Source organism: Anomaloglossus baeobatrachus, chromosome 1 (assembly GCF_048569485.1).
Source record: "Anomaloglossus baeobatrachus isolate aAnoBae1 chromosome 1, aAnoBae1.hap1, whole genome shotgun sequence".
NCBI lineage: Eukaryota > Metazoa > Chordata > Amphibia > Anura > Aromobatidae > Anomaloglossus > Anomaloglossus baeobatrachus.
This window is the reverse complement of record NC_134353.1, coordinates 793,742,989-793,815,077: the sequence shown is the minus strand read 5'-3', so window position 1 is coordinate 793,815,077 and position 72,089 is coordinate 793,742,989. Positions and strand designations below refer to the sequence as shown.

General features: G+C 45.0%; 1 protein-coding gene across 1 annotated transcript; it reads right to left on the bottom strand.

The window, feature by feature from the left end:
* Window positions 1-15,821: 15,821 nt before the first annotated feature.
* Window positions 15,822-61,333, bottom strand: CDO1 (cysteine dioxygenase type 1). The gene is made up of 5 exons (XM_075341891.1): window positions 61,016-61,333; window positions 37,373-37,450; window positions 28,552-28,709; window positions 18,937-19,106; window positions 15,822-16,319 (listed from the first exon to the last, which is right to left on the bottom strand). Exons 1-5 carry the CDS (start codon window positions 61,183-61,185, stop codon window positions 16,290-16,292), a joined length of 606 nt encoding a protein of 201 aa, XP_075198006.1. The 5' UTR covers window positions 61,186-61,333; the 3' UTR covers window positions 15,822-16,289.
* Between the last annotated feature and the right edge of the window lie 10,756 nt (window positions 61,334-72,089).

Below are 72,089 nucleotides of genomic sequence, written 5' to 3'. Positions count from 1 at the left end.
AGCTCACCAGCGACTATGTAACGACGCAGCAGCGATCCTGATAAGGTCAGATCGTCATCGTGATCACTGCTGCGTCGCTACGTGTGACCTAGGCTTAAGGGACTATTTTAAACACTTAGGAAGCCTTTGCAGGTGTTTTATGGTAATTATTCTAATTTTCTGAGATAATGACTGTTGAGTTTTCATTGTCATAATCATCAACATTTACAGAAATAAACACTTGAAATAGATCACTCTGTGTGTAATGATTATAATATATATGTGTTTCCCTTTTTGTTTTGAATTATTGAAATAACTTTTTGATGATATTCTAATTTATTGAGATGATCTTGTATATACTGTATTTGACACAACATACAAGCTGTGATTGAAGTAAAGACTTTCAATTTTAAGGGATTTAAAATAAATTCTATTAATGATTTAGTAATTACTGTTGTTTTTATATTGGCCCTTTACTGTAACTCAACAGTAATTAACCACTTGGCAGCTAAGTCTGGCCTGTTACCTTATTCTTTTATGACAAACTAAGGCGTAAAATTTGTATTTAGTAGCTGGATACACTTATTATGTGCCCAGTGAAGTGTCAATGCAGGGGAGGAGGCGATCATTAGGCTGAAAAAACTCTAAAAAGATTGCATCAACTATTTGGTAATTACAGCTATTTTTACATTGGCCTTTTATTTTCACTGGCTTAAAAACAATTACACAATTGTCAGATAATCTGTTTTATGGTTCAGGGTGGCTTGTTTCCTCATTACTTAATAACAAATTATTGAGATAAGAAGTCAGGAGTTGAATTTGCATTGTGTAGCTGGAAACTCTTAATTTGTGTCCATAGAATGCAATAGCAAGAGGCAATCATTAGGCTAAAGAACTAAGCAAACTTATAGAGGGAGCAGAAAATTTAGCAGTGTAAAAAGTTACAATTTGGTACATTTCTAAAAAAAAAGTAACAAAGAAATGCGCTGGGAATATCATGGAAGACAACTAAAGTGGATAATCCATTTCCTTGGTAAAGAAAGACCCGTCCACAGCCAAGACAAGAACATTCTCAAGAAGGTGGGTATTTTATTGTCATGGTTTACAGTGAAGATACTCCTTCACAGGGTCAGACATGTTGCTGATGCAGCTAGACGTATGCAGGACAGAGACCTTTCTGCTACCTGCAATACTAGCCACCGGCCAATCAGAGGTCGTGCCTGGCATATGGCAATGGTGTCATGAGCTTTAGCGGGCATGCTGAAGTCAGATGCCAGCTACCATGAAAGCTATTGAAGAGGATGCCGCTTGGCGTGGGAGTGGAAGAAAAAGACCAGGAAAGAGTATTACTAGAAGGGGCCGAGGATACGGCACATTTTACCATTAAGGGGCTCAGGATGGTGACATTTTACCAAAAAAGACTACAGGATGGGGACATTATTACAGGATGGAGTCCAGGATGAGGGACATACGGTATCATGAAAAGACACAGGATGGGGACATTTTACAATGGTGGAGCTGAAGTTGGTAGACATTTGACCAAAAATGAGCCCTGGATGGGAGAGATTTTACTAAGAAGGAGCTCCAGGATGGGGCACATTTTACCATGAAGTGACCAAGGATGGGGACATTATACCAAGAAGGGGCCCTGGATGGCGTAACACTCGCCGGTGATGAGGTGGCAGGCGGCAGTGAACCTGAGGTGGGAGGGGCTTGACTAAGTGTCTACCGAGGAGACGCCAGATGCTGCTCAAAAAGAAGAGCCCGGGACTGTGGCAGCTGAGTAGAGCTTGGTGACAGCAGGACCAGGGTCAGGTAACTGACTTCATGGGCATTGGCAGGACAAACAGGAATGAACCAGAAACACAAACTGGATGGGAACCAGGTGCACAGGTACAGGCAGGTACAGGACATCAGGCTGAGGTCATCAAGCAAAGGTTATCCATCACAGGACATCAGGAGGGACTCCGGTCATCAGAGAACAGGTTCAGAACTTCAGACATCAGGATCGGAAATCAGGTATGGAACATCAGGAGGCCGGATGGACATCGGACACAGATCATTAGGCACGAATCACCAGGCACAGGACATCAGACATCAGTGTATAGGACATTAGGCACAGATAATCGGAACGGGTACAGCCAGCATGGCTGAGGCAGACAAGACGACATGTGCAAGTGGGTACGGACACAGGTGCAGGATACAGGCTGGTGCCAGGGTACAGACAGGCACAGACAGGACAGGTCCAGGGACACAGACAGATTAGACATAGCAGACTCAGAGCTGGTTACAGACAGGACTGGTGCCGGAAACTGGCAGACAAGAGCTGACATAGCTGACATGGCTGACATTTTACCATAAAGGAGCCCCGGTTGGGGTACATTTACCATGAAGTGGACTACGAGCGTCATTATTATAGGATGGGCCACATTTTACCATGAAGGAGCCCAGAATCGGGACATTTTACCATGAAGGGAGACATTATACTAAGAAGATGCATAGGATGGGGAGGGGGAATTTTACCATAAATGGTCATAGGATGGGGACATTTTATAATTAAGGAGCCCAGAATGGGGACATTTTACTTTGAAGTTGTCCAGGATGAGGGACATTGTTTTAGGATGGGGGACATTATACATGAATGAGTCAAGGATGTGGGACTTTTTACTAAGATGAAGCAGAGGTTGGGGGACATTTTATATATTTCACCAGGATGGGGGACATTTTACCAAGGAGTCAGGATGGAGGGCATGTTACCATTAAGGGGTTCAAGATGGGGGACAGTATACAATGAAGTTTTCCCTGATGGAAGACTTTTTACCCAGAAGAAGCACAAATTGGGGGACATTTTAGATATTTTACCAAGAAGGAGCAGAGTATGGGGGACATTTCATCAAGTAGGGGCCCATTAGGAGCCCAGTATGGGGGACATTTTACCAAAAAGGAGTATAGGAGGGGGTGAAATTATTATAGGATGTGTCCCAGGATAATGTAAATTATACCATGAAGGGGCCCACGGGAGGGAACATTTTACCATGAAGTGACCCAGGATGGGTAACATTTCACCATAAAGTGACTCAGAATGGGGGACATTATTGTAGGATGGGGCCCAGGATGCGGAGCATTATAATATGAATTGTCCCAGGTTGGGGAAAAATTTGTCATGAAGGAGCCCAGGGTGGGGGGAAATTTTACCATGAAGGGACCCCAAATGGGGAACATTTTATCACATAGGTGCCAAGAAGGAGGATATATTACCAAAAAGGAACCTAAGATTTCAGACATTATTGTAGGATAGGGTCATTATACCATGAAGGGGCCAAGGATGGGAGAAATTTTACCATAAAGAGACCCAGGATGGGGAACATTTTACCATGAAGGTACCCAGGATATTGGATACACTATCATGAAGGGGCCCAGGATGGGGGACATTTCACCAAAAAGGAGCACAGGATGAGTTAAATTATATTATAAGTCCCTGGATGTGGGAAATTTTGCCAAAAAGAAGCGCATGTTTTGAGACATTATTGTAGGATGGGGACCAGGATGGGAGACATTATACCATGAAGCGACACAGGATGGAGGAAATTTTACCATAAAGGGGCCCAGGATAGGAGACATTATACTATGAAATAGCCCAAAATGAGAGATATTTTACCAAGAAGGTGCTCAAGATGGGAGACTTTTTTCTTTTATTGGCTTTTTTTTTTTTTGCTTGGTAGCCATTGACTTTCTCAAGTATAGCACCACGTTCATCCATGTGTCTGGTGTGTTGACTGTAACTAGTCAGTGGATATTTGAGTAAGTGCCAAAATTAATCTCCTCCCATTGACTCTAGGAAAGGTATGTACCTGCTATTTTCAGGTTATTTTAAAGTAGTGAGAGTTAGTTAGGGCTCACAGATTAGTAATAGAGACAGAAAGAGAATACCGTAAAATCATTGAACAAATACTCCAGACAGTAATGTGTTGTACACTGCAGCTGTGAAAATGAATGATGAATGTAGTAGTCTGCGAGTAACGCAGAGATCCAATTGATAGGGGAAAGAAAGATATGAGACTTGTTAGCAGCAGCAGTCACAGTTTCTGTGTGATTGATCAGTGCTACTCTAGGGTCACGCGACCATATTTTCGACCAGAGTGTGATGATTCAAAACATTGGATCGCACTGGGACCAATGTTATTCTATGGGGCCGGGCATATCTGATTTTTTTTCCTCAGACAAGACTAAGGAAAAAAAATCACACTATGCACACTTTGCATCTGTGAATTGGATCACTCTCAACCATGCAAGTCAATACGTCTATGAAAAAATCGGACCCCACTTGGATGACGTCAGAGTGCAGTCCAATTTTCTCAAACTGACAGAATAGAGAAGATGTAGACAATTTTTTTTTATCTTCTTCACATGCGAGAAAATTGGATCACTCTCTAAAGGCCCCGTCACACTAAGCAACATCGCTAGCAACATCGCTGCTAACGAACAACTTTTGTGATGTTGCTAGCGATGTTGCTGTGTGTGACATCCAGGAACAACCTGGCCCCTGCTGTGAGGTCGTTGGTTGTTGCTGAATGTCCTGGGCCATTTTTTAGTTGTTGCTGTCCCGCTGTGAAGCCCAGATCGCTGTGTGTGACAGCGAGACAGCAACAACTAAATGTGCAGGCAGCAGGAGCCGGCTTCTGCGGAGGCTGGTAACCACAGTAAACATCGGGTAACCAAGAAGCCCTGTCCTTGGTTACCCGATATTTACCTTTGTTACCAGCCTCCGCCGCTCTCACTGTCAGTGCCGGCTCCTGCTCTGTGCACATGTAGCTGCAGGACACATCGGGTTAATTAACCCGATGTGTGCTGTAACTAGGAGAGCAAGGAGCCAGCGCTCAGTGTGCGCTGCTCCCTGCTCTGTGCACGTGTAGCTGCGTGCGCTGGTAACCAAGGTAAATATCGGGTTGGTTACCCGATATTTACCTTAGTTACCAAGCGCAGCATCTTCCACGCGGCGCTGGGGGCTGCTCACTGGTTGCTGGTGAGCTCACCAGCAACTTGTGTAGCCACGCTCCAGCGATCCCTGCCAGGCCAGGTTGCTGGTGGGATCGCTGGAGCGTCGCAGTGTGAAATCTCACCAGCAACCTCCTAGCAACTTACCAGCGATCCCTATCGTTGTTGGGATCGCCGGTAAGTTGTTTAGTGTGACTGGACCTTAAGCAAACTCTGATCAGAGTGTGATTAGCATAATTGGATCGATTGTCTTGGATGAGAGAAAATACAGTTGTGTGACCCTGGCAACATGGTGTAGCTGGCATCTGTCGTACAGCAATTGAATTACAATAACACATTTTTTATTCTGCATTCATAAAGCACAAAAATGGAGACGTAAGAAAGCATAATAAAAAAAAAATAAAATTAGTCTCAGACGGTGTGCTTCTTGTTGTCACAAGTGAATGAACTGTTTTGTTTTTTTTTAATTTCTTGTGTATTTTTGTAAATATATATCTTTTAAAAATGCAAAAGAAAATTCCTCAAATTCCATACAGGTAAAATATATCTTTGTACCGTGTAAGCCAGCAGAGATAAAAAAATGTTTAAAAGAACTGAAGTCATCAGTGGTTGATACCTTTTATTGACTAACTGAAAACATGGTAATAATAGCAAGCTTTCAAGACTACTCAGGTCTCTTCATCAGGCATGGTATAACACAAAATCTGAAGAGTCACATATTTATACACAACAGGACATAGAATGGGGCAGTAAATAAAACAAGTTATGTGAAGCAGAACTATCACTATGGCAGGGGGGCAAACTGTTGTGGCCATAAATATTGCTGCAGTTCAGTGTGAAAGTTTTATTGTCCTCTGATTAGGATCTAGTCCAGGGCTGTGATGCCCCCGGATGGTCTGAGGACCACATCTCTTAACTGATGTAAAAAGTCCATCCGGGGGCATCACAGCCCTGGACTAGATCCTATAGATCCTGGTGTCTCCTGAACCTGCATTGGTCTATAGACATGGGCTTTTTTATTGTCTCCTCAAACCCCAGAATGGTTTTCTGTTGACGCCTTAGGTTTCATTTATGACAAACCAAAGAGGATCCAGATCGCTGAGGCAAAGATCTAGAACCTGACACAGGAGACCCACTAAGCACTATAGTACTGAGTTTCGGCAATGGTCCATAGAAATTTAATTTTAAGTTTAGTGGAATGATGAGGCTCTCAGGAGCCAATTCTGTAGAGGGCCTTACCAAAGCTATCAAGGATGCACTGGCTTTTCATGTTCCTCCTTGTTCTTTAGAAGAGGCCATGAAACAGGCCATACAGATGGATTGCAGAATTCATGAGAGGCAGGGGGAGCAGCAGAGTACTTTTTACATTTCCCCAGCTTTTTACACTTACCTGAGATAGAGTCAATGGAAGTTGGAGCTGCCAGTTTTTGCATGTTTGAGAGGAAACATTGACGCAATGTTGGACTTTGTCTGTACTGTAGTCTCGACGGGCATTTTCTACGAGCAGTGACGTCATGAGGTTAGCTCAGTTCATTGCCTGAACTCATGAAGTCATCGCCCATCACGGAGTTCCATAACCACAGCCGTTCTCATGCCAAGTATTGCGAGAGCCTGGTGTGTGGTGATGTCACAGACTCTCGCAATACTTGCTGTGAGAACGGCCGCTCGCATGGAACTCAGTGACAAGCACTGACGTCATGAGTTCAGCTAAGTTCATTGCATCAGGTAATGAACTGAGCTAACCTCGTGATGTCACTGCTCATCACTGCTGTGTGAGCCCCTACGGAGACCTGTGCTAACCTCATGAGGTCATCTCAAGTCACTGCAGTGCTTTTCCCAGCAGTGTGTTAGGCTGCAGGTAGTGCTCTCCCAGCCAATGGGAAACATTCTGTTCTTCATTGACTGGGACAGTGAGTATGGGATCGTCATGGGACCCCCTTAGTGGATTACGCCAGATTAGGGATTTGCCAAGGAAATGAATTGGTGAAATAGGGTGTCTCTTTTCTTTATTTCTTTATTAATTTTCTCTTTTTATGTCTTTCAGGTTTGCTTTTCGGGAAGTCGCTATGGATAACTATATAAAGAGAAGGGCTGCATACCAGCGACAGTGCAAGGGGAATAAATGTAAAGCAGAAACTGAAAGCAGAAACTGCTGTATGAATACTGGCATGAAAAATACAATAGCTACAGTGCCTACAAGTAGTATTCAACCCCCTGCAGATTTAGCAGGTTTACACATTCGGAATTAACTTGGCATTGTGACATTTGGACTGTAGATCAGCCTGGAAGTGTGAAATGCACTGCAGCAAAAAAGAATGTTATTTCTTTTTTTATTTTTTTTTTTTTAAATTGTGAAAAGTTTATTCAGAGGGTCATTTATTATTCAACCCCTCAAACCACAAGAATTCTGTTTGGTTCCCCTAAAGTATTAAGAAGTATTTCAGGCACAAAGAACAATGAGCTTCACATGTTTGGATTAATTATCTCTTTTTCCAGCCTTTTCTGACTAATTAAGACCCTCCCCAAACTTGTGAACAGCACTCATACTTGGTCAACATGGGAAAGACAAAGGAGCATTCCAAGGCCATCAGAGACAAGATCGTGGAGGGTCACAAGGCTGGCAAGGGGTACAAAACCCTTTCCAAGGAGTTGGGCCTACCTGTCTCCACTGTTGGGAGCATCATCCGGAAGTGGAAGGCTTATGGAACTAATGTTAGCCTTCCACGGCCTGGACAGCCTTTGAAAGTTTCCACCCGTGCCGAGGCCAGGCTTGTCCGAAGAGTCAAGGCTAACCCAAGGACAACAAGGAAGGATCTCCGGGAAGATCTCATGGCAGTGGGGACATTGGTTTCAGTCAATACCATAAGTAACGTACTCCACCGCAATGGTCTCCGTTCCAGACGAGCCCGTAAGGTACCTTTACTTTCAAAGCGTCATGTCAAGGCTCATCTACAGTTTGCTCATGATCACTTGGAGGACTCTGAGACAGACTGGTTCAAGGTTCTCTGGTCTGATGAGACCAAGATCGAGATCTTTGTTGCCAACCACACATGTGACGTTTGGAGACTGGATGGCACTGCATACGACCCCAAGAATACCATCCCTACAGTCAAGCATGGTGGTGGCAGCATCATGCTGTGGGGCTGTTTCTCAGCCAAGGGGCCTGGCCATCTGGTCCGCATCCATGAGAAGATGGATAGCACAGCCTACCTGGAGATTTTGGCCAAGAACCTCCGCTCCTCCATCAAGGATCTTAAGATGGGTCGTCATTTCATCTTCCAACAAGACAACGACCCAAAGCACACAGCCAAGAAATCCAAGGCCTGGTTCAAGAGGGAAAAAATCAAGGTGTTGCAGTGGCCTAGTCAGTCTCCTGACCTTAACCCAATTGAAAACTTGTGGAAGGAGCTCAAGATTAAAGTCCACATGAGACACCCAAAGAACCTAGATAACTTGGAGAAGATCTGCATGGAGGAGTGGGCTAAGATAACTCCAGAGACCTGTTTCGGCCTGATCAGGTCTTATAAAAGACGATTATTAGCTGTAATTGCAAACAAGGGTTATTCCACAAAATATTAAACCTAGGGGTTGAATAATAATTGACCCACACTTTTATGTTGAAAATGTATTAAAATTTAACTGAGCAACATAACTTGTTGGTTTGTAAGATTTATGCATCTGTTAATAAATCCTGCTCTTGTTTGAAGTTTGCAGGCTCTAACTTATTTGCATCTTATCAAACCTGCTAAATCTGCAGGGGGTTGAATACTACTTGTAGGCACTGTATATGTAAAAATGGAAATATGACAATGGTATCTGCATAACTGCTTATGAACTTTAAGAATAAAGGGAAATTTAGCTATAAATATAAAACTAGAAGGTGGCCCAATTCTACGCATCGGGTATTCTAGAATTTACGTATTGTGTAGTTCATGTATGATTTTTGTTACATATATATATATATATATATATATATATATATATAGATGTTGTTGTGTGTAGTTACCAAGTGTTTGTGTAGGGCGCTGTACATGTTCTGGGTGTTGTCTGGGTGTGACGGGGGGTGAGAGCGGTGTTGTATGTGTGTTGCGTTGTTTGTGGAGCGCTGTGTGTCTGTAGCGTTGTGTGTGTGTGTGTTGCGCGGTTTGTGTGTGTGTGGTGTGTTTTGGGGGGAGGTATGTTTTGTGCAATGTGTGTGTTGTGCGGTATGTGCGTATATTTGTGTGTGCCGCGGTGTTTGTGTGTTGGGTGTTGTGTGTGTGCAGTGTTGTCTGTGTGTGTTGGTGTCTGTGTAGGGCACTTGTTTGTGGTTCCCAGTGTGTGTGTGTGGTGTGTTGTGCAGTGCGCGCGTGTGTGTGTGTGTGTGTTGGGGGGAGGTGTGCACTTCCCATCGTGCTCCATCCCCCCATGCAGCGCACTCCCCATCGTGCTCCATCCCCCATGCAGCGCACTCCCCATCGTGCTTCATCCCCTATGCTGCGCACCCCCCATCGTTCTCCATCTCCCATGCTGCGCACTCCCAAACTTGCTCCATCCGCCATGCTGCGCACTCCCAAACGTGCTCCATCCGCCATGCTGCGCACTCCCAAACGTGGTCCATCCGCCATGCTGCGCACTCCCAAACGTGCTCCATCCGCCATGCTGCACACTCCCAAACATGCTCCATCCGCCATGCTGCGCACTCCCAAACGTGCTCCATCCGCCATGCTGCGCACTCCCAAACGTGCTCCATCCGGCATGCTGCGCACTCCCAAACGTGCTCCATCCGGCATGCTGCGCACTCCCAAACGTACTCCATCCGCCATGCTGCGCACTCCCAAACGTGCTCCATCCCCCATGCTGTGCACCCCCCATCGTGCTCCATCCCCCATGCTGCACCAGCATCAGCCTCTCTACCCGCAGCATCAGCCTCTCTGCCCGCAGCATCAGCCTCTCTCCTCCCAGCATCAGCCTCTCTACCCGCAGCATCAGCCTCTCTCCTCCCAGCAACAGCCTCTCTGTCCCCAGCATCAGCCTGTCTCATCCCAGCATCAGCCTCTCTCCTCCCAGCATCAGCCTTTTCTGTCCCCAGCATCAGCCTCTCTCCTCCCAGCATCAGCCTTTTCTGTCCCTAGCATCAGCCTCTCTCCTCCCAGCATCAGCCTCTCTCCTCCCAGCATCAGCCTCTCTCCTCCCAGCCTACCCCAGCCTCAGCCTCCCCCAGCATCAGCCTCTCTCCTCCCAGCATCAGCCTCTCTCCTCCCAGCATCAGCCTTTTCTGTCCCCAGCATCAGCCTCTCTCCTCCCAGCCTACCCCAGCCTCAGCCTCCCCCAGCCTCAGCCTCCCCCAGCATCAGCCTCTCTCCTCCCAGCATCAGCCTCTCTCTTCTCAGCATCAGCCTCTCTCCTCCCAGCCTACCCCAGCCTCAGCCTCCCCCAGCATCAGCCTCTCTTCTCCCAGCATCAGCCTTTTCGGACCCCAGCATCAGCCTCTCTCCTCCCAGCCTACCCCAGCCTCAGCCTTCCCCAGCATCAGCCTCTCTTCTCTCAGCCTCCCCATCCCAGCCTTCCCCAGGATCAGCCTCTCTCCTCCCAGCCTCCTCCAGCACGCCGTGCTCCTCTGCTGACACTCACAGATCCGATCGCATACACTCACACACACACACCCGATCGCATACACTCACACACACCCGATCGCATACACTCACACACACCCGATCGCATACACTCACGCACACACACATTGACGATATTGCACATACGCGCTCACACTCACAACATCCGGAGATACCACATGCTTCTGGCCATGTGATCCTCCGGCAGGTCCTGGAAGCTCACAGCACAGTATCATCGCCGAGAAGCAAGCGATATCCCAGGATGTTGTGAGTATGTGGATGCGATGTGATGTGTGTGTGAGGTGTGTGTGATGTGTGTGTGACGTGTGTGTGAGAGTGAGTGTGATCTGATGTGTGTGTGCTGTTATGTGTGTGCTGTTATGTGCGTGCGTGTGTGTATGTTCCGCCGCTGCAGGACCTTGATGCGCTGATAACTATGCTAGCATGGTTACCAGCGTATCTCGTCCCCCGCTCGCACGGGAGCCCACACCAGCATACGTCGGCCAGCCCCAGCAATGCGAGGGTATGTGTCGGCTGGGTTTGCGGCATACGCTGATGTGGGCTCCCGGGGATACAGTACTCACCTGGGAGTCGTGGCTCCGTGACCGTGTCCGTTCGGGGAATGCGTGGGGGGGCGGGGCCAGAGCTAGCGTGCATTGCGTGAGGGGGGCGGGGCGTGGCTGAGTTGCCAATGCCTGCAGGGTGCCGGGGCGAGAGGCCAATCTGTGGGGGGGCGGAGCCTGGGCAAGCGGCCGGCCAATCCGTGTGGGGGCGCAGCCTGGGCGAGCGGCCAATCTGTGCGGGGGGGCGGGGCCATGGCGAGCCCAGCGGCCAATCAGCTTTGTGTCACCGTAAGGACACAATTTTGGAGCAAGACAGACAGACAGACAGACAGACAGAATAAGGCAATTATATATATATATTATTTTTTTTACATATAGCTATTGTATTTTTCATGTCAGTATTCACATAGCAGTTTCTGCTTTACATTTATTCCCCTTGCACTGTCACTGTTGTGCCGCCCTTCTCTTTATATAGTGACTTTTTTTTGTGGTTTTTGCACCAGCTTTAGACTTGGCATGGTGTTCCAAACGTTATTTCTTAATTGTTTTGTAGTCATTCGTTTGTGAACCCACACCTATTACCGGTCCACATTATAGATATACTGTATAGCCTGGGTCTCAGCTTCCCATACATGGTAGTTTTTTTAACTGCAAGAGAGGACACACATTAGCTAGTGACCCCAATGTAAGAGAATACAGTGACGAGGTGTTTGGGCTCTGTTGTATTAATCAATTCAATTGCTAAATTTCTCTTTATTCTTAAAGTTCATAGCAGTTATGCAGATACCATTGTTATATTTTCACTTTTACATATAGCTATTGTATTTTTCATGTCAGTATTCACATAGCAGTTTCTGCTTTACATTTATTCCCCGTCCACTGTCACTGGTGTGCAGCCCTTCTCTTTATATAGTGAAGTTTTTTGGGTTTTTTTGCACTCGGTTCAGACTTGGCATGGTGATCCAAACGTTATTTCTTAATTGCTATGGATAACGTCAGTCTTTGTTTTGGAAAAAATTTGAAATAAATTGGTGAATGAGGGTGTTTGTTAAAAAAAAAATGTATTTTTCAGTTTTCAACTACTGGATTAGTATTGGGGTGTATCTTATAGACGCCCACCGATTACTAATACCAGGGCTTTATTCCAGCTGGCAATTCACAGCTGATATCAACATCATATATTACCCCGTTTGCCACTGCACCAGGGCAAAAGGAAGAGCTGAGTACGGTGCGAGATTTGGAGCATATTTATAGATGTGCCACCTCTAGGGTGATTGTTGGCTGTTATTATTAAGCTGGGAAGGGCCAAATAACCATAAACCACTCTAAAAAATATCAGCCCCAGTTGTCTGCTGTCCCTTGGCTGGTTTTGAAAAATGGGTGGGACCCTATGCAGTTTTTTTAAAATTATTTGTTCAAATAATTAAAAAACAAAATCAGTGTGGGATCCCCGCTATTTTTAAAACCAGCCAAAGGACAGCTGATGAGGGTTGCAACCCGCAGCTGCTGCTGTACCTGTGCTAGTTATGAAAATTGTGGGGAACCCCACATCATTTGTTTTCTAAAATTAGTCACTAATTCTACTAAATTGCTCTACAAGCTAGCTATCTATCTAGCATTCATCATTTTACTAGCTTTTCACATCTTTTACACACAAAAAAACATTTGTTACATCCGGTACGTGTCACATGGATGTTACACGGATGCCATAGACTTGTACAGGTCCATGTGAGCTGTCAGACTGGAGAAAAACGAACATGTCTCCGTGTGTGCAGCATAGACACGGTCTCTGTGAATACATGAACATGTGAGTGAAACCATAGGAATTATTGGTACATGTGGCATCTGTATAAAAAAACGGATGCCACACATACTGGAAACACGGATGCGTGAAAGAGGCCTTACCAAGCTGAGTCAGGATGTAGTGGCTCATACAGTGAACTTCTGTCTATGTGCATAGTGCAATACATAGCAGCGCAGGATAGCAGAGCAGGACAACTTCTGTGAGAAGAGCTGGGTTCCGGTCTGTGTTGTGATAGCCTCCCTGTGTGCCACAATATAGTACCGAGCTGGCATGTAGTGGCAGACACGGACAAGATCACAGCACAGACTAAAAAGGTCTTCTAACAGCAAATGTGCTGCGCTGCTGTGTATCGTGCTGTGCTGACAACTAGTGGCCAGTCAGATCATTGTGCACACCCAAGATCACAGTGGCCGCCAGTGATTTGTGACATAGGATGCTGGGAGGAAATAGGGGGCACTACAGGTATCATAAACGCGCCTCTATGGGCGTAATATTGGCTGGCTTGGCTGCTCGGCAGAAGTACACGCCTCTCTGACTAGTCAAACTAACTACAATATGTAGACACAAAAGATTAAAATGATGAAATGTTTATACAAGCAACTTTCCCTCATCATTAAATGCTCATTTCATGTAACCCCACTGTTAAATGTGGTGAATGCGGTGCTGTAATTAGTTAATAAGGGAAAACCCTGCTGTCAGGTTCCCTTTTACTGTTTTTATACCTGGATTTCAAGGCTTCAGTCTTTTTTTTTTTTACTACTCAAAGTCGAGTATTTTCAGCTTTTAAAAAACTCTTTACGTAGCCTGGTGCGAAATGTATTATTATTATTTTATGCTTTATTAATGTTCACACCCGTAAAGTATTGTTTGTAACCTTTCAGATAGTAACTGTACGTGTACATTCTTTTAATGCCAACTATTTATTAGACAAATTAATATGGCGACTAATGCGATACAGGTTCAGTGTAACATTGATTTGCCATTACAGTCAGGGACTACAGTGTAAAAAAAAAAAACAACACCCTTAACCCCTTCATGACCGGGCGATTTTCAGTTCACCATTTCACCACTTCTAACAAGAGCCATACATTTGTTATATTTTCATCCACATAGCTGTACAATGGTTTGTTGTTTGTGAGAAGAGTTGTACTGTTGAATAACAGCATTCATTTTACCACCCGGTCACTGGAAAATGGGAAAAAAAAATCAAAGTGCTTTGAAATTGCAAAAAATAAAGTGCAAATCCACAATTTTTTTTTATTATTTGTTACCATGTTCATTATACAGTTAAATTGCCCTTACAATATGATTCACCAGGTCACAGATACCAAACATGTATAGTTTTTGTTGTTGTTGCTTTTTTTTTTTGTTTTTCTCATTTAAGTGGTGAAACTTTTTCCCAAAATTTGTAGAAAAAAAAATAACACTATTAAAAATTAGCTATAGCTATTGTGCTTGTGTTGTGGCAGCCAAGTATATCCTGTAATTCTGGCTTCATATTTTGATAGATTGGACTTTTACAAACACAATACCAGTTGCTTATTATTATTATTATTATTTTATTTATTTATTTATTTTAAATAGCGTCTATTAGTATGGCAAAGGAGGAGTGATTTGAACTCCCCCCCATGTTAAAAAAATTGTATTCACCTTTTACTGCATTTAATAGCATTTAAAATGTGCAATTGTCAGATTACTTGTGCTATACATAGCATGTACAGCTAAAAATCATTATCTCCTATGAACAACAGCTAAACTCTGGCTTTCACAGGACAAATTGTAATGACAGGGATGGGGGGCAGAGGGCGTCATCAGCATATCCCTGGCTGGTGTGACAAACACAACAGTGCCCACTAATCATGCCGCGGGCAGGCTGATGGTCACGTGCCCTTCCGCCAGCAAATGTTAAATATCACTGCTATAGATTGACAGCAGCATTTAAAATCCTCGGGTGGAGTAATGCCTGTGGCTGTTAAAGGCAGATGGTAGCTGATTAAATCAGCCTTCATATGGAGGGAGGGTTGTGTTAAAGCAGGGACATGATATATGACGTACACATACTTCATCTGTCTTGAAGAGGTTAAGGGACTGATTGGTGCATCCTGGCGGGGTTAATAATTAAAAAACAAAACCACTTCCCACCTGCTTGTTTGCCCCATCTATCTCTGTCCTTTTCTGACTTTTTTTAAGCCAGAGCAGTCAAGGAAAAGGAGGTGGAGCTAGAGGGAAAACAAGCAGGTGGGAAGGTGTATTTAAATGACTAACCCCGCCAGGCTGCACCGAGCGCCTGCACTTGATTTGAACAGTCCATCTGACTGGCTGGAGGCTGCTCTGTGATCTAAATAATAAGATTATTATTATTATTTATTCTTATAGCGCCATCAATTCCATGGCGCTTTACATGTTAAAGGGGTATACATAATAATAGGGCAAGTACAATAATCATAAACAATACAAGATGCTTCATCTCTACTACTATAAATAAACCGGTGGAGACACTGGTACTATGGAATCATGCTGCCAAACAGTGGTTCTCATAACTATCAATCTACAGGGAGCAAAACTTTTTTTGTGTATCAGCCTTACTTTAAATCAAAACGTAAAATAAGCCATGGCCAAAACCATAATATCCCTCTAGAGAACCTCTTTGGGAGTTATTGATATACAGCCTTTGGAAATGCTTACAACAATGCAGAAAGGAGCTAATGCACTCAAACAATTCATTCTGGTGCCCAAAAAAGTGCAACTCCCATCCGTACCCCCCCAAAAAAAAAACCCACACCACAAGCAAACACACACATTGATACTGTATTCATTTACAGCGGTACGATGTCTTAACTCCACAGACACGCATTTCGAATATTAAAGACCAGCACCACAAACAGGTAATGAATTTGAACTTTATTGTTCCTGGTGAAGATTCCAAATTCATACGCCAACTTTTTTTTTTTCTAAAAATATATATAGATAGATCAAAATGTACATTTGTTACAAGAGCAGTAAAAGTCTATACACATACAAATCTTGGCTTGGTTTCCACATAAATGAACTGTCCTTTGATGCTAAACAATTTGCTAGGTTAAAGTGAGGACATGCACAATTATATAGATCCTTAAAATTAGAAAGAAATAGGATTCTTTCATTTTAAAAAATATAAAGTTAACTATTACTATTTAAGGCTGAGACCCTGAGGAGAAATTTAAATCATTTGCCATTCCAGAACCGCCATCTTGTGAGACCTACTGAGGGGATATGTACAGTTTGGTCAAGAACTTCAGAGGCTACAAGACTTTCATATGATCTTCAGGGCTCCACAGTATTTCAAGAACAATGCCAATAAATTCTGGAGAAAAGTTAGTTGTTTTCCTGGGATGGTGCAGTTGCCTGCAAATGAGAAATCACAAGGTCAGCGATGAGATTTAGGAGCATCGAGATCCTTCTTGTAAAGTCATAGTAATTAGAAGTGCATGACATTTAGCAGCAGTTATTATAAGAGAATTCTTGTGTCAATTTTACACAATTACCAGAGTTGAAAACCTGATACTGTATATTGTATCTCCACAGAAGCAAGCGACCATCGACAGTTCTTTATTAGAAAGCCTCACATTCTTAGCTTGTATAGGCAGGCTTGGTTTAGAATCAAGGCAAATGCCTCAGGTCTAAAAAAGCCAATTCACACTTTCTAAAAAGGGTCAGGGCTCAGATGCCCCTTTAAATTCCTGTAGAATTGAACTACTTAATATATGGCTGAGAAGGACTAGTTTTTGCTCAAAAGCCCCAACAAGCAACAAAAAGGAGTATATTTCTGTAACATGGCATCTGATCGAAAATGCCAGTGTTTATGTAACCCAACAAAAGTAGTTATTTGTAGCCATTATTTGGTAAGTCTATAGATGCCAAATAATAGGTACAAAATGGGAGGTTGTACACAGCCACAATACAGTTGTGTGCAAAAACCCGAAGCACTATATATATTCTTCAATAGAAAGTGAAGTCACCTGTGATACTGTTTCACTAGTTGAGGAATAGAAGTAAAATTATACATTCCATGGGCTGTTCCTTCATTGAATAACAAGCATCCATAGTGACTAAAGGTCCCGTTACACGCGTCGATTTATCGTGCGATCACATGTGCGATCGCACCCGCCCCCATCGTTTGTGCGTCACGGGCAATATGTTGCAAAATGTCGGTCACCCATGTCACACGTACTTATCTCCCGAACGACCTAGCTGTGGCCGGCAAACACCCTCTTCCTGAAGGGGGAGGGACGTTCGGCGTCACAGCGACGTCACATAGCGGCGGCCCAATAGAAGCGGAGGGTCGGAGATGAGCGGGACGTAACATCCCGCCCACCTCCTTCCTTCCTCATTGCCGGCGGGACGCAGGTAAGCTGTGTTCGTCGTTCCCGGGGTGTCACACGGAGCGATGTGTGGTACCTCAGGAACGATGAACAACCTGCATTCAGGAATGTGACCGATATTTTGAAAATGAACGACGTGTCAACGAGCAACGATAAGGTGAGTATTTTTGCTCGTTAACAGTCGCTCGTAGCTGTCACACGCTAAGATATGTCAAACGATGCCGGATGTGAGTCAAGGAATCCGTGACCCCGACGACATATTGCCCGATATATCGTAGTGTGTAACGGGGCCTTTAGATACACAGATGAAATTGAAGAAGACCATAGTGCGCATTAGCCTGGAGTCACACTTGTGAGTGACTAGCACAGATCTCGCATCATTATCACCCAGCATGGCCACACACTCTGACAGGAGAAGATCGGATGCATGTATTTCTATGCAGCTGAGACGCTCCTGTCCGGAGGGCGGCAGGCCGTGTCGGGTGATGACGATGCGAGACTCACGTGAGTTAGAAAGAAAGAAGAAGAAAATAATTCCGCCATAGTTCAGAACCTGGATGATTCTGAAACACACGGGAGGAGGATTTAAAAAAAGCCATTTTAGTAACTGCCAATCTGTAAGACTAGGGTGAAACCTTCTTCAGGCTGTGTGCCCATGCTGCGTTTTTTTCTTGCAGATTTTAATCAATACTGCAAGGAAAATTGCATCCCAGCAAAGTCTATGAGAATCCTGACTTGTGCACATGTTGCAGATTTATTCCTTGCAGATTTTGATGTAGAAAAAAAATCTGCAGCATATCAATTCTTTCTGCGTTTTTTCCTGTATTTCTATAATCTACTGCAGTGCTTGTACTTGATCACTACTGTGTATTATATCTGTCAGGGCTGCACTCGCAGCACTGACACTTCACCTCACACACCATGCATCCAGCATGGTGTGTGAGGCTCTCTGTGGCTCAGTAACCCGGGGTCGCCATGGTGATGACCCAGGGTTGCTATGGCAGCGATCGGGTCCCTGTGATCGCATTACAGGGACCCGATCGCTAGGGAGAGGTAAGCAATTCCTCTACCTGCCTCCTGAATATCCATCTTAATGTGACCCTGATGGACTCCAGTATGAGTAAGTGAATCTGTCTGGTGCAGCCGGGGTCAGTTATGTGACAGATCTACCCTGCGTTAGTCTTTTACTAATACAGAACAGAATAATGGAATTTATGATACTGGGGTGGATTCAGACCAACTTGTCATTTTCTGGGTAGTTTGAGAGAGTAGAAAGCTAGAAATAAAGCAGCAAGTAAGAAGGTTGTGCTAGCAGATTATTATTCAGTAAGAAATGTAACATAACTGGCTTTTATAAACTATATTTAGAAGTATATATTTGTTTAGAACTATATTTATAGGTATGTAGAAGGAATTGGAAGAATGAAGTTACAATCCCTTGGCTAATCTCATAGGCCATCTAAATGATCTGGATTATTAGATGAAAACACACCTTGTAAAACTAAAACAATCGTGAGTTTTCTTTTTCATTTTCAATAGTAGAAAATATACAAAGTTTGCATTATTTTGAGCAAAACTGCTATACCAGTACGATTGCAACAAATCAAGAACGTTTGCTCGAATTATGATTTAACACTCACCAGTGGAGTCCGTTCACCAAATCTGCTCCAGAAAGTCATTTTAACTGTATTTTTGTGTCCTGTTCGTTGATCAAAAGTTTGGCAATGGTCAAATGGAGGACTGTACAAGTGAAGACTCACTGCAGTCTCTGTGTGACTTGAGTTTTCCACTCTGTGAAGACCAATCGAGTCTGAAGTGCAAAAGGAAGAGAATGAAGTGAGAATTGAACAGTTTATAATGTAGTAAACCGCTTTACAACAAAATGTACAAACTATTTTTTTTCTTTTTTATTAATTGTAAATCCAGAACAACAACAACAAAAAAAAGCACATCCTCATTTGTATGTTATTAAATATTGTGTCTCAATTAAGTTTTGCAGCTTGCATGTGTTTCCATACACTGCAAGCTGCATGATCCACTTCTGAACAAAATCCAGAGAAGTTTCCTCTCTTGATTGGTAGTAGAAGCAGTGCACATGCCCAGATGAGTCCCCCTTAACTTTGAATCTGCACATTTACCACTGACTTGCAACCCTGTCCTTACAGTCAGCATTACCTTTATTTGCTGCTTTCTGTAGCTCAGTAAAGGTTTTGTAGTATTCCTAAAATTTTGAGAGCTTCTTAAAAAGGTGTCCCTCTTGGCATACTTTCTCATGTAATGGTCAGATTGGACATTGAGTTTGACGCAACGAAAATACGTAGCATCTTAAAGCGCCAGCAAAGTGGATCGGATTTATAGAAATCCCCTGCCCTCTGTGCTTCTTTAGTAATCAGCATAAACTGATCAGTGGTGCAAGTTTCAAATTCACAACATGTCAATTTCTTTTCCCGATACATCAAGTTTTATGTGCAGATTTTTTCCATAGATTTTCATTAGATACAGAAATAAAGGTAAAAAAATGCATGTGCTTTCTTGGTGGAAACGCATTAAAAAAAAATGTAACAAGCACATGCAGGTTTGTCAACGCCAAATACCAAGCAGTATAAACAAATCAGCTTTACTTATTTAAAATATGACATACCAAGAAAAGCAAAAACTCGCAGAGTCAAACACAAACCAACCCATGAATTTAAAAACACAAGTGTACCGCCCCTGAACCCATCAGGGCACTACAAGGTAATGCATCCAGCTAAAGATGCAGGGCCTACCCCCAGGGACCTGAAAGACCAGTGCCGGTAACAGCAAAACACATTGTAATCCCAATTTTCCCCATCTGCACAGACTGGTGACAGACTAGACTTGGACCCAATGGATGGCCACCCAGGGGTGGAGCCGATCCAGTCCACTAGACAACGACCAGGTGGGAGGGGACAAACAGACAGTTGGAGTGAGTAAGTGGAAGTGAGAGGACACGGATGTGACTGCTCTGACACGGGAGTGTAACGGAGACCTGAGGGCCCATGCGTGTGGTTGCCGAAGGAGTACGGCGAAGTACTCCCGGAACCATAGCACCGACGGGGCAAAGAGCCCTAGGTCAGGCAAACGCTTCAGGCAGACCTGATAAACATCTGCACAGTGAGGGGACCATCAAGGACCTCCTTGACCTTAGAAGTCCGGGGGCACCAGCAGTAACGGGAGAACCAGGGACTGGAACAAAACACTGACCCTACAGAGTTCACACTGCGGCCATACGGACTAGAGACTTAGGAGCACTTTACACACTACGACATCACAGATGCGATGTCAGTGGGGTCAAATTGAAAGTGACGCACATCCGACATCGCAGGCGATATCGTAGTGTGTAAAGCCTTTTGATACAATTAACGAGCGCAAAATCGTCGTAATCGTATGATCGGAGTAGCGTCTGTAATTTCCATAATTTGGAAATGACCGATGTTACGATGTTGTTCCTCATTCTTGCGGCAGCACATATCGCTGTGTGTGAAGCCGCAGGAGCGAGGAACATCTCCTACCTGCGTCCTGCGGCTCATGCCAGCTATGCGGAAGGGAGAAGGTGGGCGGGATGTTTACGCTTCTTTCGGCCGCCTGCCGTGTGACGTCACTATGACGCCGCATGATCCGCCCCCTTAATAAGGAGGCGGGTCGCCGGCCAGAGCAACGTCGCAGGTCAGGTGAGTGCATGTGATAATGTTCGCTACGCCAGCTATCACCATGATATCAAAGCTGCGACGGGGCGGGGACTATCGCGCTCGACATCACAAGCATCAGCTTGTGATGTCGTAGTGTGCAAAGTGCCCCTAAGAGATAAACAGGAGGGGACCCAAGTCGCTCCAAGCCATGGGGACCCACCAACTTGAGAAAGGTGCAGGGTAAAGAAGCCACCAGGTCACCAACCGGTTCCGTCACCATAACCGCAACCGGCAAGTGACGTCACAACATAACCTTTATTGATCATTCCTTTGTATATAAACTCCTTTTAAAAGTGACCCCAGGGTCACAGAACCGGGCATCGGCCACCCAGAGTCACATCCCCGTTGTACACTGCCCGGGACCGAGTACCCCATAGCACTTGGCGGCACACAAGTAAGATGCATAAAATCTGCAATAAATCACAAAAGTTCTCCAAAAGATTCTTGTGGGTACATATTCTAAATCTAGAGAAACACAAATGCTCAAAGGGTAACTGACTAATGCTCTCCAAGCATTGTGCATGGCTCTTATTACAAACTATGCAAATGGACCGCCCAGCCTGCATCTGTGTGTCTCCATACTTGAAGATCAGACTGGACAGTATAATTGGACTTCCATTATAAACTGTTAACCATAAATATAAAAAAAAAAAACAAAAAAAAAACAAAAAAAAAAAACAACACAACTACCATGTGTTGAAAGTCAAGTTTGTAAAGTATTTTGACTCTTCTTCCCTCCAAAATCATCCAGTTTTGTGTTTTTTTGTTTTAATTAAACTTGTTCATCCATATCTATTCATTTACTTTTTAGTAAATCGAAGGCTATGACAGATATATGCAATGGAAAGACGCACGGATGTGTGGGGCCCCGAGGCTCGGTGTCGGTGCAGCGGTGCATTACCTTCAGGGACTCCACGCGGCTGGATCTCGTCACAGGTAGGAAATCCTCTATTTTGATTGTCGTGACGCCACTCTCAGAATTGCGGTCAGTGGGGACCGCCACTGCAGGTTAGGGGTGCCTGGGGCTGATAGTAGGTGCAGTCAGTTGTAATAGCCTCCTGAGAGTGAGGCATGCCCCAGGGTCCCGTGTAGGTGTGTGGAACTACAAGTCGCAGAATGACTCACACGCACAAGCAGGATGTCTTTCAGGGATTTTACTCACTGATGGTGGCAGGGTGAGTAACCCGGGCGTAGCTGGGATGAACCAGGCTGGAACCAGGTGTCCTTCAGGCTGACTTATGAGGGTGGCTACCAACTCGCCTTCCTTAGCCCGTTGTGTTTTGGGGTAACCCCTGCTTGAAGCCCTGCTGGGGTCGCCCAGGGAAGTTGCTGGTGCCTCTCTCCCCTTCTTTTTGGCCCGTTTGCTTGTAGCCTGGACCAGGTCACTCCGGCTGCTTGCCTCCTGTGAGCTATGGGCCCTCACTTTGGCTACGTGGCTGCGGACTCTGTGGTGTTGTCTTGGGGGTGTAAAGTGCCCCCTCATGCAGGTTTGGCAAAGGACAGGTGGATCTATCCCTGCACTGGGACCTGTTACCCGTTTGGGCCTGGTATCTCCCTGACAGTCTCCTTACTTTCCACTCCGTTGCTCTCTCTTTAGCCGTGTGTGGATTTCGGGCAGCACTACCAGGTGACCGTTCTCCCCCGTCTGTAGTCACTGCGCGTACGTTGTCAGAATTGTGTAGAGCTACAGGGTCTGCTTCTGCCCTCCCTGAACTTCACCACTCAACTGTCTTCGGCTCACTCTTCCCTCCTCTCCTGTTCTTGCCTACGTCACCTAGCAACCAGGCTCTCTACCACACCCCTCGAGTGGAGATGGAGGCTTCGCCCCCTCCTGGGATCCCCAGGGGTCCTCTCAAAGGTAAATGTGTGAGACCTGATCACTATGCGCCTGTGTAGTCACACCTCGGTCAGCCTTCTGGATCACCTGTTTTGTACTGTCCCCAGCATGGGTGCAGTACTCAGTGGTGCCTGACCAGGTCAGGGGCGCCACATTATCCTCTGCTACCATTCCCCCTTAGTTATCACCAGCACGTCCTCGGGCTGCAAGACAACATTTTAAAATGCGTAAAACAGTAAAACATGGTAAAACGTTTTGAAACCATCAGGTACCATACATCACCACCCTCCACCCACAAGTCCGTTAACCCACCCTAAACCCTCTCAGGCGGCAGGTCACCGGTTTCTTTTGGTAACCAGGTCTGGGCCATCAGCTTCCCCAGACCTTTCTTCCCATCTGCCTCTCCCGTTGGCCGCGCCTTCATGGTCTGGTGGTTTCAGGGTATACCTGGCCTGGTGGAGCCGCGCCTTCAGCCACTTCTGGCAGGATGTAGAGGCGGCCTCCACAGTTGGTGCTGACCAGGTACCCTCTTTGTGGTGGAGAGCCAGGCCCCATAAACAGGCGTGCTCCCTGGTAGTGGTTGTACCTCTGGGGTAACTATAAACACTGCGAGAGTTTGTGGCTATAGCCAGTTCATAGCCTTAAGGTTCATGGGTTAAAGTGCAAAAGGGTTTCTCACACAAGTTCATGTGGGCACGTGCTTAAACTTTGAACGTTGCAAAACTTTTCAAACTGCTGTAGTTTTCTTTACTTTTCTCTACTCCATTCCACCAGGGCTTTTGCCTATTGGGCTTTGGCACCTGACATTCTCTATGTTTCTGTCGTCTGTTTCTTTTTCTGTATCCTCATCTTCTGTTGTTGAGATAGCAGGTTTACTGTAGGGATTTCTGGGGCAGGGTGTGACATCTAGTGCGTACCATCCGCGTTCTCCTTGGTGCTTTGTAAATTCTACTGGGTCTCCTATCTGTAGGTTTCTTGCTGGATGTCCTCTAGGTAAATGTGCTCTAACATCCCTTCTGTTCACAAATATGCCCTCTTTTACACCAGGTGCTACTATAAAGCCATATCCAGACCTTAGACTGAAGTCTTCTACAACTCCTCGACAAAGTGGGCCTCTGACCTGCGATTTGGCCCTTCTCAAGGACCGCTTTTCCTCTAAGTCTCTGGCCGTGACCTCGTCCTTCTCCTCGGGAGACTGCTGTGCAGGTGGATCCCTTGTCCTGCTGCGGCGCCGTGTCCTGCGGGCTGGGTCCTGCCTGGCTGCCACCTCACCGCTTGCAGGCTCCCAGGTGAGGTATCTGGACAAATCTTCCTCAGCGGAGGATGTCGGGCCCTCTTCATCCCAGCGGGAGTACGGCAGCATCTCGGGCTCTTGGACTGGTGCTGCATCCACTGCTGATGGCTCTGGGGTCAGTTTCTCAGCTTCCTGGCCTCCCCTCCCCCTTAGTTCTTCTAGGCACTCCTCTTGTGGCAGCGCTAGGGATGGATTTTCATCAGCAGGCCAGGGCGGGGGACCCTTTGGCATGAATGTTGCAGGAGTCTTCCTGTGAGTATGCGGAGGGAGCAGATACCGGTCCACCATCTCCTTTGGGAAGTGGGCCTCTAGATCAGTCTTCAGCTTCCAGTATTCGGGGTCCTCCCCCAGCAGGGACTTCCTAGCAGGGACTTCCTTGGGCTGGGGAGCGGTGTCTGTTCTGACCTGGCAGGCCGGGGTAAATAATTGTACAGTCTTGTCTTGGCGGGCCGAGCCTGGCATGGCAGCGACCTGGTCTTGGCGGGCCGAGCAGGGCATCGCTGCGGCGGCCTGGATTGGCGTCGCAGCTGCGATGGGATCTGTGCGGGCCGGGCTGGGCGCTTCTGCGGCCTGGATTGGCGTCGCAGCTGCGATGGGATCGGTGCGGGCCGGGCTGGGCGCTTCTGCGGCCTGGATTGGCGTCGCAGCTGCGATGGGATCTGTGCGGGCCGGGCTGGGCGCTTCTGCGGCCTGGATTGGCGTCGCAGCTGCGATGGGATCGGTGCGGGCCGGGCTGGGCGCTTCTGCGGCCTGAATTGGCGTCGCAGCTGCAGCCGGTCCTTGGCGGGCCGCACCTGCGGCGTGGCGGAGGGTCGCGGTGGCAGCCGGATCTTTGCGGGCCGGGCTGGGCATCGTTGCGGCGGCCTGGGCTCGGCGGGCCGCACCTGGCGTGGCTGCGGCCTGATTCAGCGTCGCCGCGCCGGGCATCTCTCCAGGGACCGCGGGCATGGCAGCAGGGGTCGGGGCACTCGCGCTGACAGGGGCAACACAGGACTCACCCATCGGTAACATCATCGGGGTCTGAGTCGTCGCCGCTCGGTCTGGCACTCGTCGTGCGGTTCCCCTCTCATAGGCCTGAACCGCTGCAGCCATCTCTAGAAGCTCCGTACGTCCCTCGCTGATCTGCCATACGACCCTGGCCTCCAGTTGGTCGCAAAACTGGGCAAGTTCCCGATACCACCAGGCAGCGGAGCCTGGTTCTGGGTCTCTGCGTTCAGACGCCATTTCCTCTGCGTCTCCTTCTTCTAGTAGCAGGCTTCTGGCTCCCTTTCTTTCCCGACGTCTCTGAACGCCTCCGCTCTCATCACTTGCGAGGCCAGGACCCTTCAGGGGATCTCTGGGTAGCCACACCTCTTCGTGGGCGGTAACTTCTCCCAGCGCGGGCTGCTGTTGTTTTTCAGCGCGCTTTTCATGGTGACAATATGGCGGCGCTTCCAATTTTCCAAGCGGACCGCCCAGGCACATGGTCACCTGTCTGAACAGGTCTAGTCCTTATCCTGTTCGTGACGCCAGATGTGTGGGGCCCCGAGGCTCGGTGTCGGTGCAGCGGTGCATTACCTTCAGGGACTCCACGCGGCTGGATCTCGTCACAGGTAGGAAATCCTCTATTTTGATTGTCGTGACGCCACTCTCAGAATTGCGGTCAGTGGGGACCGCCACTGCAGGTTAGGGGTGCCTGGGGCTGATAGTAGGTGCAGTCAGTTGTAATAGCCTCCTGAGAGTGAGGCATGCCCCAGGGTCCCGTGTAGGTGTGTGGAACTACAAGTCACAGAATGACTCACACGCACAAGCAGGATGTCTTTCAGGGATTTTACTCACTGATGGTGGCAGGGTGAGTAACCCGGGCGTAGCTGGGATGAACCAGGCTGGAACCAGGTGTCCTTCAGGCTGACTTATGAGGGTGGCTACCAACTCGCCTTCCTTAGCCCGTTGTGTTTTGGGGTAACCCCTGCTTGAAGCCCTGCTGGGGTCGCCCAGGGAAGTTGCTGGTGCCTCTCTCCCCTTCTTTTTGGCCCGTTTGCTTGTAGCCTGGACCAGGTCACTCCGGCTGCTTGCCTCCTGTGAGCTATGGGCCCTCACTTTGGCTACGTGGCTGCGGACTCTGTGGTGTTGTCTTGGGGGTGTAAAGTGCCCCCTCATGCAGGTTTGGCAAAGGACAGGTGGATCTATCCCTGCACTGGGACCTGTTACCCGTTTGGGCCTGGTATCTCCCTGACAGTCTCCTTACTTTCCACTCCGTTGCTCTCTCTTTAGCCGTGTGTGGATTTCGGGCAGCACTACCAGGTGACCGTTCTCCCCCGTCGGTAGTCACTGCGCGTACGTTGTCAGAATTGTGTAGAGCTACAGGGTCTGCTTCTGCCCTCCCTGAACTTCACCACTCAACTGTCTTCGGCTCACTCTTCCCTCCTCTCCTGTTCTTGCCTACGTCACCTAGCAACCAGGCTCTCTACCACACCCCTCGAGTGGAGATGGAGGCTTCGCCCCCTCCTGGGATCCCCAGGGGTCCTCTCAAAGGTAAATGTGTGAGACCTGATCACTATGCGCCTGTGTAGTCACACCTCGGTCAGCCTTCTGGATCACCTGTTTTGTACTGTCCCCAGCATGGATGCAGTACTCAGTGGTGCCTGACCAGGTCAGGGGCGCCACAGATGCAGCTACAGGATGCTTTGGAGACCTGTTTTATAACAGGATGTGCACACACCAAGTTTATCAGGCCTAAAATTGTCCAGTTGAGGTTTAGAGAAGCCTGTAATGAGGCCTTTGGAGATTCTTCATTTGGACTTTTACACCAGAGAAGCTACCAAGCCCACAAATGTTACATTTTATGTTTCTCTGCTAACGCTTTGGAGAGTGGGGATTTCACTCCATGAACGTGAAGCCTTTTGTTTTTCCATAACAGAATGTGAAGATAAAGCAAACAAACAAGATATTAAATATAATATTCTCTTCCCCAGTGATTGGTCTGCCGGAGGGGAGTGATTCATGCAGCGCGGGTTATTTGGGCACAAGGCAGATAAGACAGCAATGACAAGATAAACAGTATCACCTTGAACAGAAACCCTTTGATCGGATTATTAAACCATGAAAAAAAAAAGCGTCTAAAGAGATTATGATTTCTTCAAACACTGCAATAACAGATAAACTATTGTTTTTCATATGTATGTTACTCCCTGCTCAGACTTAAAGAGGACCCGGTCACTTGCCATAAATCTGAAGTTACCTGGGCTAAATGCCACTGTCCTGATTATGTAGTTTGTGTTTTGTTCCTGTGCCCTCCGCTCCCAGTATGTATATCTAAGCTTGCCAGCTTCGGAGGCAAGGTTTCATATCACCCCTGGGTATCTGCATGATGAGCACGCTACCATTGGCTAACAAGTCGAGATTTATATACAGGCAAGAGAGGATTATATCTCTAGAATGGAATGGCACAGAAGCCAGATTCAGAACAAAGATACAATTCACATAGGGTAAAGAGAAAAAAAAACAACAAAAAGCAAAAAAAAAAAACAAAAAAGACCCAACAAAAAAACACCCCAAAAACAAAAAAACACACCCACATGACAGATCCTCATTAAATTACCTGGGTGTATGGCATATGGACAATCCCAAACTCACTGAGGAACATTGTTGGAGATTGTATAAGGCGGGCTTTGCACGTTGCGACATCGCAAGCCGATGCTGCGATGTCGCACGCGATAGTCCCCGCCCCCGTCGCAGGTACGATATCGTGTGATAGCTGGCGTAGCGAAAATTATCGCTACGCCAGCTTTACATGCACTCACCTGCCCTGCAACCGTTGCTCTGGCCGGCGACCCGCCTCCTTCCTAAGGGGGCGGGTCGTGTGGCGTCATAGCGATGTCACACGGCAGGCGGCCAATAGCGGCGGAGGGGCGGAAATGAGCAGGATGTAAACATCCCGCACACCTCCTTCCTTCCGCATATCCTACGGGAGCCACGGTGATGCCGGTAGGAGATGTTCCTCGCTCCTGCGACTTCACACACAGCGATGTGTGCTGCCGCAGGAGCGAGGAACAACATCGGACCGTCGCGTCAGCGTAATTATGGATTACGCCGACGCTGCACCGATGATACGATTACGACGATTTTGCGCTCGTTAATCGTATCATCTAGGATTTACACACCACGATATTGCCTGCGGATGTGCGTCACTTTCAATTTGACCCCACCGACATCGCACCTGCGATGTCGTAGTGTGCAAAGCCCGCCTTAGACTATAATTACAACTGTTCATCTACCCGCTACTGGATGATGAAAAGGAGCACTCACTCCCAAACATATGGCCAAATTTACCAGTAGCTGGATCACCCCCCAAAATAAAATAGGGGCTATCAATCTACAATAATGGCACATCCCATGTTTTATCATGCCCAAATCTCTGCACTGAAGGTATTACCGTTGATATACGCGCATTGATTCAGCTCGAGGACTCCATCCGACTTCTTTACCATCGTTCCATTTGACTTTTTCTGGGGCCAGTCATACAGTGTCTCCTTGAGGTTGCCTTGCAGTAATTTCAGGAAACAATGCGAGTTGGTGTGATCGTGGATACTGCTGCATGGGGGTGAAAAAACAAAAAAAAACAAAAGCAAGATGAAAGCTTAATTAAAGCACACAACATGATATAATTATAGGTTTATCTTTAGAAAACAAAAATATATTTTTTTAAAGATTATTAGAATACGACACTAGATCACAAGATGGAATATACACAACATGATTCCCTATTAGTAGTCCATTTCTTTCTAAACAATTCTAAACCATTTTAACCAAATTATAGAAAAACATAGTAATAACCTGTGTTGAATTAATAATTCTTTTGTCCGTTACGTTCAGGGGGAACCTAATACACATGTTTTTGTTAGTTCTGCTTGCAAAATTATTGGTTTATTTGTTATTAAGCACATTTAATTTCTGGCCAAATTTTTATTTGTCCTAGTTCCCCATTATATTGGGAAGAAAAACCTCTGAGCAAGAGGTTTAACAGGCAGGATCTGAGGTTGATTCAGGTGCATTTCATTTATGTACAGTTAGGTCCAGAAATATTTGGACAGTGACACAATTTTCGCGAGTTGGGCTCTGCATGCCACCACATTGGATTTGAAATGAAACCTCTACAACAGAATTCAAGTGCAGATTGTATCGTTTAATTTGAAGGTTTGAAGAAAAATATCTGATAGAAATTGTAGGAATTGTACACATTTCTTTACAAACACTCCACATTTTAGGAGGTCAAAAGTAATTGGACAAATAAACCAAACCAAAACAAAATATTTTTATTTTCAATATTTTGTTGCGAATCCTTTGTAGGCAATCACTGCCTTAAGTCTGGAACCCATGGACATCACCAAACGCTGGGTTTCCTCCTTCTTAATGCTTTGCCAGGCCTTTACAGCCGCAGCCTTCAGGTCTTGCTTGTTTGTGGGTCTTTCCGTCTTAAGTCTGGATTTGAGCAAGTGAAATGCATGCTCAATTGGGTTAAGATCTGGTGATTGACTTGGCCATTGCAGAATGTTCCACTTTTTTGCACTCATGAACTCCTGGGTAGCTTTGGCTGTATGCTTGGGGTCATTGTCCATCTGTACTATGAAGCGCCGTCCGATCAACTTTGCGGCATTTGGCTGAATCTGGGCTGAAAGTATATCCCGGTACACTTCAGAATTCATCCTGCTACTCTTGTCTGCTGTTATGTCATCAATAAACACAAGTGACCCAGTGCCATTGAAAGCCATGCATGCCCATGCCATCACGTTGCCTCCACCATGTTTTACAGAGGATGTGGTGTGCCTTGGATCATGTGCCGTTCCCTTTCTTCTCCAAACTTTTTTCTTCCCATCATTCTGGTACAGGTTGATCTTGGTCTCATCTGTCCATAGAATACTTTTCCAGAACTGAGCTGGCTTCATGAGGTGTTTTTCAGCAAATTTAACTCTGGCCTGTCTATTTTTGGAATTGATGAATGGTTTGCATCTAGATGTGAACCCTTTGTATTTACTTTCATGGAGTCTTCTCTTTACTGTTGACTTAGAGACAGATACCCCTACTTCACTGAGAGTGTTCTGGACTTCAGTTGATGTTGTGAACGGGTTCTTCTTCACCAAAGAAAGTATGCGGCGATCATCCACCACTGTTGTCATCCGTGGACGCCCAGGCCTTTTTGAGTTCCCAAGCTCACCAGTCAATTCCTTTTTTCTCAGAATGTACCCGACTGTTGATTTTGCTACTCCAAGCATGTCTGCTATCTCTCTGATGGATTTTTTCTTTTTTTTCAGCCTCAGGATGTTCTGCTTCACCTCAATTGAGAGTTCCTTAGACCGCATGTTGTCTGGTCACAGCAACAGCTTCCAAATGCAAAACCACACACCTGTAATCAACCCCAGACCTTTTAACTACTTCATTGATTACAGGTTAACGAGGGAGACGCCTTCAGAGTTAATTGCAGCCCTTAGAGTCCCTTGTCCAATTACTTTTGGTCCCTTGAAAAAGAGGAGGCTATGCATTACAGAGCTATGATTCCTAAACCCTTTCTCCGATTTGGATGTGAAAACTCTCATATTGCAGCTGGGAGTGTGCACTTTCAGCCCATATTATATATATAATTGTATTTCTGAACATGTTTTTGTAAACAGCTAAAATAACAAAACTTGTGTCACTGTCCAAATATTTCTGGACCTAACTGTAGCTTCCCATTGCAGGTGTCAGAACTACTTGGGCCCCGACCATGCTCTGTCCCCATCTACATTGAGGTCAGTTCACACACGGTGAGATTTTAATACTACAGATTAGGATCGTCCTGATTTGGGCACACCTTGTCGTGGTTACATAGTTACGTAGTTACTAAGGTTGAAAAAAGACCTAGGTCCATCTAGTTCAACCTTCCTCCACCAGTTCTACATTTGGTCACTAAGTCATTTATAACCAACAGTGGTGGGATGGCTTTTATACTTTTTTGTTCAAAAATAGGGTTACCAAGTTTACTTATTGCAGTGTATATGCTCATTTTGATTCTATCTGAAGTTTTGTGTGTTAAATGGCCACAGTGTGAACACACTCTTAGGCCCCCTTCACACATTTGTGTCTAAGGTACGTGTGACATCCGGTTTCACATGAACTGGAGACATGGGCATACGTAGAACCATTAAAATCAGTGGGTTTGTGCACTCATACGTGTTTTCCCATGGACCGTGTGTCTGTATGCTTCACACGTAGACATGTCCGTTTTTCTCCGGCAGCATGGGTGTCACATGGACTGCACGGATGTGATCCGTGTGACATCAGTGTGACACTTACTGGAGAATACCACATTTCTGTGAAATAAAATGAATTTCTACACTCACCTTCTCCAGCACTGCTGTCTTTGCCGTTGCTGTCACTTGCTTCCGACTCCCGCTCACTATGCTCATCGCATATTCACTGCACTAAAGACCAGAAGCAGCAGCAGCAGGGAGTCAGTAGGGCCGAAGACCACTGAGTGGAAGACATCAGCACCACGGACAGCAACGCCAGGGACAGGTGTGCATAAAGTTCTTGTTCTTCATGTATTATCACGGACAGCACATGGAGAACGCTCATGTGCCAAAATCACGGCACATGGAGGGCCATACACACCTTTTACATGTCCGTGCAAAATGTGTGTGTGTTTTTTCAGGACGTGTGAAAGAGGCCTTATACATAGTTACATAGGTTGAAAAAAGACCTAGGTCCATCTAGTTCAACCTTCCCCCACTAATTATACATTTTGTCATTAAGTCATTTATAACCAACAATGTTTACGCCACATGTATACCAACTTATGCTCTGGTTCATGTCATTGGTTTTGATGGTTCAATTGATATTGTTAATGATATGTTTTCCAATGACAGCTTGCATCAGCTCCAAGATAGCAGTTGACATGTTTGCAGGCGTCATAACATGAGGCCGCTTAATTATGCAATAGAAATTAAGAGCTGAATACTTGAGAGGTGGTATCATAATTATCCAATGTGAAAATAAACCTGATACAGTATTTTGTATTATTCAGTCAGTCACATAGCCGCTTTCAATATCAGTTGAAATTTCAGCTAGTCTTTTCTGGAATGGACAGCGGTTTGGCTCCATTCTGCTGTGTGACATGTCATGTAACGGTAGTGGTGCCACTGTCACCTGACATTTCATAACTCCCTGTTTTCTGGAAGCAGATCCAGCAGAATTCGGAATTTACTTTCCAATGTAAACAGCTAACAGAACACGCTGTAACCAAAAAGTGGTACAAGATAAGTGAAGCAAATGATTGACTTAGTTACGTAGTCATGGCCGAAAGTGCTGGCACCCTTGAAATTATTCCAGAAAATGAAGGATTTTTCGCAGAAAATTATTATACGTTTTATGATACAAGTTTTTTTATGTTGTGCTAATAAAAAAGAAAAAAGAAGGCAAAGTTGGACAAATTTCACCCCCCCCCCAGTATAGGATAGACAAAATTGTTGAAACATTTCCAAAATGGTGGGTAAAGAAAACCAAACACTGTTTCAACCATGTGATGCTCGTTCGAAGTCACTGCTGGCATTTAACAGGTGTGGGCAATATGAAAATCACACCTGAAAACAGATAAAAAGGGGGGAAGTTGACTCAGTCTTTGCATGGTGAGTCTGTGTGCCACATTAAACATGGAGAACAGAAGGAAGAGAACTGTCTGAGGACTTAAGAACCAAAATTGTTGAAAAATATCAACAATCTCCAGATATCTTTCTGTTGCTTTGTCCTCTGTGCGCAACATAAAAATTAAGTTTACAACCCATGGCACTGTAGCTAATCTCCCTGGACATGGTCAGCAAAGAAAAAAAAATGATGAAAAATTGTAATACAGGATAATCCAGATGGTGGCTAAGCAGCCCCAATCAGGTTACGAAGAAATTAAAGCTGTCCTGCAGGCTCAGGCTGCAACAGTGTCAGCAAACTATCTGTTGACATTTGAATGGAATGAAAATGCTATGGCAAAAAACCCAGGAGGACCCCACTGCTGACAGATATAAAAAATCTAGACTGCAGTTTGCCAAATGTACGTGAGTAACCCTAAATCCTTCTGAGAAAGTGTATTGTGAACAGATGAGACCAAGATAGAGGTGTTTGGTAAAGCACATCATTCTATTGTTGACCTAAAACAGAATGAGGCCTACAAAGGAAAGAACACCATCCCTACAGTCAAATATGCTGGATGGTCAAAGATGTTTTGGGGTTGTTCAGCCATTTCCAGATGCACCCAAAATTGGATGGAAACAAAACGCTGGAGAGTTCTGATGTAGTATAAATGAGTCCGCATCTAAATCCCATTGAACACCTGTGGAGCGATCTTAAAATTGCTGTTGGGAGAAGGCACCCCTCAAATATGAGAGATCTGGAGCAGTTTGCAAAAGAAGAGTGGTCCAAAATTCCCGTTGAGAGGTGTTAGAAACGTCTTGATTATAGGAAGCGATCGATTGCAGTTATTTATTCCAAATGATGTGCTACCAAATTATAATATAAATGTGCCAACAATATTGTCTGGCCCATTTTAGGAATTGTGTCTAAAATTTTGGCTAATTTGCCTTTCCACTTTTTTTTGTGTATTCTCTGTTGGGTTTCATTGTAAACAGCTTATAACGCAGGATCACCTCATCACAATAGACGATGTCATCTACTGACACAGCTTGTTACAGCCCAGCATCTCTCTGCTCTCTTTCACTATAGGGTGCCACAAGCAGGAGCGATGCTGGGCTGTGACGAGCGGTGAAACTCCGCCCACAGCTCAGTCACTCATGGAAGCCTGAGACCAACCCCAGTGATGTCAGTTCAACTGGAAGTTGACCTGACATCACAGGTTACGGAGCCTAAGGGGTCACGAGAAGGTGAGGAGTGGACAGCAGTAGCGCCGCTCACAGGCACTATTGGCATCACAAGGTACTTGAAAGAAGTCTTGTTTCTCAACATTATATCGAGGTGGCTTACAAAAATAACTAGTAAACCACCTCTTTAAACTTATAGTGCTGGGCAGCCTACCTGATCTACTAATATGGGCATCTCTAATAGGCTGTAAGCTGGCATGGCATGGTGCACTACATATATCTGTGTGACTATCTTTTAAATGTACACATAATAAGGTGCCAAATCATCCAGTCCCTCATGGATGATCGCTGTGCGTGTGATTTTTGAGCAGTATTTCGCACCTGTTTTACCTCCAGTTAGAATTGGGGCCTGTCTACATCCTGCAGAGAACTGGTATTTTATTCATATATTGCCAATTTTGCTTTTATTTTCAGGGTCCTTTCAACATATAGGTACAAATTAATTGTTTGACATCCGGCACACCAGTCTTGATGAGTGCGCTGGAGTAGGATGCGCCAGATTGAATTATGAGGAGTTGGTCTCATCTTTCAGCTGCCGAGCTCCATTATTGTAAGAAAAGTATTCCAGTTGTGTACATTTCGGCTATACTTTACACCACTGATTTGGCATCGAGTATGATAAATTTGTTGGCCATAGTTGACCCCGTCCCTTCCTTCTAAGCCTCAACCCACTTTTAAAAAGTTGTCGGAGACTGTTGTGAATTTCAAAAAGTTGCACCATTTTTGTGCAACTATGAAGTGTCTCAATTCAAACAGAATTCAGAGTCATAGTACACTGCACATCAAGTTAATATCAGCCGAAACAGGCAGTACTTTACAGACCTTCTAACCATCTAAATATGAAAGTGTCGTTTTGGCATATAACGTAGGGAAGGGTGAAGAGAAAGTTTGGTCATGTTGAATCACAAAACCTGATCCTTTTGTTCCTGTGTGAAGTAAGCCATCTTACTCCCTTATCCTTATTGAGAACATAGGTACAGTCGCAAAAGAATATGCTCATATATGAGGGTATAGAGCTATGGCAGTTGACAGCCATGTCAGGAGTATGGCCACCTAGACTATCATATGTGTCAAACAAATGGTCAATCTTTGCAAAAAGCATTTTTTTTTTAGCAAAAATACATACCTGTTTATTGTTATTTATTTTAGTAAATCCAATATACTAGCAGAAGGGCATTTTTTTTATTAATTATATTTTTCTACAATTATTTTTTATTTTAATTATGCTCTTAAACTGAATAAACTAATAGGGAACATATCAGTAATAGAAACATTTTAAGCAATAAGCAGCCTTACTACTGGAAATTTGAGCGTAGGCATTTTGTATACGTGAAGGAATGCACATAACTGTTACATAAGGAACACAGGTTAGACAGCTCAAGGCAACGTGTCTAAGTCTTCAAAAAGGAAAAAATACATATATATTAATTGTACACTACATGTTCTTCTAGTTTTTCCTTCCAATATACTATAAACAAGTAGAACAAAGGACGCATATTAGCACAGAAACACTAAAGAACAGTAAGATAACGGTCAGTAGATACGAACACACTGAACAGAAGGAACTTGGACTGATCACATCATTAGGTTATGAGGCAAATGATAATGGTGCCAAATTTTCTCTGGTCTAACGTCTATGGGCCCTTTAAGCTATTATAGACAAAGTTGTACCAGATGGATGATTTCAATCAAGTCAACTGTTCATTTATTTTTAGATGATGAGCAATCGACTTTTGGGCAGCAAAGGTCCAAAAGATAGATGGGGCATGTCTGATATTTTTCTGCGACTATCACCTATGGCATAATGTGTATCTGCTGATCGGTTGGAAAGCGAAAGATCTGTTGTTATTTCCCTTAACCAATTATCAAATGCTTCTGTTTGCTATATATTGGAAGTGTCTGGCTTCAGCTAAAAGATATTTGTACAATGTAATCGGACCGGTGCTTGGTGCAGTCAGGCAAACGAGGTTTCATACGAACAACCTTTTATCATTTGATTGTCATCTAACGTGTATAGGAGTCTTAATGAAGTGTGATGGGGATCATTAACGGGTCCAAATACATTAGGCAGACCTCAAATTAACTGAGCGAGTTTAGCAAAATCAGCCAACTTTCTCTAAGGCCCCCTTCACACATCCGTGCAAAAAACTGACATTTTGCATGGTCCGTGGTATAAGTATGCATGTCCGTCCATGTGTGTGTGTTTCGTGTTATAGCCGTGTGACATCCGGATAGCACACGGACAACATGAACTTGTATACTTGCCTATCTCACTTGCATTCGGGTACATGGTCAGTGAAGTGAATATTCATGAGCATAATGAAGTGAAGTGTTTTGTAAATCAAGTGTTTTCCCTAGTACGTGTCACACCTGGTCCGTGTGACACCCGTGCTGCCGACAGAAAACGGACATGTTACCGTTTGGAGCACAAGGGTCATGAAAATATGGACGCGTGCGCAAACCCATTGGATTTAATGGGGATACGTGTGCACGTGTCCCTGGTACACGCAAAAACTTACATCACACGTACCGGAGACATGGATGTGTGAAGGAGGCTTACAGTGTATGAGGTTAGAGAGGGCGACTATTCTTCAATGGCAGTTGCTCGACTTTATCTTTGTTCAAATAGGAGAAAAAAAACCCTGAAAATAAATATAACATGTTGGATTTTTACCACTCAATCCTTTGTTTAATTAGGAGATAAGCAGCTTCCAGAAACCTCTGACAGGACTCATCCCCACTCCCTATTGCAATAACCAACATTGGCCAGGCAGTACATGCTAAAAATACTATTAAAGACGCATTATTGATCTGGAAAGATCATGGAGGCCTCTGAGCAATTGCACCTTTTGCCCTTTGCATAATTCTCACCTAGTTGTTCTTACAAATTTGAGATGGCCAATAGATGATACAATTATAATTAGTGGAATCTAGTGTTTTGTTTTTCCTTAAAACCCCACAAAAATCAATTATGCAGACATTGAGAAGTGAGAGGCCAGTGGAAGAATAGTAGATGGGCCACTTGCACGCCAATAGCTTATCATAGAGCATCTCTTTATAGATTAATGATTCCCAAGTGATTGACAGCCATGAAATGTATCATCTTAGGTCCCAACAATATAACAGATGGTAGAAAGATACATTGCCCCTCCCACACTAATTGGGCCGCTGTACACAGGTTGCACAAAGCATGTCTGCACCTTCAGCGGCTTCCAGATATGCCACTACATGGCCTTGTCTTGAGGAAATGTGCTTGGCCGGCTACCAACGTACAGTTTATCGGTCTCTTCAGCTGGCAATATTTTCCACTACATCAACTAATCAGGACTAAATAGTATAAAATTCTGAATGTTTTACCTGCCGTGTCCTTCACCCCAGCAGAGAATCATGAGATTAAACTTCCCATTTCCTTCATTCACCAAGTTTCTGGTGTACCTGCAAAACAAAGCATACATTACACCTGTGGCCATAGAGATCATTTAATATTTAGGACCATCTCCGTAGCCTGATGGATACTTCCACAATACACATGAAGACAGAAAGTGGGCAGAAGAAAGATGGGGATGATTACAGAAAGATTCAAGAAGGAGGCATCTAAGGCTGGTTTGACATCAGCCGTATATTGCCGCACTACCGGATCCGGCACAAATGTGGTACAGTTCTATACAGTTCACATGCATCGCGGCAAGCTCCGGTCACATTCGGTCATGTGACCGGAGCATGAGACAGGAGCAGTCTATGGGCTTTTAGGCTACATTCCCACGGTTAGTATTTGAGGATACACATTTTCTGCAAGTTAAATTATTCTAATAATGCAAATTTATGGTGAAACTATGTACATTAACTCAGCACACCCACAAGAAATATTGATATTGCAGATCTGTAAAGCACACCACACATACACACACCACAGTGGGCATAACATTTCTGCAAATCCCATCCACTTTGCTGAACTCTAAGACACTGTGTTTTTAACACAGCTAAAATCTGCAGTGTCAAAACTCATCATGGGAACATAGCCCTACAGTTCCATAGCTCATCTTAATGCACCCTTCATGTGACAGAAGCCGCTTGCCGCTTTGAAACTATGTAGAAATGTGGGCCCCTGTGCAGCTGCGCCAATGAGGTGTCCGCCCGTTTGAGCCGCTATGCCACATAAGGTCAGGATCCCTTGCAAGGCACCATTGCTAGACATTATAATTTAACTCTCACCATGTTTATAAAAGTTTATAATAAAGACAAAGTGTTTTTTACCCAGTCGGTCCTGGATCATATCCTCTATTTCTATGATACACTTCAAGCAGATCAACCATATTCAATAAAATGCAGTGTATTGTGCAATCTGTCTAAACTAGATCAGAAAATGACATTTTTGTGTACTCACCGTAAAATGTCTTTCTTGGAGCCTTTCATTGGGGGACACAGACAGTGGGTATTATGGTGTCTCCAGGGAGGCGTGACACTAGATTGAAAAAGTGTTAGCTCCTCCTCCCACAGCATATACCCTAGCTAGGCAGGAAACTAGCTCAGTTTGGTGTAAAAGCAGTAGGAGAAGAACAACGAAAACACAAGGGTGGGAGCTGTGTCCCCAAATGAAAGGCTCCAAGAAAGACATTTTACGGTGAGTACACAAAAAAGTAATTTCCTTTCTAGCCTTTTCATTGGGGGACACAGACAGTGAGACGTCCTAAAGCAGTGCCTGGGTGGGAACTGAACTATTAACAGTGTATAACATCAGACTAAGAGCTGACTAACGACTGCAACTGCAGTGAACACATATCAAAACACTGTCAAAAAAATTGAGCAGTGGCCACTTATAAATGGGCCACCACTGCTGCCTGAAGGACTTGTCTTCCAAGAGCAGCATCCGCGGAGGCATGCGTATGCACTCTGTAGAATTTTGTAAACGTGTGCACACTGGCCCAGGTAGCGGCCTTGCAAAGTTGGGCCGCCGAAGCCTGATGGCGGATAGCCCAGGAAGCATTCACTGCTCGCGTAGAGTGGGCCCGCACAGATTGAGGGGGAACAGAACCTCGTGCTTTGTATGCCTCACAGATGGCAGTCCTGATCCATCGAGAAATCGTGGATTTAGAAGCCTGGTTGCCCTTTTTGTGTCCTTCTGAGAGGACGAAGAGTGCATCGGACTTGGGCAATGGCGCTGTTCTGGAGATGTAGATCCGCAGAGCCCTAACAAGATCTAGAGTGTGAAGGGCTTTTTCAAAGCAGTGGACCAGGGCCGGACAGAATGACGGCAACACAATGTCTACGTACAAGTGGAAAGAAGATACGACCTTCGTAAGAAAGGTGGGGGAAGGCCGAAGGACCACCTTATCATGATGGAATATCAGGTAAGGTGAGCGACAGGAAAGGGCCGCCAGTTCGGACACTCGTCTGATAGAGGTAATGGCGACTAAAAAGGCAACCTTCCAAGAGAGACGTTGAAGAGAGATTTCTCTTAAAGGTTCAAAAGGAGGAAGCTGAAGAGCTCCGAGTACCAGATTCAGATCCCAGGGATCTAAGGGGTGGTGATAAGGAGGGACCAAATGCGCTACCCCTTGAAGAAAGGTACGGACTTGAGGGCGAGAAGCCAGCTGCTTTTGGAAACAAATTGACAAGGCAGAAACTTGACCTTTAAGGGTACTGAGGGCTAGTCCCGAGTCCAGACCGTCTTGCAGAAAGGCAATCACATCAGGGATTGAAAAAACAAGGGGCGACCGGTGATGACGGTCACACCAGGAAAGATAGGTCTTCCAGGTCCTGTGATAGATACTGGCGGAGGAGGGCTTCCGAGCATTAAGCATGGTATGAACTACCTTAGAAGAAAGACCTGACTTGGCTAGGATCAAGGATTCAAGCGCCACGCCGTCAAATACAGCTGTGCTGTATTCTGGTGGAATATTGGACCTTGCGACAGAAGATCCGGGCGGTCGGGGAGACGCCAGGGAGAGTCGCTGAGAAGTTGGAGAAGCTCTGGGTTCCAGGCTCTCCTGGGCCAGTCCGGGGCCACGAGGATCACGGCAATTCCCTCCGCCTTGATTTTCTTGATTACTCTCGGAATGAGAGGAAACGGAGGGAAGATGTAGGGCAGGCGAAACTGCGACCACAGGAAGACTAGAGCGTCGGAGCCGAGCGCTAGCGGGTCTCTCGACCGGGATATGAAGGGATGTACCTTGGCATTCATCCGAGACGCCATGAGGTCCACATCTGGGAGTCCCCAACGAAGAGTGATCTGATGGAACACTTCGTCGTGGAGGGACCATTCCCCTGCCGCTAGACCCTGTCTGCTGAGAAAGTCTGCAGCCCAGTTGTCTACTCCCGGAATATGGACAGCTGAAATAATGGGTATGTGCATCTCTGCCCAAAGAAGAATCCTGGATACTTCTTTCATCGCTGCCCTGCTGCGAGTTCCTCCCTGACGGTTGATGTAAGCCACAGCCGTGGCATTGTCTGACTGGATCCGAGCAGGGAGACCCAATAGCAAGGGCTGAAAGTTCTGAAGGGCCAAAAATATGGCTCTGATCTCTAGAATGTTGATGTGAAGGGAGCGTTCGGAGGGAGACCAGTGTCCGTGAACAGTGTGGTGGAGAAACACCGCTCCCCAGCCTATGAGGCTGGCATCTGTCGTGACTACTTGCCAGTGGACAGGACGGAAGGACTTCCCTTGAGATAGGGATGAGACTTGAGTCCACCAGACGAGGGAGTGGAGCGCAGTCCGAGATAGGCGGACTGACCGGTCTAGAGAAGCTGGATTCTTGTCCCAGAAGGATAAAAGATCCAGTTGTAGAGGGCGCAGATGGAATTGGGCAAAGGACACGGCTTCCATGACTGCCACCATCTTGCCTAACACTCTCATCCCATTCCGAAGGGATGTGTGACGGCGAGAGCGGAGGGATTGGGCGGCCCGGATGAGGGAAGACCTCTTGTTTTCTGGAAGAAAAACCCGGGACTGAGCCGTGTCTATCAGCATACCTAAAAAGGTGATGCGCTGACGAGGAATGAGGGATGACTTGTTGAAGTTGATAAGCCACCCTAGCCTTGACAGCGTGTCTAAGCATATCTGCACGCTTTCTGAGCAAACTTGAGGAGAGCTCCACTTGACAAGTAGGTCGTCCCAATAGGGAACGACCAGAATGCCTCTGGGGTGCAAAATGGACATGACGGCCGCCATGACCTTTGTGAAGACCCGAGGCGCAGTGGCCAGTCCAAAGGGGAGGGCCCTGAATTGGTAATGACGGTGTCCTATGGCAAAATGAAGGAACGGTTGATGGGATACACATATGGGAATGTGTAAATAAGCATCTTGAACATGTATGGAGGCTAGGAATTCTTCCGGTTCCATGGCGGCTAGTACTGCTCTCAATGACTCCATTCGGAAGGTCCGAATGCGTACGGATCTGTTCGATCTTTTGAGATCCAGGATAGGGCGGACAGAGCCATCTTTTTGGGAACGTCAAAAAGGTTTGCCGCGCTGTTCCAGGGGCACTGGAATGATAACGTTTGTTTTTTTTAACGAGGCTATGGCCTGAAATAAGGCCTGGCTTTGCGTTTCGGACTTTGGGAGACGAGAACGCAGAAACCTGCAGGCCGGCAGGGAATGGAAATCGATCTTGTAACCTGAGGTGACGATTTCTTGAACCCAAGCATCGTGAGTGTGGTCTAGCCAGATATCCCGAAAAAGCAGAAGCCGCCCTAAAACAGGAGTCGGATCTGAGGGATACCTGGCGTCATGCTGAGGGGGCCTGTGCAGGGCGAGGTCCCTTAGGTTTAGGTTGTTTGGAGTGGGAACGCCAAGAAGAGCCCCTTGAGGGGCCGGATCCTCGATCTGAGCGTTGGGACGATCCTTGTACTGAAGGTTTTTGGGAGATGGGCCGAAAGGACTGCCTGCGCCAAGAAGATTTTTTAAAATTCCTGGATACAGGCCACTTTTGTGGAAGAATGGTACTTTTTCCACCCGTCGTCTCAGATATGAGTTTGTACAAGGATTCTCCAAACAGGCGAAGACCATGGAAGGGGAGTGTGGACAGGGATTTCTTGGAGGCACTGTCCGCGTTCCATATCTTTAGCCATAGGACTCTGCGGGCAAAAACAGCATTGGCTGCCATTAGGGCTGACAAACTAGCTGCATCTAGGGAGCCGTGAAGAAAATAATTAGAGGCTAGCGAGATCAAATCAAGGATCTCAAAAGCCTCCGGAGGAATATTACAAGAGCGAAGCATCCTGCGTAGGTTCTTACTCCACACACCCATAGCTCTCGCGACTCATGTCAAGGCAAACAGGGGGCAAAGAGAGGAGCCTGAAGCCTGGAAAATAGACTTGACCGCCACATCAACTGCGCGGTCGGACGAGTCCTTGAGAGACGCGCTGTCTGAAACTGACATAACCGTGTGTTTAGCCAGCCTGGATATTGGCGGGTCCACAACGGGGGGTACTGACCAGGTCTTAACCATTTCAGATGGAAAAGGATAAGCGAATGAAGTGAAAGGTTTTTTATTAAACCTTCTATCAGGGTGATCCCACTGTTTAGACACGATTTGACGAAAAAACGGATCCTGGGCAAAGGACTTAGGAGGTTTCTTGGCCCGCTTGATTGCCGACTGAGAAGTCGGGTCCGGAGGCTGATCAGAAATCGACAAAGAGTGATTGACAGCCGAAATTAGTGTGTCTTCTATATGCCTAGACTCGGAAGGCACATCTGAATCAGAGTCAGAGTCATGGGAATCGTGACTACTAAAAGTCACAGAGCCCGGGTCAGACTGACCATCGTCCGAGTCGGAAGAGGCGTAGAGGTCGCAATGGCGCCTCTTGGAAGCAGCCTTTTTACGTTCTGGGGAAGAAGGACCAGACGAAGCAGGCGGGCTCCTCTGAAGAAGCTGAGCCGGGGGAAGGCTGCCTGAGGTTTGGGATGTCTGAGTGACCAGGTCATCTATTCTTTTAGATATTAGAAGAGCCCATGCAGGAAGAACGTCATCAGACGGGGGGTGCTGCCTGGCCGGTGGCCGGGGAAGAATCCAAAACCTGCGTGGCCTCCTGGTCCGGCAACTGGGTCTGTTGTGACACGGTAGTAGGGGCATCGCAGCCCCAGCATAGTGGATAGCTTCGGCCATTAGAAAACGAGCGTCCACAGGTGGTACAAGCATAGTACAGGTCCTTAGAGGACGCCTGGGAAGCTTTATCACCCTTGCGGTTACGCATGTCAGCAACAGAGTCCTACAGCCCTATATAGGGATATGCCACTGTTAGTATGAGTGAGGAGCCACTAGCGGTATTATAAAGTGACTGCTATGCAGAGCCGGTATATAACGATAGCAAAATGGCATATACTGTCAAACAGTCAGCATATACCTGCAGGCAGCCAGTATATATTGCTAGTAGCTGATATACACCGCTAGCCAGCAGGCGCACACCGCTAGAGAGACCGCGATATACCGCTGAGCAGAGCGGTAGATAGTGCTGCAGAAGTGCAGAGCCAAGGAGGCGATCTCCCCCGAGTCTGCTCCCCACGTGGAAAATGGCGTCCAGTGTTCCTGGCAGCCTGGAGGAGAGAGACGGCCCCCGGAGACTGATTGGTCCCAGGGCTGGGACTAAGCGTGACGGCCAATCGGAAAGGAGCTGCTCCTGAGTGAGGGAGTGGCTTCCAGAGCAGTGAGAGGGGGCGTTGCTAGAATGCAGGCCGAAGCCGGGGGCTAAATTAATGATGGTCCCTGGGATCACGGCCTGCATCGCCCCACCGGCGCCTATTCCAGGCGGCGGTTTGGATGCAGGAGACAGATGACTCGTCGTCTCCTTACCTGCTCCTGGCTCCGTCTGAAGACGCGTCGGTGATGGATGCGGGGATCTCAGGGACGCATCTTCGGCTCAAGGCTGAAGCAGGTCCTTGGCTCTGCTTAGCCCTCTGGAGCTACCTTGGTGTAAGGTGCTTCCAGGGAGCCTGGAGGGGTACGCAGACCCGACCACTTGGGCGCGAGGGAAGACTGACGGCTTGTGCACGCCAGGTTTCCTCTGCCCGTACACGGGGGGAATGGGGGTGGCAAGGCACCCTGGTATTGCCCCATAATCAAAAATAGAATAGAATGAATAGAAACAAAATAAAAAGCAAAAATAAAAACAAAATAAGCTGGCCTGAGGCACCTGGCAGGGCAAGGCCAGACATGTCAGCCTCCCTGCTGACACTAGAAAAAACTGAGCTAGTTTCCTGCCTAGCTAGGGTATATGCTGTGGGAGGAGGAGCTAATACTTTTTCAATCTAGTGTCACGCCTCCCTGGAGACACCATAATACCCAATGTTTGTGTCCCCCAATGAAAAGGCAAGAGAGGAATGGCTTTCTAACATTTTGGATTGCAATTACCACAACAAAAATCAAATCCATATTTATTTGGTCTTCACTCAAGTACAACTTCATATTTTTCCATGCGTCTGCCCAGTTGGCCATCTCTTACACTGCACAACAGATCTTCATAGTAAGATTACCAGGTGGCCATGTTCTTCGTCTCAACACAGGACCGTTCAATAGATGGCAGCGCTCACATCAGCGGTATTTTGCCGCAAAACCGGATCCGTCACAAATGCGTTTCAGTTCCAGTCATTTCCAATGGAATCTCTGTTGTCTATAACACACGCAGCCGCATGTGACCGCATCTTGTCGCAATTCCATTGGAAATGAATGGAACTGAAACGCATTTGTGATGGATCCATTTTTGCGGCAAAATACCACTGATGTGAGTGCTGCCTTATAACTTGTGTATGACATTGTAAATGAAGACTGAACCCATTAAGCATCACAACACTGTACATGGACGGATATATACAATATTACATGCCATAGCCATTTAAAAACACTATTATTGAGTTGCCTAAAGAGTCCATGTAAACTTAAGACGTTATCTTAGATACAACAAAATAACTCCTCTCTTCTAGATCTCCAAATGCCTCAATACCAGGCAGATCCTAGTAAAGAGATTGGATCATGTTTTTCACTAATGTTCGCACCACTCCCCAGCCTCCAGTCTTCCTGCTCGCTGAGCTCTTTCTTGATTAGCATGTCAGAACAGTGAGATTATACTGTTGGCCCAAATTGTGTGTTCTCAGATGCCACTATAGGAGGCAGCTTAGGCCCTGCAGCACTAGGAGAGAACAAATGCTCTTGAGCTAGCCACCAGGATTGAGAGCCGAAAATGAGCTCCAGTATCCTGGACAGCTTCAAAGCAGCTCTGACAAGCTCTAGGAAAGAGTTTGTAAGCACTTCACGCCTGACCACTGGTGCTAGACTGAAGATGCAGCTCATAAAAATCCTCCCTGTTCTCAAGGAGTGTTTTTGTTTAAATAAATATAAATATTTATTATAAAAAAAGCAAAACACACACACACACACACACACACACCACACACACACACACACACACACCTTGAGTACAGGGAGGATTTTTAACAAGTAACCTCCAAAGTTGTTTTTTTTTTACAAGCAATTTGCAATTTTAGCCACCTGAGAACATGGGATTAACACCTCAAGCCATGAATAGTTTTAATTTTCACCAAATCCTTCAGGGATTTGCTACTAAATAATAATAAAAAAAAAGATTTACTTATTGCACAAACTGTAAGTCAAAGGTTTCACTTTTGTCAAATCCAAAGTAAACATGTTCATAGTGATCTTTTGACCTAGATAGCTCATAACCTAGATTTTAATGGTTATCGATGCAGTGAGTTTACAAGGTCGACAGGTTTACAGGGAATCTGTAAGCAGGATTTTGCAATGTAAGCTGAGGACAGCACACTGCAAGGGTTAAAAAAAAACAAAAAAAAAAAAACGGAACAAAACTGGTTTTCATCTGTGTGGGAGCTATCCAGGGGTGGGATTCAACTGGTTCTGTCCAGTTCGTGCGAACTGGTTGTTAAAATAACAGCCGGTTCGCAAAACCGGCAAGAATCGGCGTCCGCGACCCAGTGCCTGTATTCATTTGTATCGGCATCTTTAAGACGCCGATACAAATGAATCACCGTACCACTGTACACGCCGCACTTCCGGGTTCAGTGGAGCCTGTCTGCTCTCTGACCTGGCGTCCGGCGGCGTGATGACGCTGCAGAGGACACGGCAGCATGGTGAGATTACCTCCCCACGCTGCCGCCTGTCAGCGTCTGTATGCAGAGTGCCGCAGAGGATGTCGGAGGAGAGGCCGCCAGGCAGGAGGCCACATGGGACGGATGCCTGTAGGGCAGGAGGCCACATGGGACGAGCACCTGCAGGGCAGGAGGCCACATGGGACTGGAACCTGCAGTGGAGAGGAGGCCACATGGGACTGGAACCTGCAGGGGAGAGGAGGCCACAAGGGGTGGGAGCCTACAGAGGAGAGGAGGCCACATGGGGTGGGAGCCTACAGGGGAGAGGAGGCCACATGGGATGGGAGCCTGCAGGGGAGTTTGTCCGCATGGGATGGGAGCTTGCAGGGTAGTGGAGGCCGCATGGGATGGGAGCTTGCAGGGGAGTGGAGGCCACATGGGGTGGGAGCCCGTAGGGGAGTGGAGGCCGCATGGTGTGGGAGAATGCAGGGGAGTGGAGGCCACATGGAATCGGGGTGGGAGCCTGCAGGGGAGTGGAGGCCACATGGAATCTGCATGGCCGCATGGGATGGGATCTGAATGGGATGGGATCTGGATGGGATGGGATCTGGATGGAATCTGGATGGGATGGGATCTGGATGGGATGGGATCTGGATGGGAAAGGTTGTCCGTTCCATTTTGAGCAGGGTTCCTTTAGTAATAATTTTCAAACATTGTAGGAAAACTTTCATACAATATGCCAAGTAAATAAGTGATTGACACTGACTGAAATAACTGGTACTTGATAGGAAAGTGAAGGTATAGGAGGAGTAAGAAGGGGAAAGTTTTTATTTGCCCACAGGGGAGTGCTAACATGCTATTCAATTCGGAATCATCTGTGGTGACGTGCGTACCTGTGTCCACTGTCACCGCTGATCTGAATGCCCGGCACTTCCAGTCATGTGCAGTATGAAGCCGGGTGTACACGTACTGGATTCAGTGAGGTCTACTGCACGACTGGAAGTGCCAGGAGTTCAAATCAGCGGTCACAGGTACATGCGCCACCGCTGGTGATGCTGCATTGAATAGCATGTTAGTACACCCCTGTGTTGCCATGCTAAGAGGGTGGAAGGAGCGCAGGAACTAACACCCTTGCGACTAGTACCTGTGCTCATTAGCATAGCATAAAAGATCTTTAGAAATACTTTTTCTTAGATCTCTCTATCTATGCTACTAGATACAGGGAAGGTTAGGCAGGGATTAGCAATATGTACCCAAAACTGCACGTGGTACTGGGTGCATATCGCACCTGACAGGTTCCCTTTAACAAATAAACTACAGCGTACGGACACAGCCTTAGGCTCTGTGCAAGCGGTGCCCTTTAGATGCCAGTGTAGCCACTGAGTTTACCCGTTGAAACCACTTCAAGAAAACACTGTTGGTAGTTTTCCTGGTGCGGCCGGTCATGTGCTGGCTCCACCGCTATGAGTTTATTCTGTATAAATATTAAGTATAGAGAACAGGTGACTTTCGCTATGAGCATGTCACTAAAATACTTCAGGGTTTCTGAACCCTGAAGCAGTTAAAAGGAGAGAAGCATTAAAACAGAACATGTGCACACCAGTGTTATTTGGACATTACTGTGCACTTGGTTCATTTTATGTGGCTCTTCCGGGTGTTATCTAAATGAAAAAAAGATGCAGTGGGCAGATACCATCTTTCAGACAGATTTATCCCGGAAAGCATATTAGAGAAATAAAATTAGAAATGTACATGTCCATATTATATATGTAAAAACGATTTGCTGCGCTTACCACTGCTAACCAAAACCACTGGAAAAACTATACAAAGGACACGTTAGGAAACACACAAGTTTCCTGAAGCATCTTCTACTTGACAAACCCGTCGGGAATGCTGACATTTAAAAGACATCATGGATTGCGCACATACCCTTAATCCCAAAGTGAATCCTATAGATCACGACATGGGGACAGAACACGAACATGAACACCGGCGTTGTTCTTATTGGTCTTAATGATAGTGTGTGCTGGAGTCAGACCATTCATGAAGAGGTGCATGCCTCTATTAATTGGGAGTCAGACAAGTGGTGTGCACTGCGCCAGAAATGAAGAAGCCAGAGCGGGTCATGAATTAGATGACTTGTGTGTCACGTCCACAAGTGGGTGTATGATGCATCCTACGTCATCCACACGAGCCGGAATTGAGGTCCTGCGCCTGCGCGGGACCTCAATCCCATCTAGTGTGCATGACGTAGGATGAGTCTTACACCCAGGCTTTAGAAGAAGGAGGGAAGGAGGACAAAGATGGCCAAAAGAGGAGGCGTCGGTACTGGAGAATGGAGACACCCATCCGAATAGTCTGCACTGCACCGACCGTTAGGTAAGTATTATAAAGTGATTTTTATATTATACAGCGCGGCCTGGGTTCTGATATACAGCATGTTAGAATGCGGTATATAACGGCCCACTGGTGGTGGCCACAGCTTATAGTGGCCAAATTTGGTGACAGGTTATTCCCATGTTCTGTTATTGCTAAAATTTAAGTGCTTGGGAAATAATAATAATAATAAAAAATAATAATAAAGCCATCACTGTTCTCAAGAACAGATAAATGTCATGATTTACTGCTTGTTTCCTAAGTTTTTGGCCCCCGCTGCAGTCTATCAGCAGCGGCGGTTCCCTTGGCAGGGAATTTGTAAGCACTGCTCTGAAGTTGGCTACGATTGCTGGAGACGGAGAGTGCTGTAAGCTCCGGCCAGCTTCAGTGCCGCTATGCGGAAGAGGCAAAGCCTTCACTTGCAGAATTATAGAGCACACAGTTCAGGCCAGCGGTGCAAAGATGCTTCCTTGAACGGTCAGGCAAGCAGAAGAACTCTGTTCACCCACCCCCCAAGATGCCAGGAGCCTGAAGAACAAGTGCCCCCAGTTAGTATTTTCACAATATTTATCACTTATTTGCAGGTTTTACTCTCATTTTAGTTGGGATAAAATGGAACAGTATAGTCACTGCTGTCCTGATGACCACACAGACCATAAGCATGAATAGTGTGGCAGTCGTCGATAACCATGCGCTCTATTCAGTGAGGCAAAAAAAATGCAAAAAATTAATAATAGTTTTAAAAATTGTGATTGGCTCCTCAATTCTTTTGATCAGTTAGGGTTCCAGAAGTGTACATTCATCACTTACCCTGTCTTTTGTGGGAAAACCCCTTTTTAGGATGTGTTAACACTTGACGTTGTTGAAAAAGATTGAGAGTTTCTGCTCCACAAACCGTAACCGTAACTTTTCTAACTCACTGAATATAGCGTATGGTTCAATGATTAAAAAAAAGCAATGTGCACAGACCCTTTCAAGAGTTCTTCCCCAAAAATAGGGTTTGTGTGAAAAACAAACAAAACAAAGCCATTGGTTAGGATAACATACATATTATAGTATTAGAAGTCACAGGCAAGCACAGATACACACACACACACACACGCACTTGATGGATTGATTTGTGTGTAATCACACACTACTTTAGCGTCTTCTGCTTAAAGGGAACCTGTCACCAGGTTTTTCCCTTTTGAGCTACGGCCACCACCAGTGAGCCCTTATATACAGCATTCCAGAATACTGTATATAAGAGCCCAGGCCACTCTGTATAATGTAAAAACACCTTTATAATAGTCACCTAGGGGGTGGTCCGGTCTGATGGGTGTCGCTGCTCTTGGTCTGATGCCTCCTATTTCCCTTCCGCCGTCCTTCTGTCCAGCTTCATGTGCATGATGTGACCAATGGCATTCACAGAGAGGCCTCCATTTCGTTCCTGCGCATTTGAACTTTGGTCTACACTGCTGAGGTTAGATCAAAATAATGTAGTGCGCATGCGTAGGGGATCTTTGACCTTTCTTCACACCTGCACATTTCAGTACTTTGCTCTGCCCTCCGCTGGGCAGATCAAAGTCCACATGCGCAGGAGTGCAATGGAGGCCTCTCTGTGAATGACTCTGGATGTGTCATGCACACGGGGCTGGGCAGTAGAATGGGGATCGCAAGAAGAAAGGAGACGCTGGACCTGACAAAAGTGATGCCCATCGGACCGGACCGCCCCCTAGGTGAGTATAAGAAAGATGTTTTTTATGTTATACAGAGCGGCCTGGGCTTTTATATACAGTATTCTATAATACTGTATAAGGCTGCTTTCACACTTGCGTGCAGCGCAATCCACCGCCATGGAGAATAGCGCAGTCCATTAACGCACTGCGCTATTCTCCATAGACTTGTATTGACGACGCACCGTAACGCAAGTGTCTGTGTTACATCTGCTGGACGACGCTGTGTCGTTATTTTGATGCAGCGTTGGGCGGAGGGAACGCTGCATGTAGCTTTTTTGAGTCGTTAAAATAACGCACTTTGACGGATTCCGTTAGAATCCGCCAAGGTGTCTAATGATTGTCTATGGGGGCGGATTCCATCATGTTCTACTGTGCATCCTCAGTATGTCCAGCAGAACGATCTAAATCGTTTAAAATCACTCCTGGTCTCTCTCCCCTCTCTCTCATACTCACCGATCACCGATGCGGCGCTGTACAGCTATCACACTCCTCTGACGGCTTCTCCTGCTTTTGAAAATACCGGCCACTCATTATTCCATCTCATATTCACTGCTTTTCCCGCCCACCGGCGCCTATGATTGGTTGCAGTCAGACACGCCCCCACGCTGAGTGACAGCTGTCTCACTGCAACCAATCACAGCCACCAGTGGGTGGGTCTATATCGTGCAGTACAATAAATAAATAATTTAAAAAAACGATGTGCGGTTCCCCCCAATTTTGATACCAGCCAAGTTAAAGCCACACGGCTGAAGGCTGGTATTCTCAGGATGGGGAGCCCCCAGCCTAAAAATATCAGTCAGCAGCCACCCGGTATTGCCGCATCCATTAGATGTGACAGTCCGGGGACTCTACCCGGCTCACCTCTAATTGCCCTGGTGCGGTGGCAATCGAGGTAATAAGGAGTTAATGGCAGCAGCCCATAGCTGCCACTAAGTCCTAGGTTAATCATGGCAGGCATCTATGAGACACATTCCATGATTAACCTGTAAGTGAAAAGTAAATAAACACATACACCCGAAAAAATACTTTATTTGGAATAAAAGACAAAAAAACACCCTCTTTTACCACTTTATTAAAATCCCCAAATACCCCTCCAGGTTTGGCGTAATCCACCCGAGATCCCGCATCCAGCTCTGCTACATGAAGCTGATAGGAGCGGTAGTAGAACACCACCACTCACTGTGAGCTCCACGCAGAAACTGAAGCGAGTCGCGCTGTCAGCGGGAATGTCACTGAGGCAATGCCTGTGTGTGTGTGGTGATGATGAGTGCGATAGTGCCTGCGCGTGCGGTGATGATGGGTGCGGTAGTGCCTGCGTGTACATGTTCGGTAGTGCATGCGTGTGCGATGGTGATGGGTGCAGTAGTGCCGGGTGTGTGCGGTGATGATAGGTGCAGAAGTGCCTGCGTGTGCGGTGATGATGGGTGCAGTAGTGACGGGGTGTGTGCGGTGATGATGGGTGCGATAGTGCCTGCGTGTGCGGTGATGATAAGTGCAGTAGTGCCGGGGTGTGTGCGGTGATGATGGGTGCGATAGTGCCTGCGTGTGCGGTGATGATAAGTGCAGTAGTGCCGGGGTGTGTGCGGTGATGGGTGCAGTAGTGCTGGGATGTGTGTGATGATGATGAGTGTGGTAGTGCCTGCGTGTGCGGTGATGATAGGGGTGGTAGTGCCTGCGTGTGCAGTGAGGATAGGGGCTCTCTCTCTCGGCTAGAAAACTTAACGCAATGCGTTATTTCCCAGGAATCCGTTGCCTTTATTATCACACTATTTGCAATACATCCGTCACATGCCTCACACAACGCATTGTAACGGATGCCGCACAACGCAAGTGTGAAAGCGCCCTAAAAGGGCTCACAGGTGTTTGCCACAGCTCATAAGAGAAAATCCTGGTGACAGGTTCCCTTTAATCAAGGAGTCAATAAACAACATATTTTTATAGGTAAAAAGGAATGATGTCCGTGTGTCTAATGTTCCCATGTATCCTAAGGTGTTAAAAGCAAATCTAGAAATTGTAATAGAACAATCAGCTCATTGTATTGGAGCAAGAGATTGGTGAAAGCTGCAAGTGGCTCCTGCCAGAGTTTGCTGTATAATTACTGCAAGATTAAAAAGCACTGTATACACTCATAAGGATAACATGTGCCACCCCAATTTGGAGACTGTGCTGCCCGCGTGCTTTACTGTTACATGTTCCTTTAAGGACTTAATTTGCTGATCCGCCACTCAGACGTTGCTCTTTATAACTTTCACATATTCACTTTTCCATATTTCATTAACAGATAAAATGGAAAAATAAGTTACTTATCTGATCTTTCACATTGTGTAACCAAACATGACCTGCATGTCCTGTATATTCTGTGCATGGCCTTAAACCATAGCTCTTTCGCCAGTTCTATTACGTGGTTGTAACGGGCTTTAGCCAGTGCAGATACATTACATAATGCGACCCTACAACTCCTCTTGTCAGAAGTGGCCAGATTCACTGAAGAAGAACCTGTCTGACCTCCTTTTTTTAGTAAATGCTTGCATTCTTTCTAGAATTACAAATACATAGAAAGCGTAATATACAATACTGTATATTTTATTGTATATATTTGCTGTAGCATTTTAAGGCGTGTGAGTTTTTTTTATGCAGATTTGGTGCAGTTTATTATGCAGATTGTTGCCCAAATCTGCATATCTATCCTTATGTCAGCAAAGTCAAGGAGAATTCTGAAGTGATGTGTCACTTACCTCACTTTGCTGCAGATCTCTGAATGCGGAGCTTTCTAGAACCCCACCCCCAGCATTGATTAGCTTTCTGCCAATCAGTGGTGGGGGAGTGGTGACACAGAGCAGGAGGACTACATAGTATGAGACAACTAGTCCTCTAGTGATAAACTCCTACTGGTCAAACACCAATTTTATTGAAACAGTAACACAGTCCTGTAAGGGCCGTTTCACACATCTAGCATTTCGCCGGATTGCCGGATCCATCACACTCCAGTACAGTGTTAATCGTATGCGAAATTGCAACGTGTAAAGCAGGCTTTAGATTAGATTGCAAACCCTGCTGACAGATTCCCTTTAAAAAGGTAGGTCTTAAAATATTTTACACAAAAGTAATTAGCACAATAGCAAAACCATTTAAATGAACAAAATAATAGTTAAATGAAGGTTTCAGACTATTAGCTAAAACTTTATGCACGCTGTAGGAGGAGATTAATTTATATCCAGATGTTGAAGCCATCTGTGTTTATATGGATAAATGCTCAAAAGGGTATACTAAAGTTTAAGTTATCCCCCACCAATAGGATAGAGGACAAATTCCCAAACCCTGGTGGTTCTATTGCTGGGACCACCATCAAAACCGAGAACATGGGTTTTGACAAGGCCTGTTTGAAAGGAGTGGAGGACAATCATTCACATCACCACTCCATTCATTGATTTGGGAGTGCCAAAGTCCAGATAACTATCTCTAGCAGATTCATTAAGAATGAATGGAGTGCCGGTGTGTATAATGGACCTTCGCACCATTCACATGATACTCGAGAGGCTTGGTTCTTGGGATCGCTGAAAGTTAAAGCAATCGGGATGTTATCACCTATCCCAGTGGCAGGGAATACCTTCTAAACTTGAGAATACCATTTTATAGCAGTCACTAGAACATTTATGGCCATCCAATGTCCCTACAGGGGAAGGTTCACTAAACAATACTTTCAGCGGATGTTGTAGCGCTTTTCCAACTCCATCTTCCTTTTAAGTGGTAATCCTATTCAATTCTTATCTTCCATGCAAATATATTAATATTACTGGAATGGGTCATCAATATTCAGTTTAATCTCCTTTCTTTCACCCTCAGGAGTGTTATTGACAGCCAAGGCTTTCCTGGATTCTGGCCAATTCTACCACTGATATAATATATGTAGAGTCATCCTTTATGAATTTGGTTTTTGAAGTAGCATGTGTTAGAAGCTATGATTACAACTGATTGTGTTGCTGGAAGACTGGCTCTTTCTAAGGCCGGGGCCGATCCTCGCATGATAGTCAGCTCACGCTGGCAGCACAGCAGGAGCCGAGTGTCATGCGAGTGTCACTGCGACTGAGGTCCGATCATGCACTGAGGAGGGGCAGGCCGGCTCTGCGGAGGGGAGGGAGGGATTTATCTCCCTCTCCCCTCCATAGCCGGCTATTGCCATTCTCGCCCTGCACTCGCGGGTACACTGGTGTACTGTGAGTGCAGTGCGATCTTTCTCTCGCCCCATAAACTTGAATGGGTGCGAGAGAAACAAGACTAGCATTACAATCGCAGCATGCTGCGATTGTTTTCTCGGTCCGATTAGGGCTGAGAAATTAATCGCTCATGGGTGTGCTGGGACATAGGCTAATATTGGTCCAAGTGGAATGCGATAAAACATTGCATTCCACTCGCTCCAATTTTCATGCCGTGTGGCTTAGGCCTTAATGTAATGTTATGCAGGCTGCAGCTGTTACTGAGCATGTGCAAAATTTCGCAGCAGAAACAGAGAGGAGAGCAGTGAAAAGTACCTATCAATCAAGATAGGTGGAGATAGAGTTTGTAGCCTGAATACACTTGAACTCATAAAATCTGGTAGTGAATACTAGGACTCATAATGCTGAGCATTCTGAGAGGTACCGTGTTTTCTCGAAAATAAGACAGTGTTTTATATTGTTTTTTTGCTCCGAAACATGCGCTTGGGTTATTTTCAGCGGATGCCTTATATTTTCCCATGAACAACAGCTTTCTTTGATGGAGAGTACTGCTGTATTCTTTTGTAACTTTTTTAGCTGCTTGTACACTTCCTTATGGAACCCCAACTAGGGCTTATTTTTTTGGAGCAGGGCTTATATTTTAAGCATACTTAAAAATGCCTCAAAAATCCTACTTGGGCTTTTTTTCAGGGAAACATCTCACTCTAGGTTGGATTTGCAAAGTAATTCCACCATGTTCAACAGGACGTATGATGCATTTCATGATATATACAGATTGCCATAGAATATATTTAGAATTGGTGACAGATTATCTTTATTTTGAAGTATACGGTATGTTGTGTGTAATCTTGGACTTTAATACAAATATGCTTTGGGAAGGATATGATAATGCAAGATGTAAGAGTTGAAAACTTTCTATTTTGTTCAGATATATATAATCTCAAGAGAATGTCCTACTTTACACTTAAGGTACCATCACACAACGAGATCGCTAGTGAGATCGCAGCTGAGTCACGGACGCAGTTGCGATCCCGTTAGCGATCTTGTTATGTGTGACACCTACCAGCGATCAGGCCCCTGCTGTGAGATCTCTAGTCGTTGCAGAATGGTCCAGGCCATTTTCTTCAAAGGCGATGTCCTGCTGGGCAGGACACATCGCTGTGTTTGACACTGTGTGACAGGGTCCCAGTGACTGCTGAGATCGTTATACAGGTCGCTACTGTGTCCTGTATTGTTCCTGCATCACTGGTAAGATCTGACTGTGTGACATCTCACCAGCGACCTCCCAGCGACTTACCTGCGATCCCTATCAGGTCGCATCGTTTTCGGGATCGCTGGTAAGTCGTTGTGTGTGACTGGGCCTTTACAGGGGTATCACTACTTGGACAATTCCTAATTCTCTGGGCCCTCATTAAAATAACAATGCTTATACTCACCTCGCATTTATACTCAACAAGCCCAATCCTTTACTCCACCATTGTCATTATTGGGGGAGGAGGCCCCCCAAACGGATTAGCTGGTCACAGGAGTCTGCTGGTTAAATAGACTTTAATATATTTGAGGTGGTGGGTCTTAAAGCTAATGTCTGTCAGTCAATTCTATAATATGGCATTAAAAGGATTTTTACCAGTCTACAACTTGTATCCCTTTATTTGCAAAAGTCTCAAGGTTTACTTAAAAAATAACCTGGCTAGATTCTTGCAGTCTGGTTGCGTAAGAAAACAGAGGAGTTTTTTTTCCTTGGAACTAAACATGGAGCCATTTTTCTTTAATTTGTCTTGGAAGAATAAATTAACAACTGGGTGTTACCCTAAAGAAAACAAAACTCACCGGATTTGTGGATCTCAGCCATATCAGACCTCACAGGAAAAACGTGAATCAGGAGTCTAATTGCTATTGTAAATCCTTGCTTATCTTCTGCTTATCGGCACATGCAAGTCCGAGAGTACGGGTCCTCACCAGCTCCGTGACTAATGTCTTATTCACATGTCAGTGTATTTGGTCAGGGCTTCATCATTATTTGGAAGCCAATCCAGGAGTGGCTCCAAAAGCACCGAACAGGTGTGAATCTTCCTGGTAGATCCAGTTCTGGTTTCGCTGATGGGTGAATAAGGCCGGTCGCTTCGTACAGGCCTATTTAGATATTGCAAGTTCTCAAACCTTTAATTGATCTGTGGTTTGACAAATCATTCAGAGTATTTGAAGCCACTAAACTGTATAATAAACACTCTTGTGCCTTGCACATATGTACTACATGCAAATAAACAACCTTTACTAGAGATGAGAGAACCCAAGGTTTGGTGGTTATACCCAACACAGACTTTACAAAACAAAAAACATAGTTTGGGTGATCTAGATATGCAAACCATGAGTGAGTATCGCTGTGCTCGGGTACGCTCAGTGCTCAGCCCAGTGCGAGCCGCTTGTAGTATTTGATCGGCTCACATTGGGGGTAACAACAACGTGATCGAATGTAGTCTGCACCAAACAAAATTAAAAAATTCCCTACCCACCTGCCCCCCGAAATGATCTGTTTATGGCTGCCTGTATGTAGGTGGAGACCTGAACTGGCCAATTACTGACTTCCATTCTGGTTCAGGTCAAGTCCGAGTCCCAAACCAAACTTTATACAAAGTCCGGCTGCACACGCCGAACTGAACTTCCAGGGGTCCACTCATCTCTAACCTTTACCAATGTGACAATACAGCTGTTTTGTGTAATAAGACATGATATATATACTCTGCTACTAAAGACATTCTATATACAGACTGCTATAAAAACTGGTTGGATCTGCAGACGTTTTCTGATGTTTTCACACTAAGAGAAAACAACTACTCCTCCAGCCAGCATCCCCCGAGGGGACATGTATGGAGCAAGGGTGCGGTCCAGAAGAGCAGCAGCCAAGAGAGCGCACAGTAAAAAGCAAGATCAAGTACTAGGGAGTGCAGATGGAGAAAGTGAAAGCTTCCCTCTGAGCTAGAGATGACATTGGGAGGAAGTTTTCATTGAAGTTTTTGGCCCATGAAAAACCAGGGCCACAGTTACACCAGCCATTTTTGTATGGGGTTTTTGTTTTTTGTTTTTTTTTGGGGGAGGGCTTACAAATACTGATACAAACTAAACACAGAGAAGTCAAAAGGTATGTCCTTGTGAATGAGGTACGGTATTAGGCCAAGTTTATACAATGATTTTATATACATGTCTGGTAATAAGATTGTGGTTTCAAACAATAAAGCAATGCAGGCTGTATTAGTCTACTAATGGTCCACAGAGCCGAAAGCTGCATTGACACTGAAGGCACTATGAATAAGCTTTCCTCAACTATGGTTTCACCATTATCCTGCACTGTAAACAGGCTGCAGATTACCTGATAAATGAGCAAAACGCTTGTTCGTTGGGTGAAATGATCTTTTGTGCAGCGTGAGAACCATGTCAGCCTATGCGCACTAAGCGATCTATTACATCAAGATTGGCGTTGGTCTTGCTGATCTCGATGAGCAAGTGTGCAGAGGTCAGATCAGATACCCCCGATTCAAGGAGACGAGCACTCCTTCATGAATCCGGAGCATCTGGGTGGTGTGCATCTGTGCAACAAGTCTCCTTCCAGCCTTACATCTGACTCTCCACAGCTCATAATGAATTAGGCACGAGACTGGAGAGACAGGCGTGAAAATGGCAAGAGTCGCAAAATTTAGGTGTAGCGCTGAGTTGCAAAATGTTTCAACTATGAGCTGTGGAAAAATTTTGCAACATTTCACAGAGTGTTATGCTACAATTCTTGAAAAACAGTTAGTTTCAATGAAGCCAATATATATTTTATGCCCCGTGAGTCCTTGCTGATAACAAAGCCCGATATTATTCTTTTCACTTGTACAGGGATTTCCTTCGTCGGTTGGAGTGCCAGTAGCAGCATTGAAGGGTCAACAGTAAATAGTTAAAAAGGCTACAACGCAAAGTAAAACGTTAGTAGACAAGGGAAAAAAAAAGAAGAAAAAGAATCAGGCTAGATCTGGATAAGCAGGGAGCTCAGCCATGCATTGCTGGAAGGCTGGATTGGCAGGAGCCTGTGGTTGTGTCAGTCTACAGGACATGCCATTGGCTCGCTGACACACGCCCTCTCCACTCCCAGCGAGAACTCGCAGATTCTGTATGTTCTGCGTGGCATGTGCAGAAATGACTGCAGCGTAGACTGGTCAGCAGGGGAGGAAAGTGAGGGACAAGGGCTGACGTAGCACAAGTGGCAGACACCTTACTTATGTGATCACCACCAACAGGTAGTGCAGAAGCGAACGGGAAGAGTGGCTAGGTCAGATAAAGGCGATACGGTTTATAGATTTAGGGTCTACGCACATTACTGACACTCAACTGCACTGCAAAGATTCTCTCTCCTGGTTACACTCTCTGATGGCTCAATGTGATCCCCCCTAAAAATGGGATTATTCTAGGCAGCAATATTGTGCTGTCTATAGTCACATGACCAACACCCATAGAAGATAAAATAATTAATTAATTACGTATAATCATTTTAGGTCACATTAACATCAGCAAGAATCCGGCTTATTTTCTTCTTGCAGATTTAAATCTGATGCATGTCACTTCTTTAAGAGTTTTTGCTGCAGATTTCAGCCATACTAATGAGTGGGAAAAACCTGCACCAAAAACGCATAAACAAAAGTACGTTTTGCTATTGCGTTTTTCCATCCAAAAGATGCAGAAACGGTGCAGAAATTTCTGCACCAAATACTTAATATTTGCACATATCCTCAAACAAATAGAATTTTGCACTTAATGCAATTGCGTTTGTTTTTTAAGGGTTTTTTTGGCCCAGTATGGAAGACTGCAGCGCACCAAAAAACAGACAGTTCAATAGTATCATTAAAAGGAATCAGTTTTGAAGGGAATCACCAGGTTGCCACCTAATCTGAGAGCAGCATATCATAGGGGCAGAGATCCTATTCCAGCTATGTGTCACTTACTGGGCTGCTTATCACAGTTTATTCAGCAGTAGATACACGCGGCATCTCTTTTTTTACCACACAGATGCAGCGTTTTGGTCCCAAAAATGCACTGCGGCAGAATCGAATAAAAATCCGCAATGCGTTTTTGACGCATTTTACCGCTTTTTGCCCAATGCATTTTTTAAGTCAAATCTTTTGACTGAAGGGCTCAAAAACGCTGCAAAAACGCAAAAAGAATTGACATGCTGCATCTTCAAAAACGCAGTCAACAAAAGATGCCCAGTGTGGACAGCAACATAGAAATCTCATAGACTTTGCTGGGAGAAGGAAATGCATGCATTTAAGTGCATCTTTGTGACTTCAAAAACGCACCAAAACCGCAGGAAAAGATGCCCTGTGTAAACCTAGCCTTAGAGACTACTTGGTGTGCTGCAGGTAGTCCAGCATATGCATGACGTCTATATAACTGCTATATCTCCAGCAGAGAAAACACTGATTTAATCAAGATGACAGCAAAGAGCTCAGTAAGTGACACATCACTGGAATCAGGGTCTCTGTCTCTACATTATGCTGCTCTCAGATGGGGGAGCGAAAACCTGGTGACAGATTTCCTCTTTAAATGCTAAGTGGGCACCATTTTTCATTACATCAAATCTACATTTGCTAGAAGTACAACTGATTTTCTGCAAAAAAAAACGACAAACATATTTACTCTATGAGGAAGCATGGCCTTAAAGGATACTGGTCAGAAACTTCATATTTTCATCTAATATCAGTGGTGCAATAGTTTGGCAGAATTTAATGAAATATTTCTAATAGTTGGATTCATTCATCATCATAAAAGATGTTACTGACCTATCTGTTGATTGACAGTTTTCTCCCAAAGTCCAGATTTTGTGGAGAAGCCGTCAATCAGTGACTGGAGGTTAGGGGGGTGCATCTATATCAAAAACCTCATCATCAGAGCTCGCAATGCCCTGCAAGGAATACGAGTGGACATCATAAATGGTCAGATAGGTTCCATTTAAAATGCCATGCAAAACCGCTGTGCCAACTGTCCCAAAAGGATCCGGAATTAGAAATGCAAAACATCTTTGAAAAGATAAATCCCATCCATTCCTTCCATACAATGTCACAGTATAGACCGGAATCGCTGCGGGAGATCAGGTTTAGCCAAAGCCATTAGTGGATGCAGAAGTGAGTGAAGCTTTCATTCTCCTTTCTTCAGTCCTGACTTTTTTTTTTCTAAAAAAGTAAAAAATCTGAATGTGTTTCCAGCCTAAAATTCCGAGATCAGTAATAATATTACAGATCAGGACACGATCCATGTCGCTTCCAGTCTAGGCTCCCAGGTGAGAGCTGTTGTCAACCATTGTTCGCTTCCATATGTCAATCTTTGTAGGACATATGGCAGTAAAATATGTAAAATATATAGTTTCTCTAGATTTGACTAATCAAGCATCAGAGGTTCTGCACTTTGTAACCTGCAGGTTCTAAAATTGATGACAAAAAAGTTGAGAACTCTGGGACATCAGCTGTCAGCGGTGACATCTGTGCACAGGGAGCCCATAGAAGCCACAGGGGACACAGGACACACAGACAGCCACACTTTCCATCCCAATGATATAAAGACTATCAGAGAACGCCTTATGAAGAAATACTATGGAATATACAGTTACCTGTAGGGGTCAAACTTCGCATATTTCATCCATTCCAGTGGGTTACTTTCATAGGACTCCATGATACTCTGGACTTCCTCTACATTGACTTCATCACTGGAAAAGATGTCATGCAGGATCTGAATCAGCTCCTCCAGGGTCTGTGGCTTCAGGACCTCTGTGTGATCCATACTTCACGGCTGAGCTGAGGAGACCCTTACTCTGAGAAGCCAAGACCACCAGCAGCAGCTCCTCCACACAAACAACTGCAGAGCTGCAGCTTTCTTCTGTATTTATGCACTCAACTTGCAGAGGGATGTACCAAGTTTCTGAGGGGAGGCAGAAAGCTGAGGGCAGTGTTTGTCAGGTGCTGTCCCTCTCCAGCTATGAGCTGATAGCAAGGACGGTCACATCTACACATGAGCAGCACAGGCATGACAGGAAAGACTAGCTCTTTGTCTCCCATCACAGTCACTGGCAGCCTCTTGTGTGACATTCCCACCTTTTCCAGAAACCAGCAAGGTCCTGTTCCTTCACACATAGCTGTGGAGCCCTTGTCCTGCTGAGATGTAAAATAAGGGGCTTTAAGGGGGGTTCTGCTTCCATTAATGCAAGCCAACAGAGAAGGGGACATTCAGGAGCCAATGACACCGAGCCTGCTCACCCCCGGGGAAGACTGAGGCACCATGCATGAGCTGTGCTATGGAAGCACTGACAATGCAATATTATCATGTTGTAGAATGAACATTTAGCAAACTTGGTTGGGACTTGTTACATTTTGTGTAGTAAATAACTTTGTTAAAGGAATATTCCCATCTCCAAGATCCTATCCCAATATGTAGTAGGCATAATAATAATAATAACAATAATATTAGTAAATACCTCCATTTAGGAATGTAGTATAGTTCTCCTGATATAGCTATGTCTCTTACCTCATGTGCAGGGCATTGCAGCTTAGGTATCCGTGGTTACTTCACTCATAGGCTTCCTTCACACATCCGTGTCTCCAGTACATGTGACGTCCAGTTTAAACACATACCGTAGACATGGATACACGTAGACCCATTAAAATCAATGGGTCTGCGCACACATCTGTGTTTTGACATGGACCGTCTGTCCGTGTGGAGCACACACACGTGTCCATGTGACATCAGTGGGACATATAACGGAGAAAACACAGGTGACATGAAAATAAAGAATTTTTATACTTACCTGTCTCCGACGCTGCTGGCTCTGCCTCTGCTGTTTCTTCCGGGCCCGCTCGCTAAGCTCATGCATATTCACTGCACCGCGCTGCTGTTACACAGAAGAAACAGCAGTGCAGGAGATAGGTAAGTATACCAGCTAATGCTATCCAGATGTCACAAGGATAGCACAGGGACAGCACACGTAGAACACACACATGCATACACATACGCACCTTCACCACAGACCATGCAAAAGCCTAGTATTTTCCACGGACGTGTGAAGGAGACCATATAGTGATAGCTAGTCAGTTAGTTAGTTGCTTGTGGTCATATCCGTGGATATCTAAGCTGTAATGCCCTGCACATGAGGTAAGAGACATGGCCTTATCAGGAGAACTATACTAAATTTCTAATTGGAGGTATTTGCTAATATTATTACGAGATGCCACTACATATTGCGGTAGGATCTTGGAGATGGGAATACTCTTTTAAGGTTTTCCATACCAAGTATTATATCTCCATGTGAGACTCGAATTATAAAGCTGAATTCACACATGCAGTTTTTGTTAGCCAAATACTGTGGTTCCAAAAGAAAGGTAAATTTTAAGTATGGAATCATACAGGCAATTTATGGTGCCAAAACCATATATGAATAGAGAAGGAATAGGAAGCAAATAAATGTCCTGCACTTCTTCCATCTGGATTTTCCTTCTGCCTTTCAGTCAAATTGCTCCTCGCACTGCTTCAAAATGACATGCGAGTTTCTAGCCCTGAGGGTATGTACACACAATGGCCCCATTAACTCAAACCTTTTTCACCAGAAAACTGCCTTAGGTCTCTTTCCCACATTTGTGCATTTAATGCATGTGTGTGATGATCCGTGGGGCAGGTCAGTATGTTTGTCTGTGTGTATGTTCTCCATGTGCTGTTCGTGTGCCATCTGTGTGACATCCAGATAGCACATGGACACCATGAACTTGTATACTTATCTATCTCTGGCGCTGCTGTTACTTCTGGATCCGCAATCAGTGCAGTGAATATGCATGAGCATAATGTGGGGGCGCGGAAGCAACAGCAGCGCCCGAGACAGGAGTGCAGGAGACAGGTAATTTTTTTAAAATTCTTTTTTTTAACGGACAGGTGTTTTCTCCAGTATGTGTCACACTGATGTCACACAGATCACATCATTGTGCGGTCTGTGTGACACCCGTGTTACCTGCAGTAAACAGACATGACGATGTGTGGAGCACATGGACACGCATGTGCTCCAGACAGACACACGGTCCATGTAAAAACACGGACATGTGCGCAAACCCATTGAATTTAATGTGTCTACGTGTGTCCGTGTCTCCAGTACATATGAAATATGTATATATTTTGTGCAACTTTTGTAGTTTTCACACTTCTTTCACCCAACTGTGACAAAGTGGACAGAGCTGTGAAATGGTGACCACCGCTAGTCAAATTCATGATGACCTAACAAGTTGAGTACGATTTGTGACACACAGAGGCACACACCACTTTGCACCTTGCTTGATCAGTAAGATACATGCGCCTCTTAATGATGCAGACGGATCGTATTCCTTTCCACCCATTCATCAAGATTATCATAAAAAACGCTGTTCATTGTGAATAGAGGCCACTGTATTATTCAGACTGGAACCCACCAAAAAAATCACTAAATGCTAAACACAATGAACGCCTGAATTGAATGGAAAAGTTACTTGTTGTGCATATGTTCCATCTTTCAAGCTTTTTTTAACTGCTGTAGGTTTGCAAAGTAGTTAAGTAAATGACCATTGTTCAGGCGGTTTCTGCTTGTGAGCCACTCATTATTTTATACGTACTAGTGGAAAAAAAAAAGGAAAGATGGTTTGAGAACAATACAGCTGAGCATCTTTTGCTTCAAAACTTGATTGGTTTGCCTGGTTTAAAAAGGCTATAAGGTGCACACAATGTCTCCTGTACTATGGTGAACCCACCATTTTTTTGAAACAGAAGATGCTTCAAGCAACACTCCAGAGTTTTTTGGGGTTTTTTTTATCAGAGCTGGAGTAATGCTTTAAATCTAAGGGCGGCTTTGCACGTTGCGACATCGCAAGCTGATGCTGCGATGTCACACGCGATAGTCCCCGCCCCCGTCGCAGGTGCGATATCGTGTGATAGCTGGCGTAGCGAACATTATCGCTACGCCAGCTTCACATGCACTCACCTGTCCTGCGATCATCGCTCTGGCCGGCGACCCGCCTCCTTCCTAAGGGGGCGGGTCGTGCGGCGTCATAGCGATGTCACATGGCAGGCGGCCAATAGCGGCGGAGGGGCGGAGATGAGCAGGATGTAAACATCCTGCCCACCTCCTTCCTTCCGCATATCCTACGGAAGCCGCGGTGACGCCGGTAGGAGATGTCCCTCGCTCCTGCGACTTCACACACAGTGATGTGTGCTGCCGCAGGAGCGAGGAACAATATCGGACCGTCACGTCAGCGTAATTATGGATTACGCCGACGCTGCACCGATGATACGATTACGATGATTTTACGCTCGTTAATCGTATCATCTAGGCTTTACACAGTACGATGTCGCATGCGATGCCGGATGTGCGTCACTTTCAATTTGACCCCACCGACATCGCACAGACAGCAGGTACCCAACAATTTACTCAACAAGGGTCGAGTACAATAGATATAGTAAACTCAGGACAAGTTGTCAACCTGAGTCGACAGCACCTTTCAAATGAGGAAATTCAACTACTATCGAAGGGCTTATCATTTGTACCCACCACCCCTTTTAACCTGTTTACCTGGGTAAAAGACCTAAATCTGTTCTGTCGTAAATTAAAATGGAAAAAAATTTTTTTAAATCTAATAATAAGGAACAGTGTCTTGCTCTGGGAGTAGAGGAGGAGGATATAGAGGTCTTCGGAGATTTGATGGATCTTGTTAATGATGAATTGCCAGAATTAGGAAAGGGACCCTTTACCGATTTAAAAAGAAAAAGTACTAAGATGCCTCCCTCTGGGGACTATGGTAAAATCGACTTATTCCTGCAGCTAGTTGAAAAGGATCTTGGAAGACTGGGATCTCATAATGGTAATGTGCCATCTAATCTTAGGCAGGTGGAATGGGAAGCATTGATGAGTTTGGAAAAAAATAGACATGTTGTCCTCAAGTCCTCTGACAAGGGGGGCAACATTGTTGTTTTAGATCATGAAGAATATAACTCCATGTGTATGAGAATCCTGAAGGATAATGATACATATGGAATTCTCAAGACTGATCCCACTGAACGGTTTCTTAGGGATTTGGTTGTGTTAATAGATGAAGCCTTGGATACTGGTTTAATCTCGGCCCAGGAGCACAAGTTCCTTGTCCCTACTCATCCGGTGGTGCCTACCTTTTATGCACTTCCAAAATTGCATAAGGGGGTGGAACCATTGAGGGGAAGGCCCATTGTGGCCGGAATAGGTTCGATTGGTCAGAATGTCGGAATTTATGTTGATAAAATATTGCGGCCTTTTGTTGTATCTCTGTCCACGTACTTAAGAGATACATCGGACCTTCTATTGAAATTGGAGGGGATGACAGTGGATCAGGGAACTTTCTTGGCGTCGATCGACGTGGAGGCGCTCTATAGTAGTATCGTGCATGAGAAGGGTTTACAAGCTGTCCGATACTATCTATCCGGGAGGGCCGTTCACTTCGGCTGGCACAATGATTTTGTCCTCGATCTACTGTCATTTGTCTTGCACTATAACTATTTTTTATACGGCGGTAAGTACTTCCATCAACTCAGGGGGACTGCAATGGGCTGCTCATGTGCGCCCAGCTATGCAAATCTCCTCCTGGGTTGGTGGGAGGAAACCGTCGTATTTTCTGGGGAATATAAATGGTGGCAGGATAAGATAAGTGCGTGGTACAGATATATAGACGACGTTTTGATCATCTGGACTGGGACTAGGGATGAATTTGTGCAAATGTTGGAGGAACTAGGTGTGAATAGTTTTAATCTAAGGTTGACATACGAGATAGACCAGCAGAAAATATCGTTCCTTGATCTTCTTATCTCATTGGATGAGAGAGGCTCTATTCACACAACCATATTTAGGAAACCTACATCAACTAATAGTTTATTGCGATGGGAGAGTCATCACCCCCTGCCCCTTCAGAAGGATATTCCAAAGGGACAATACCTTAGAGCAAGGCGCAACTGTTCTGAGATTAACTCTTTCAAATTGGAGGCTTCCAATTTGAGGGAAAGATTTAGAAACAGAGGATATCCTGAGATGGCCCTGAATGGAGCTTTTCAACATGCTCTCCATAAACAGAGGAGTTCCCTGCTAGTCCCAAATACACAGAGAATTAACCCAGATGAAATCAGGGTTATTGGTACTTATAATGTGCAGGCGGAACTAATTTTTGGAATTTTGAGGAGACACTGGGGCATTTTGAAGGCGGATGAATCTATAGGGGATAATATCTCGGAGGTCCCCAGGATAACTTTCAGGAGAGGTAGGTCACTAGCAGACCGATTGGTGCATAGCCACTATAAGAAACCACTACCGGAGGGGACGTGGCTGAACCGTCAGATTTGCGGCACTTTTCGATGTGGTAGATGCCACTTCTGTGATTGGATTAATGTTTCTAAGTATTCGGTTAGTGTAGCCACAGGAAATAAGTATTTTCTGAGGGACTTTGCAAATTGCCTGAGGTAGTATATGTAGCAACATGTACATGCCCAAAGAACTATGTTGGGAAAACGCGACGTGAATTTCGAAGGCGTATAGGGGATCATTTGGGGGCTATCCGGCACAAACGGGATACCCCCATATCCCGTCATATTTGGGAAAATCATGGAGGTGACTCAGGCGTACTTAAATTTGAGGTCCTAGAAGTAATCATACAAAGTGAAAGAGGAGGGAATTGGGACAATAAGATTCTTAGGAAAGAAACGGAATGGATTTTTCGTTTGGGGTCGGTACAACCAATGGGTCTTAATGAAAACCTAACATATGGGTGTTTTCTGGATTGATGTATATTGGGATATGATATATCTGGGGATGATTTGAGATGGTTCCACTGGGGGGGAGGGTGTTTTCTTCCTTTACTGGCTTTGGTGTAGGTCCGGTGATATTGGAAAGACTAGAGGAGGTTAGAATGATAACCTTCATAATTTAAACCCCCACTATTGGGTTTGGTTTTTATCAATAATATAAGTAAGCTAAAGGTCAATAATTGGTAAAGAGAGGGGTGGTAAGTGTAGATTTAACAATGTTGGTGGGGTAGGAATGCTCCCTTTTCTTTGGAATTGACCCATTTATTATAATTACTACATCAATATATGTATGCAGTAAGGCCCCTTTATTTTAAGTATTTTCTCTTATATATCCTTAAATTCTAGTCAGTTAGTAGGCATTAACCCTCTGTTTGTGACCTTTTTGCTATGTGGAATTTTGTTTCATGGTGAATTCAGCCTGTGTATGTCTTATGCTTCGGGCGCATGCGCGGCGCTGCGCTATGGGAACCTTTGTGGTGCCGCTTGGAGAATATGGGCGGCTGCGTGGTTGGTGCAGGATTGCGCAAGCGCGGTGGCTTTGATGAGGTATACGTTTGGGACGCATGTGCGGCGCTGCACTATGGGAACCTTCGTTATGCCGCTTTGAGAATATGGGCGGCTGCATGGTTGGCGCAGGTATGCGCATGCGCGGTTGCTTTGATGAGATATACGGGAAGTGACATCAGGTTTGTGTATGAAGCAGGGTGAATGACGTGACTGCGCGTGTGCGCGGTCGCAATGAATGATGGGAGGCGGCTGGGACCGGAAATGTAATGGCTCCCGCACTCATTTAAAAGGTTGCCGCATGGTTGCTGGTTGGCGTGCTGGTGTCCTCATTTGGGGATTTTTTGGGACGGAGGCTATCATGGCGTGTTGCCAGTTTCTACTGTCTCATCTTACTTGGACCCCTAAACGATTGCTGTAGTGGTCCGGTTTGGCATACCACACTTTATCTGAGGTGATTTTGGGGTAAGTGACATTGTCTATATCTATCGTATCTTTTTAAAATCAGCTGACTGACTTGGTCTATATGATTGTTTTTGGGGTTACTGATTTAGATATATGCATACATATTAGTGCTCTCCTTTTCATTTGTAAGGAGTAGACCTGTTTTGATGTAGGGAATATGTATATGGAATGGGCCAATTGGTATCTAATGGGATCATTTATAGCCTCATTTTGAGTAAGATCTTGACGGTGTAGTCTTCTTATGTGTATGTTGGGAAGCGTTTCTTATCTATACTGAGAGATTGTATATATTTCTCTCTTCCTCTTTTAGATCCATATTGAATATTGATATTAAACTCATGGATCAATAAAACCTCCTGATGGACCTTTTGGCTCTATCATACAAGGGGGGAAACGCGTCGAGGTGTAAGGTGTAAATTGTATCCCAAGATTGTGAAGCTATCAAGCACAGAGTGTCTAACCATTACCAAAAGGAACCTGTGACATTTCACATGTCTGAAATCAACTACCTCTATGAAGAAGGATATTATTTTATATGACAATCTCAAGTGGATATGTGATAAATATTTCATCTATCAAGAATCCTATTAAGGAACAAATTATGGTTACTGGACTTTTTTATTTCTGTATTATCTTTGGCATATATGTGTTTGTTGCTTTGCTGAAAAAATCTTTTTTCTAACAGTTCATATGATGGCCTTGGGCTGATATTAAGTCTCTGTTCTGTAGAGAATGACCTTTGGCATTCTATAGGGTGCATGGTATCTAAAATAACAGTTCGGTAGATGAATTTGCACCATATATTGGGTGTTGGTTCTGTTAGGAATAACCTAGGGTATTCCAGGATGTGCCTTTTTTTCAAAAAAGTTATCACTGTTTTTTCCTCTGTTCAATTGACCAGTTGAGGATGTGATTTGGATGTCGAGTAGTTGTCAAAAAAACATCAAAAAGAGTGACCAGGGATGACATTATCATAAGTGTGTTTTTATGGTCTCAAAAACTGGATAGGGGTTGGAACTGGATATAGTGACGAAATATCTTTTTGTCTCTGTACTCAGCTCCTAAACCACTGTGTGACGGGGAGTTTAATAGATATTTATTAAAGTATTAATGTGAATAATGGTATGAAGTATATAAATCTTTGAAAAATTGCAATTTTTCCCTCTGAGGAATTTTTTGATGAGGGGAAATAGGTATCGAATCGTGAAAGAAGGATGAATTGTATTTTGCAATGTATCTACCCCCTTATCGGTTGAATCCAGCAGAGACATTGTATGTTTTTATGTCTATGAGTCTGTTTAGCTTTTGGTATAATAAAGGAATTTTTTAAAAAAGTTGGGGTTTATAATATATTTTTGAGATTTCCACCGACATCGCACCTGCGATGTCGTAGTGTGCAAAGCCCGCCTTAGTCCCCTGCCCCCGTCTTATACTTCACCCTCCGACATCTTCAACATTTTGTGACTGTAATTTCTGAATCTCCAGAAGTCATAAGTTACGTCAAAGGGCAGTTATGGCGCCTTTTGGATCCTGTGGGTTTTCAACAGCATTTCTACAACAATTAGCTAATGAAGGCTACATGCTTTTTTCTCGTGTTTTAAATGTTTTTTATCTTGTTTTTTTCAACTTCAATTTTTTTTTTTTAAACTTCCTGTTTATTCTAGCTTTATAATAATAATAATAATAATAATAATAATAATATAATATTTAGTCACTTACATAGCGTCATTAATTCCACAGCGCTTTACATACATCAGCAACAGTGTCCCCATTGTGACACATGATCTGAATTCCCTATCAGTAGGTCTTTGGAGTGTGGGAGGAAAGCAGAGAACCTGGAGGAAACCCACGCAAACACGGGGAGAACATACAAAATTCTTACATATGTTGTCCTTAATAAAACTGTATTAAACCCTTCCCAATATATAATGTACCAGTATGACATATCTTGGGGGTACTGCCTGCAATTTGACATACCGATACGTAATGGCGATCATGAGGTTATATAAGCAGTGCCTGCACAATCGTTGCCGATAGCTTAGCTTAAGTGATAGCCTAGCTCCGGTTGCCACTACCAAGGCTGGTGCCTGCACTGCAATACAAAGGATAAGGCTGCACATCAAACATAGATAATGGTATAATGCCTCAAGCATATGGAAAAATATTGGAATATACAATGAAAAATGCTACTTGCTAATTTGAACATGTGAATAATGAATTGCATACCTGCCATGAATATTAGGAAAAAGGAGATATTTAGCAATCGCATTGATCAATGTAACTGAGCCCCAAAGCCTCGTCAAGGCATATCTCTATATTGGGGTCCCTAGCTCTGTGACCCTAACTGTGTGTCATCTCATTGCAATTAAAAACTGCTGTGGGTGGAGAGGGGTAACTAAGGACTTTCTTATATAGGAGATGGAAAAAACATGGCCGAAAGGGGCAGAGCTGTGTTCACATTCAGAAAAAAAACTACATATAACTGAATAGGATAACTGAAGTGAGCACTAATATATATATTATGAGTGCAAGCCAAAAAATACATACTATACAAAGGATAAGGCTGCACATCAAACATAGATAATGGTATAATGCCTCAAGCATATGGAAAAATATTGGAATATACAATGAAAAATGCTACTTGCTAATTTGAACATGTGAATAATGAATTGCATACCTGCTATGAATATTAGGAAAAAGGAGATATTTAGCAATCGCATTGATCAATGTAACTGAGCCCCAAAGCCTCGTCAAGGCATATCTCTATATTGGGGTCCCTAGCTCTGTGACCCTAACTGTGTGTCATCTCATTGCAATTAAAAACTGCTGTGGGTGGAGAGGGGTAACTAAGGACTTTCTTATATAGGAGATGGAAAAAACATGGCCGAAAGGGGCAGAGCTGTGTTCACATTCAGAAAAAAAACTACATATAACTGAATAGGATAACTGAAGTGAGCACTAATATATATATTATGAGTGCAAGCCAAAAAATACATACTATACAAAGGATAAGGCTGCACATCAAACATAGATAATGGTATAATGCCTCAAGCATATGGAAAAATATTGGAATATACAATGAAAAATGCTACTTGCTAATTTGAACATGTGAATAATGAATTGCATACCTGCTATGAATATTAGGAAAAAGGAGATATTTAGCAATCGCATTGATCAATGTAACTGAGCCCCAAAGCCTCGTCAAGGCATATCTCTATATTGGGGTCCCTAGCTCTGTGACCCTAACTGTGTGTCATCTCATTGCAATTAAAAACTGCTGTGGGTGGAGAGGGGTAACTAAGGACTTTCTTATATAGGAGATGGAAAAAACATGGCCGAAAGGGGCAGAGCTGTGTTCACATTCAGAAAAAAAACTACATATAACTGAATAGGATAACTGAAGTGAGCACTAATATATATATTATGAGTGCAAGCCAAAAAATACATACTATACAAAGGATAAGGCTGCACATCAAACATAGATAATGGTATAATGCCTCAAGCATATGGAAAAATATTGGAATATACAATGAAAAATGCTACTTGCTAATTTGAACATGTGAATAATGAATTGCATACCTGCTATGAATATTAGGAAAAAGGAGATATTTAGCAATCGCATTGATCAATGTAACTGAGCCCCAAAGCCTCGTCAAGGCATATCTCTATATTGGGGTCCCTAGCTCTGTGACCCTAACTGTGTGTCATCTCATTGCAATTAAAAACTGCTGTGGGTGGAGAGGGGTAACTAAGGACTTTCTTATATAGGAGATGGAAAAAACATGGCCGAAAGGGGCAGAGCTGTGTTCACATTCAGAAAAAAACTACATATAACTGAATAGGATAACTGAAGTGAGCACTAATATATATATTATGAGTGCAAGCCA

Coding starts and splice junctions, on each gene's coding strand:
- CDO1 (XM_075341891.1), bottom strand. CDS start 61,185: ATGGATCACACAGAGGTCCTGAAGCCACAGACCCTGGAGGAGCTGATT. Junction 37,451..61,015: donor GCGAAGTTTGACCCCTACAG/GTAACTGTATAT, acceptor TTTGTTTTGCAG/GTACACCAGAAACTTGGTGA. Junction 19,107..28,551: donor TCAATGCGCGTATATCAACG/GTAATACCTTCA, acceptor TTTGCACTTCAG/ACTCGATTGGTCTTCACAGA.